This window comes from Aquila chrysaetos, chromosome 14 (genome assembly GCF_900496995.4).
Source record: "Aquila chrysaetos chrysaetos chromosome 14, bAquChr1.4, whole genome shotgun sequence".
In the NCBI taxonomy this organism is placed as follows: Eukaryota; Metazoa; Chordata; class Aves; order Accipitriformes; family Accipitridae; genus Aquila; species Aquila chrysaetos.
Genome location: NC_044017.1, coordinates 20,991,692 through 21,063,780, shown reverse-complemented (window position 1 = coordinate 21,063,780; position 72,089 = coordinate 20,991,692).

Sequence of the window (72,089 nt, the reverse complement as noted above, 5' to 3'; positions counted from 1 at the left end):
TGCTGATTACTTGTGCTGGGTGTTTAGTAAAGCAGTTGGCAGCTAATGCAATAAATTGTTGAACAATAGCCTTTTAGGGAGATACCATAGGTGGACATCCACCATCAAGTGGAAGCTAGAGCCCAAAGAGGAACTGCTTTCTCAGCCATGGACCTGACACATCAACCCAGAGGAGCAAGTGTCCTATTCTCCTGGGTCCAACCTATGTTGGTCTAAAGTGCAGTGGTGGTGCTGAGGCTCTGGTTTGTGTGTGCATTTGTGTTTTGGAGGAAAGAGATTGCTATCCACCCACTTAATCCTGTTAAGCACATAAGTTTAGATTATATGTCAGTGAGCAGTGTGGTTCTGTCCCAGTGACCACCCCTCCCAATATTCCCTTTACACCTTCCGACAGGCACCTTTCCTCCTACTTGTTTTGTCTGCACCTTGCAGAAAGGAGCCTTTTGAGAAGAAAGCTATGTAAAGTCATCCTTACAAAATGGTAGAACTCCCTAAACCTTCTTAAAGCTGAGTCATCCCAAATTCATGGGGTGACTGTGTCTCAGTAACACAGATGGGAAGTGTGGAAACAGAGCAGATATTTAACCTCCCCATTAATTCCCAACGCTTTTCTGAATGGCAGTCTACTTACACATTACCTTAATGTAATTATGTCTCTGTGTCATTGGAGAGATGGCTGCATAAAACAGTCAGAAAGGCATACTGTCTAGAGACTGCGAACTACACAAAGAAATCTTACGTGAGTTTTTGGTTACTGAGTCATGCAACAGAAGACTCCTTAAAAAATTAATAAAAAAAAAAAATCCTGATTATTATCCAGAAGTGAAGTGACTGTCTTCAAATATTTTAAGGTATTCTTGCATGTTACAAAACTGTAATAACTTTTTTAATTCCTTAATAATAATAACTAATATCAATTTCGATTCAAAAATGGTATTTTTATTAAATATGAAATGGAACTTTAATTCAAACATTTGTAATCAATTGCTTCATGATTTCATTCTGAGTTATACTGTATCATTATGTCTTTGTAAAATTATTGATGGTCACTTTGTTGTACAGTTTCTCTTCAACGAGCCTTAACCAGGTGTCAGCATTTTTTCAGTGGTTTGATCTCAAGCTAGTGGTTAACCAATGTTTTGTACCTTTTATCCCTGTATCATAAGATCAAAGCCATTCAGAAAGAAAAAAATGAGGAGGTCATCTAGTCCATGTTTTTACTAATGATGAATTGCCCTTTATCATGCACTTTATGCTGTTTTCCTCAGAATTTACTTCCAGATATCATAGGTGAGGACATTTTAATCACTTTTAGCCCAAATTAATTCCAGAGCATAATATACCTGATTGCCATTTTTTTTCTCTCTATAATCAGGCCTAATTATTTCCCTTTTAATCCTATTTTCCTGTTTCAGCTGGATCCAATCATACTGTGAAACTCTAAATAATTTTCCCAGTGTTTGTTGTCTGCCCCCCCCCCAACACTTCTACTGGTATAAATGCTTCTTTTTCCAGCCTAGATCATCATTCATGTGAGAACTATGCATACATTTAATTTTTGAAGGATTTGGAATATACTCCACTTGGATTTTAGCTCTGAGAGAGTACACAAATCTGACTACTAGGGCACAGTGTAGACCTCCACAATTTTCATCAGGTGTTGAAAGCACTGACTGTAGTACATGACTGGCTGAAATATTTACGTATCAGTCTTTTTTCTGAAACTGGCTGAAATCTTACACTGCTGAATCAGAAATCACTTTTGGATAGTATGAATCCCATTTATATCCCATCTATAAATATACATATTTCCAGTTGGGTAGTTTCCTGAAAGGTCATATGTGGCTGAATGTCTCTTCTGTCAGATTTCCAAGTTGGTCAGTGCTTTGAGGAGGGTCTGCTTGCAAGTTTAAAATGGCGAGCTTAAAAAATATAAAAAGGCTTTTGTAAATTTAGAACTATACTTTCCAAAAACATGGATTTCATAGACTAAGAAGTAGAAAGTCCTAGACCAAATAATTTTTTAAAAGCAGAATGAGACAGAACAGAAATATAGGAGGTTTTTAGACAAATCTGTACTCTGCCTACAGTGACCTTGCAGGTCAAGTCCTTTCCTTCTGATTTGCTCTCAGTACACAAATGCAATGTTTTTTGGGCCTCAAAAAATCCACCCAGTGCTCTCTGACTTTCCAAGGAAAGAACTGTCTGCCATTATGTCTGACACTCCTTGTTTCTTCTTACCTTCCCCCTGCCCACAGTGCTTTGGTTTCATGGAAAAATGTTCTTTCTGCTTCCAGAGATTCTAATGCATTAGCCCTGATAACACCAGGAGACAGTCATTAAAAAAAAAAAACCAATGAAATTGTGAACTAGGCATAAAGACAGACATCACCTGTGAGAGCATCACATCTCTCCATAAGTTGTTTTGCCATCATTTTTCTGTGTTTGGAAAATATTACTGGTGAGAGATATAAAACAAAAAGAAATGCTTGCCTTACCCTGACAAAACACATAACCTCACAATCTTTAAGGAAGACACAAAATACCCAGCAGCATAAGTAACAGTTGCACAATCAATGTTTGAAGACACATCTGCATGGCAATACACAGTCCCCTGCAGAGAGAATACGTAAGTGGTTCCAAACAAGCTGGACTTAGAACTGTAAGAAATATTATTCTCTCAACATAGCAGCTTGGCTGAAGAGCGGGATATGTATTAGCTTAAGCAGATCAGTGTGCTAACAGTACATTCATACTAGCCTAGCATGGCCATACTACTTTTTGATCTCCACTTCTACATCTGCATGATTCCACTGAGACAAACCTGTTCAACAGACAGTAGCTGAATATGTTAACAAGGCATTGCACTGTTCTACACAGGCATATTGCAAATGCACATACTCCAGTTCTTCATGCATTGATAATTTGTATAGAATTCCAAAGTCTTGAAACAACAGTTTGTCTTCACTGAACTTTGATTAGATGCAAACACAGATGATTCAGATTTACTTAATGGTAGCAGTAGCCTTAACCTCAAGTAATTCAAGTGTTTAAATGATTTTCATTTTATTCTTGCATTATATCTGCATTTTGTATTATGAGCTACAATGCAGTTGTGGTGTTTTACTTGTTATCTGAGGAAGTACTTGGACCATTTCATGCAATTTCGTGTTTTATGTGCATTTGAAATGTTATAAACTGCTAACAGCTGAAGAAACTGACTGTCTTATTATAGCACAAAACTATGGCATGGTCTAACAATTACAGGAAAGCACTTTTGTTAACAGACTTTCTCCAACATTATATATAAACAACAGTGACAAATAGGACTTATCTTATTAATACTTCACTACTAATCCATCAGCTATAACTAAGTCTCGGATGACCTCAAACTCTCAAGATCTCAGCTAGTACCCTGCCTTAGCTTGCATGCTTCAACAATTTTATTATGTTAGCTTTCTTTCTACATACATAATGCATAGATAAACTGATCCACTGGGGCGCTGCCTTGTCTTCAATATTCAGTAGATTAAATGAAGTCCCAGTCTGAGTAAAATGGAAAAAAGTAGCAGCAATGGTAAACACATATACAACATAAAGAAAATAGTATTGTACATCACAAGGGAGAATCAAATGCAGTTTCAGTATTTGATAATTTCTTCAAAGTTAAATTATATCCAAGAATCTTATATGAAAGATGTATGTTTTTACCAATATGAAAGTAAATTTCTTTCTAAGTAAATTGCTGCAGGGAGAAAAGAGGATAGAAATGTGATTTTTTAGGAATCCAACTTAAAGTCAACGTCATCAATTGAACAAAAGTGAACAATATTCACTTTATAGTTAGTTACAGGGAAATCTCATCTCAGATCTCACCATGTGTAACTGATCAACAAATCCCTACAACTCAAGAAGAATCAGAGGAGATGGGCACAGGCAATGTGTTCATGAAGCTCAGGAGTGAATATAAGGAGTAACCACAGCTCTTAATAAAGCAAGCTAAACTTAACAAAAAGGAACCATGGGGTGACTTTTGTTTTATATAAAGGGCTATATCAGTTGAGTGGATCAACTGGTTTTTTGAAATGGCCTTCCCTGAGTTTATCAAGAAGTATGAATCTCTTCCCAAGCTATCCAGACCAGCATGGGGGAAGTGTAGAAGTGGCTCAGCCCAACTTAGAGTATAAAAACTGAGCAACCAACACAAGAAACTTTGAAGAGAGCAATGCGATTGAGCTTGCTTCAACTGTATATTACTTAGCAGTGAATGGGGACACCCAGCGTCATGATGGTGAGCATATAAAGACTTCACCGTGAAGATATGCTTACCACTTTCAATTGCTTATAGGGGAAGTTTAAATAAATATCTTAAAATAAAGGCCCAACTTTAGACATCTAGAGTATTGTTGTGGTTTCACCCCCAGCCAGCAACTAAGCACCACGCAGCCGCTCACTCACTCCCCCCACCCAGTGGGATGGGAGAGAAAATCAGGAAAAGAAGTAAAACTCATGGGTTGAGATAAGAACGGTTTAATAGAACAGAAAAGAAGAAACTAATAATGATAATGATAACACTAATAAAATGACAACAGTAATAATAAAAGGACTGGAATGTACAAATGATGCACAGTGCAATTGCTCACCACCCGCTGCTGATTGACGCCCAGTTAGTCCCCGAGCGGCGATCTCCTGCCCCCAACTCCCCCCAGTTTATATACTAGATGTGACGTCACATGGTATGGAATACCCCTTTGGCCAGTTTGGGTCAGCTGCCCTGGCTGCGTCCTGTGCCAACTTCTTGTGCCCCTCCAGCCTTCTTGCTGGCTGGGCATGAGCAGCTGAAAAATCCTTGACTTTAGACTAACCATTACTTAGCAACAACTGAAAACATCAGTGTGTTACCAACATTCTTCTCATACCTAACTCAAAACCACAGCACTGTACCAGCTACTAGGAAGACAATTAACTCTATCCCATCTGAAACTAGGACAAGTATTCAGTTCCCTAAACATAGGCATCTAGTGCCCCCTGAGATGTCCTCCATCTAACATTCTAAGAAGGTGCGAATGACCCCCCAATACTGCATAATATAGAATAAAATAGAATAGAATAGAACAGAGCAGACTATTTTGGTTGGCAGGGACCTACAACAATCATCTGGTGCAACTGCCCGACCACTTCAGGGCTGACCAAAAGTTAAAGCATGTTATTAAGGACATTGTCCAAATGCCTCTTAAACACTGACAGGCTTGGGGCATCGACCACCTCTCTAGGAAGCCTGTGCCTGTGTTTGACCACCCTCTCAATATGAAATGCTTCCTGATGTCCAGTCTAAATCTCCCCTGGCACAGCTTTAAACCATTCCCATGCGTCCTGTCACTGGGTACCAGGGAGAAGAGCTCAGCACCTCCCTCTCCACTTCCCCTCCTCAGGAAGCTGTAGAGAGCAATGAGGTCGCCCCTCAGCCTCCTTTTCTCCAAACTAGACAAGCCCAAAGTGCTTAGCTGCTCCTCATAGGACATGTCTTCCAGCCCTTTCATCAGCTTTGTTGCCCTCCTCTAGACACACTGAAATACCTTAACATCCTTCTTAAATTGTGGGGCCCAGAACTGCCCAACTACTCAAGGTGAGACTGCACCAACACTGAATACAGCAGGATAATCACCTCTTTGACCAGCTGGTTATGCTGTGTTTGATCCACCCCAGGATGCAGTTTTCTCTCTTGGCTGCCAAGGTATACAGCTGACTTACATTGAGCTTGCTGTCAGTCAGCACCCCCTATCTGTTAACTGTGTGTAGATGACTAAATATAAAAAATAAATATATTTTATTTATATATATATATTCATATATAAATATATATTATATATATTTATATATATATATTTATATATAAATATATTTTATTTATTATATTTGAAATAAAAAATATTTCAAAATAGACAAGGCATCTAGGCAAATGAATTACCCTCAAGTGGGATTCAGATCCAGAGTATTGACCTCTTACTTCAAGTATCTAATTATAGGTATCTATATGAACCATGTGGCTAAGCTCTCATTATATTTAGTGGACACCTCATTGTTAGAGTCAGTGGAGTCTAGAGAGCTATTCAGTTCACCCAAAAGCAGATATCTACATTTTTCATATGAATGATGAAACAATTGATTTGAATAAACCAGAACATATCCAGAGCATTCTTCCCTGCAGCTAAGGCTTTACAGCACCACAATTTTATTCTTTTTCCTTAGAGATGTTCTCACTGTAATTCTGAAAAAATTTTATAATAGTTTATTCATATTCTAAACCAATATGCATCTCTTACAAATAATTTTCATGCACATTCAAAATATTTGGAAGATTTAAGTATGGATTGGTGTATATGTGATATTACAGGAAAACTGAGTCACCTGATTTGAAAAAAATACATGATTGCATGAAAAAGTAACAATGCATAATCAAGATAATTTATCACACTTTGTAGCTGCAGTTTTGTAACCTCACACTGAATCAAGTACTTTTACCTACTTAGATTCACATTCATTTTCCATTGTCTGTAGTGACAAAAATTAATTTTGTAGTTCTAAGGGAACACTTTTTAATGTTTACAACACTAAATGCATAAACAGGAGCTGAAAATCTTGAATAATGTAAGAGAGTTAATTTATTAATTTCATTATTACAATCTAGAACTGAAGTGTCAATATCTTGCAGTCAAAACATTATGCAAGATAGATGAAAACTTAAAAGAAAAAAACCCCTGCTTTCATTCCTTTCTTGTAAAAAAATCAAATAAAAAATTAAACATGCAATCAACCACTATGAATATTTATAATTACAAACTCTATAATGGGAAATAATAAAATAAAAGGTTACATTTCTTTTTACCTATGGCTGCTCGCTATCTTTATATTTTAAGATGGAAAATGAGAGATGCAACTGCAGAAAGCTGTTGTACCTACAGTAGCAGGACTGTGAAATCAATTTCTCTTTTTTTCATGCATAAGTATTTAAACAGAAATTTCTTTACACCTTCTCTATAGTATAATTCTATGGTTTGTATGTGTGGAGGAGTCTCTGAGAACATTTTCATGTACAAGATCTCAAACAATACACTACATAAGAAGTACATGTGTAAAGTAATACAGTAGCTAGTATAGCTTAGAATTGAGGGTAAACCATAGTTGTTAACCTCTTTTCTTCTCTGGGACAGAATTAATTGTGGCCCATATGTTTTTACAATGATAGGTTTCCTATGGGAAATTATTTCCTATTTTTACTGGTATGTATAGTTTGAAGTATCCTGCAGTTCCATAGGAATAAAGAAAACTGTAGTTCACAGCAAGATCACAAGGTAATACTCTATCTCAATAGATTGATTTCCTTGACATTTTGAGTCCTCTCATATGGTATATTTTAAACAAAAGAGCTACTCTTTCAAGCGCAACAGTGCCTCAGAGATTATTCTCTTTTCTTTTGGAGCAATCGCCCTGGTGCTTCATTTGAAGACAAGGTATATTTCTTCTTTTAGAGAAAAGCAACCTAGAAGGGTAAATATTTTAATCCATTGGTTAGGTATTCTGTATGCTGTGAGCAGAAAGTGTTTAGCCATAGTCTTTAGAAAGCAAACAAAAACCAATCCTTTTTCTAGATCACCAACATAAATTTAAGTGCTCTGAAAAATTCATATCCTCATCTCATGGCCCAAAGTTCCACCAACTAGTTATACATCCTATAAAACTGCATTTCTTTCTACTAGTTTTAAATGTAATTTGTCTTAATTTAGCTTACATAGAGACAGATATATAGAACAGTAGCAGGTAGAAAGATGGAAAATGTGGTATTTATCTACCTCTATTCTGTTCATCCCTGGTTAAGGTAAACCTTTATTATAATATAAACCTTTATTATAATATAAACCTTTATTATAATAAACCTTTTATTATAATCTTATTCTCTTTCCTGAAAAGTGGTCAATGGACAAATTTAGTCACCTAGAATCCCTCTGAATTACACACTGCTCTGGGCCGAAGGTGACTAATTTTTTACCAAGACAGTAGCAGTGGCATCCCTCCTTATACAGGATTTGGAGTTATTGAGACATTTGTGCATACATGCACAGATTTACTAAGGGAGAAATAGAAACTTCAAGCCCTTGAGACCATGTTGCTACTTCTACTGGGTCTGTACTGGGAGTGATGCAGTGCTCGCATAGCTGGGGAAGCCTGCTATGGCTGAAGTTGCAAGTGACTTTTGTGCTTTGGGCAGTGCACCTCCTGCTAACTCTAGCCTCTAGGAATACGTCCAGCTGTATGACATGACCTTCGTCAGGTTCATCATACCTATGGAACAGCTATATTTGTGATCACTTAGCAAAAGGTGCAAAATTGGTGAGGGAAGGGATGTGGACTGGAGAGAAAGGTCAGGCTCTGAAAGAGTTAATTATTCTCATTCTTTTACTTTCTGATAGTACAAGCACAAAATTACAAGCTGTTTTCCTTTGCTTCTGACCCCACCATTAGTCCAGGCTACCTTGAGTTCTCTGATCTCTCAATATATTATCCTTTACTTTGTCTATTTTGACAAACAAACAAAAAAATAATCAAGGAATGTACTGATGACTGTTGAAAGCTCTTCCCCTTCCAGCGATCTCTTAAAACTGTCAGAAATATTCCTGACAGCCACCAAATATTACTTGGAATTAACTAAGCAGATGTAAGGCCAGTATTGTTTCTCTTTGGACAGTCAACATCACAGATTTGTAGTTTCTGATTTTTTAAAATATTATCTTATTCATTTTTCCATGCCAGCATGAACATCTCAATGTTGTTCACAGGTACTATTCTTTGGGTAACTCTGATACGGAGAAATGTGTGAGTAGAAGGTAGAGTTCTATAGGTTTGCTCTTTCTTATTGTCCTTCTCTGCAAAGACAGATGCTTTCCAGCTCTGTGCATTATTCCTCAGACTTTCATTATAAGAAATCTGTCTATTCTTTCTCCTCCTATTTCTGTACTGTAGGTTTTATAACTTGCCAAACAGCAAAGTAAGTCTAGTTTCCTACTGACTTTTCCTTAACGAAAGATTTGCCTCCTCAGGCATCTCTAGCATTTACAGTACTCACATATACCTCTTCAACAACTTAGCAAAGCTATTCAGAATATTTCAGACACTGCTGGCCACCAGGCTCATTACAAACAAACCCACCCTACTTCGAGGGAGTTATCTACATCATGTAGAATTTTTTGCCACCAGCTGACATTTTTATAGGTGAAACTGATTAACAGTCATACGTTGCTAAATCATATGAAACTGTGATTACATGACAGCATACAGACTATGCCAGTCAGCACACACCCAAAATCATAGAATCATAGAATCATAGAATCATAGAATCATTTAGGTTGGAAAAGACCCTCAAGATCATTGAGTCCAACCATTAACCAAACCCACTAAACCATGTCCTGCGTTGATTTCAGAATCCTGTGAATAAGCCAAAGGTAGAAGAATATGGTACGACAGTATGATCAGTGAAATTAATACACTGCAGCTGTTGAAAGATTTGAACCACTTTGACTTTTAAAAGAGTGTTTCTTCATTAATTTAACAGAGGTAATAAGCAAAACATTTGAATTTCCAGGAAAAACAGCTTGAAAACTGGGAAGCAGATGGTTTCAATACAAATCACCTTTAGATTTTCTATTTCTGTTGTGGAACCAGAGAACTGTTATTAAAATAAATATTTCTGGTTTATTTCAGCCACCTGTAATCCATGTGTTGCAAAACATCTGAAAAATGTATAGTTTTGTTTTAAATTTTTCATGCAATGCAGTTCCTTTCTGTATTTTCTCTGGAACATGTATTTTATTTTAGCTGACTTGTCTTTTCATCTATTCTTATTCTCAAACAAAATCTTTTACACAGTGCCTTCCTTCTGCCCCCATTCATTTTACATATACTTAACAATGTATTTATGCCTAATCCCATTAAAGAAGGTGTATTTCTTCATGCAGTCACACAAATTAAAAATAGTTAAGTGTAGTATTATTGGGAGTCCATTATGGTCTCTCCATTGGAAGACCATAAACGAACCTTAAATTTGCCTTCTATTGTTGTGGGTAGATGCAAAACAATTTTCTTTCTCCATATCTTTGCAGCTGTAAACAATACTTTCATTATTCCCTTAATGACTATCACATTGATAATGTGCCATGGAAGGATCTGATTCCTTAAATTTCTACACTCAAGTATAAAAGCCAAGTCCTTCATGTCCACACTTAGCAAAATTACGGAGTCATCTTGTGGTCATATGTGCAGGAAATGTACCCCCATGAATGTATATATTTGAACTAGAGAGTTCTAAGAACAGAGCTGCCGATTTTTTTCCACAAGAGAACATGCAAAACATGGAGTTTCTTTCAGTTATGAAACTGGTATATCTATACCTGTATTCCTATTTCAAACAAAGCTAGAAAAGGACATAAAACTTTAGAATTTCTTATGCATGTAAAATTTAGAAATAAATTATTTCGATAGACATCTATTTATATAATCATAACTACTGTCAATAAAATATTTGTATATTTCCAGTTCAACATTACATTTACTTATCACTCTGTGTTTCTGTTAAGTGCACTTCCTGGGATCCATCCCGATTTTTCTCTGTAGCTGAACAACAATGGTCTTGAGTCCTATCAGATACCAGAACAACTAGGTAAGCAGCACTCTGAACAGCAGTATTAGCAACTTTCTAGGAAAGTTCTATGAAAATTCTATTTGGTTAAAGGCCTATTGCTGAAGAAATACTATACATGAGTTTCTGAACAGCCCTACCCTGAGTATGACTTCACTTGCCATATGTTGGTGCAAGATTTGCTGTCACTAATTCTACTGCATTGCAAATAATTAGAAGTTCCTCAAATACTTTAACTACTTCACACCCACCTGTAAATGTGCTGACCTATGAAATGACACATTCTGTTTTTCAAGCTTTGTAACTTAATCCTTGATTCTGCAAGGGCATGCAAGGGAATGCTGCCACAAGCTGTTTCAAGTCTTCATTCTGAAGTCCACGCACATTTCCATTTGCCTGCTGTTTCAACTTGTTCTAATTGGACATGAAATCTTAAATAAAAAGACCATCACAGCTGATGAAGTCACAAAAGAATTTCTTTTTCACTGTATAGCTTTCAAAGTTTCTCTCTGTGTATGGTAGTAAAATTGCAAATTTATAAAACGACGATTTTAACTTTGCAGTCCACATGAGCTTTTATCAAAATTTGTCTGAAAAAAACTCCAGCAGAATAAAATGAAACTGTGAGTAACCGCACCCGCTTCCTAAATTATGTCAAACTAACATCTGCCACACAAAGATGACAATTCCATGTTTACTGTAGTGAAAGTAAAGAATTTTTCCAAGAACAATAAATCTGTGCTGAATCTGCATTAAAATCTTAGCCTCTGGATATGTCTTGCAGAATATTTTTTGAGATAATTGGTAGAAGGAAATGAGTTTACTTTCATATTTTTTCCAGTTTAACCATAACAATAAAATAATGCTAGAACTATACAGGTCTATAATAATATCCAAAGAGAAAAATATGTTACTGTAGATGACAGCTGGGCAAACATCCAAGGACTACAAACTTTTCTGAAACTTTAATATTATAATCTTTTTAGCATGTTAACAACAAATCAGAAATAATCTGAAGACAATAAACATGTCATACTTATCACCAGTCTAGTATTTTTACTCATCTTCTTTTTAAGCTTGCTATGTGCACCTGTGTTGTGGTTTCAGCCCAGCCGGCAACAAAGCACTACACAGCTGCTCACTCACCCCTCCTCCCTGGCCCCAGTGGAATGAGGAGAAAATATAAAGGAAAGCTCGTGGGTCGGGACAAGGACAGGGAGGGATCAGTCACCACTTGTGGTCACAGGCAAAAGACAGGCTCAACTTGGGGAAAAAACAAAATCAATTTAATTTGCTACCAATCAAATCAAAACAAGGATGATGAGAAGCAAACCCCACCTTAGCACACCTTCCCCAGCCCTCCCTCTCCCCGGCCCACCCCCACTCCCGGTTCTCTCCACCTCCCGCCTCCGAGCGGCGCAGGGGGACGGGGAATGGCGGCCGGGGTCAGTCCGTCACACCTTGTCTCTGCCGCTCCTTCCTCCTCAGGGGGAGGAGGACTCCGCACTCCTCCCCTGCTCCGCCGCGGGGTCCCTCCCGCGGGAGACGGCCCTCCACCAACTGCTCTGGCGTGAGTCCTTTCCGTGAGCTGCAGTTCCTCACAAACTTCCCTGGTGTGGGTCCTTTCCACGGGCTGATCTTCAGTCACAGACTGCTCCAGCGCAGGCTTCCGGAGGGAGAGGTGGCCATCTTGGGGGGCATCCACCCCCCCTCCCCTCCGTGGGCTGGGGGGGGACAGCCTGCCGCCTGGTCTCCCCACGGGCTGCAGGGGCATCCCCTCCTTCCCCCCTGCCCTCGGGATCCGCACAGGGGTTCCTCTCCCGTCCCGATCCCCCGACTCCCGGCAGGTTTCCCCTCTGGAATCTGTTCTCCCAGAGGCCGGTCCGGCTCCCGGCCGGGGAAGCTTCCAGCAGCTTCCAGCAGGAGCCGGCCCTGCCAACCCTACCCCGCTACCAAAAAAGCCCTGCCACACAAACCCAAAACAGCATGTTTGAGAATGTATAAGTTGATACGTATTTACAATCAGCAATATTCTGGGATATGGAATATGTGTCTGCAGCCTGTGGAGTGTATTCATCCCATGGTTTAAATCAGTAAGGATGTTTTCTTTCTAAATCTATTTAAAAGTCTCTTCAGAATGGATTTTCTTAGTTCATTTGTCAATAATAGTGACTTGCTTCCCAATCCACAGACGCTATTGAAAACATAACCTTTTTAATTCTTTAACAATCTTTTTGAAATTGAGGTACTGTGAACATTATCACATTTGCTAGATATTATTAAAGTACCCTGTGGTTATTTCTACCTAATACAGACTAATAAGGATCATGAAACAAAACACTCTCTCAGAGATAAGTCAATGTTCTGTGTAGTGATGCTTCATTTGGCAGGAGCAAGAACTAAGAGGGCCTGAACTTCCAAGAGGAAGGGAGGTATTTCCAGTTGCCACTGAGATCTGTGGAAGCTCTGGTATGAAGTAGCAGCCTGGGATTTTCTGTAACTTCCAGGGGAGTACTGTAGCACCCAAATACAAAGATTTTGTGTTCTTAGTCTCTTTGAAGGTTTGTTTCATTGCTATAGGCTTGTATGTGCTTCTGGTAGTGTTTTGATAGCTTGCATGAAGGTGATGTGACTTTCTCCTCTACAAATGCATTTTCACTTTGACTTCTTTTAACAGTGAAGAGGTTTTTTTCCCATTTCTGCATAACATCCATTTTAAAAAAAATAATCAGTTGCTAAGCAAATTCCTTACTAGGTTCACATGCAATATCCTTAACAGTAAAAAGCAATATTACCTCAGACTCAGTGAATTTTAGTTACAGCTAAGTAAGTCCCCTTCGTTAGATTCTTTGAGGGCAATAAAAACACTGGCTTGCTCCAGAACATCACAATCCATTTATCTATTTTCCCATCATTTGCTGGAGAAAAAAAAAAAAAAAAAAAAAAAAAAAAAAATTGCTAGGCTTTTTCCTCCCCAAAATAAGATAAACAATGAGAAAAAAAGACAGAAAGTCTCTGTTAAATTAAAACTGAATTCAAGGGAGGGGAATTTCAAGGGGACCATGAGTTGCTGAGGATTTCTTTCAAAACCACTTATTATTTAGCACATCATCTTTCATTAGACCAAAATCAGTCATAGGCTTTATGAAAAGAATGACTGTGAAAGCATTACACAACAATATATCTGGAGAATTTTCATTTTCATGATATCCATTTTGATGTGTAAATCTAGACTCTAAATGGTAATCCAGACTCTCTGTTCCAATTTATAGTTTTAGAAGCTGTCTGCCTGTAGTTCTAAGATTGGAAGTTACTTGGGCACAACTGTGAACAAAATTAGCTAAAAACTCAAGAAGAGTAGTGGAAAAGTGACATGAATTTTGTGAAATGAAACTTAAGTATGTTTGCATTTATTATTTCTGTTGTAAGGGAAGACACTTACTTCCTGACAGGCTACTACAAGAACAGAGAAACACATAGGCTTTTTTTAAGAAATAGTGAATATTATGCAGTTGAAAACTTTCACGATGCAGGCATTTCATGGTGCAAGGAGAAGACAAGTAGTGTAGGAGCTCTTTTCTTTAGAAAACTATTTTTTTTTTAACCTACAGTGAGGAATTTGGTATCCCACACTAATTCTTATTTCCCCACTTAACAAAGTTATAACACATCTCGCCAGGCTGTGTGATATGGATCTTCTTGGAAAAAGCCTCAGGTATTGAAGTAGCAAGGGTATTAAGAAGATCTCAAAGAGAAATATTACAGACTTAGATCTGTAAAGTATTTAATGAGTTACTCATCTGGAGAAAGACTTTTGGTCCCTCTATTTAATGAAAAGGAAATTTAATATATACTAATAATTCTAAATTTGCTTCATGTGTTTTAGAAATTATTTGCTTCAGGTATTTTTCTACTTAAAATGGACAAATGAGAATATTGGACTGTCATACTTTGTCTGAGAAAAGTTGTGCCTGAGCTTTTCTGACAAGTGATGAGAAAGCACTATTCTCACACCCATTCAAATAGCTGATCAAAAAAGTTTCTTGTAGTTTCTCTACAGCATGTTGATCCTACAGCAGTTGTGTATGAACACTAAAAACTATTTTATATATCACAGGTGTAATTGCCTCTTATGAATTTTTCCATAGAATATTTGAAATTGTTTTTTAATGAATTTTCAGACAGTTGCATTTATTTATTGCATACTCCATATGTTGTACGAATTTTGTAAATAATTGTATTGCTGATTCTTTAGAAAACAGAGCTGGAAGTGTTGATACAGCCTGCCCTGGCTGCAGATCAAGAAAATATAAGCAAAAAACTTACGTCTATTTATTTGTAGGTTAGAAATAACACAGTAGTTTACAACAGACATTAACAATTAGAGTATAATTTGGAGTAAATCAGAACCATACACAAAGGGCATTCTCTCCATTTCACAGGCAGTCATGACAGTGTTTGTTAAAAATAAGAAAAAACTAATTTATTGGGATCTTGGCAGAGGTACTGCATGTGTGGGGAATTGAGTCTCCAGAACAGAATAGTTAGTCATTCTTTGGTGGTGATGGGAGGTCTGTATTTGAACAGAGACCTGTTACAAGGGTCTTTGGAGTAGCATCTTCAGCTGGATTAGGAAAGACTCCTCAAATCACTGTCTTGCGTGGTTCTTACAATCTAGCTGGCCTCAGCACATGCATAATTCCTTGCTTTTTATATGTCTTAAGAATATACAAAACATCCCTTAAATAAATTTACTGCATACAAAAGACTGATCCACCTGACCATGTCTGCAGGAATAGTTTTTATTGAGTACTTATAGTCTACATAAAATTTAATTACTTCTATAGTAGGAATCACCTCTGGGAGTCTTTGGGACACACGACCTGGGGTGTTAATCAACATTTCTAAGCATACAAATTGGACTAGACAGAGCAAGAATTGCCTCGGGCTATTTCTAGACCTGTCCAAAATTCTTAACAGAACTACTCCTCCAGTAATCAGTCAATAACTTAATTCTAAAGGTTCAATTAATGATCTGGTTTCAAGTCAGTCCATTGTCTCAAGCCAATCCATCATCTCATCTATACAGGTGACTACCAAGGGAGTTCCTGGACCACCCAAGAATTAATGACTCGGATGCAATCGTTGTGCAGACAGGCACAGCCCCAGTATACTACAGAAGAGCCCCAACTATACTGCAGAACATACTTGATTTCATACCTATAATTTAAATGCTATAGCTCTTGCCACGCTGTAGACCATTCTTTAACAAATAATGCTTTGTTTACAGTACTATGAGGTGTATATTGAACAGGATGCTGCCTTTTACTAACAGTGGTTCTGGGGTTTGGTCCTTGTTTCTGTCAGTATTGCTGTTCCTTCCCTTCACATACCTTCCTTGCCCCATCCTGCTTCAAGCTTATCGACACCTGGGGAGGTACAGCTACAAATCCAGGAGTGCTGGAGGAATGCAGAATTACTTACAGGGCTCAGCCTGTGGATGAGGACTCTGCACCCCCCATCTCTTACCAAGACAGAAGTTCCCATTCCTAGTGCTGATGAGGGAGGAGAGCAGAGAGGAGGAACAAGAAGAAATTTACACCTGAGATTAGAGCGAGAAACAACACTTGGTTAGGAAGCAGCCTGTAACTGATGAAGCAAAACCAGTACTGGTTTTCAGTGAAGCAGAAGGTGGCAAGGACAGGAACAAATAACAGACGAGATTCAAAAGCAACAAAGAGAACAGGGAGATATTTCCATAAAACCTAGGAGATTTCAGAAGATTTTTTTTTTTATTCCTAAAAGAAATGTTTGATTCAGATTTAATTCGTGAAGTGCTATTTAGATGAAAATTATTTCTAATCAACCTTTGGGAAAAGTCAATACTTTTCTGAAAGACCACATAAGAGATAAGGGTCTTTGAATACATTATTTTTAAATTGTTTTATACTTCAGAATATAATGCAAGGTTGAAACATTGATTAATTATGGATGTGGGCAAAATTTCATTATCCACAGCTGGGACTCTTTTGTGCTCGAATAACAATATTTTTTCAAAACTGACATTATCTAATAAACCTCTATAATCTGACCTTATGAAATGCTGTGTATTATGTGCTGTTTAATGAAAGACTGGGCCCATAACACGTTCTGTAAGGTGATTATATATATGAGTTTTATCTTAAAGCAAATTTGATAGCTTTCTCTGAATGTTTGTGCATATGCACATTAATTTACTAATGCAAAGTTAATGCAGACTGTTATTTAGGAAATGAAAGATAAGAAAGGTATATATTTCTCTTTATATAGTCTTTCAAAAATTACCTTACTGTATTAGAAACAAATTAATTGTAAAATAGTCTGACCTGGAATAATATAATTTTTATAAAAAAAAATATTTTATTTACAAATTATTTACAACACTTTAAAGAGCAAATTGTGGCTTTAATGAATGATCCAAGCACTGGGCTGGGAAGAATAATCTTTCTCTGAGCCTGGAGAATACAAGCTCTTCTTTTTAACACTAGTGTTCATTTAAAAAAAAAAAAAAAAATCACAATGTAGATTTTTCAGCCAGAAAGTTATATTTTGTGAAATTATCATGCAGTTTATCTAGTTCTTTTCACAGTAGGGCACTGTTCTGTAGAACACTACATGCAGGCAGTAGATTTGTGACAAATGCAAAGCTCAAGGAATTTTTACTATTTATTTCTAAGTCCTATGGTAATTTTACTGAAATCTACCTCTGAAATGCTGTGAGCAGCATGAGATAATCCTTTTGGCCTCTACCAAACTTAGTTCAAAGAGAAAAACACCTCCCTTACTCCAAAACAGATCATTCTTCAAGCTTGTACAGTCCTAAAAATCTCTATACTATATTCTGCAAGAAAAGGAGCAAGATAGTTAATGGGAGCAAAAAAGCGCTAAAATATCCAGATTCAGGTTTTACGTTACTAACAGAGAAGTCTAGTGAAGATCCAGTCAGTGCCTATGTGTCTTTTGCTAGCCAATAAGTCTCCTGGTAGCAGTAGACATGACTTCTTTTCTCCTCCCAAACAGGTCTTCTCATCACCTTTCTGTGTCTTTTTGTCATAGGGTAGATTCCAAAAGGTTTGACCAGAGATAGTAGATGGCATGGTTAACTATCTGACAATCTGAGTGTAAAATGTATCAGATCTGCTTGGTTGCCAGCTGGGGCCAACCCACTACACATATTCTGTATAGGGAAATTTTATGTATTTGGTGCTTTAGAAGATAGAGTGCTTGGCTACCTTGTAAGCATAACTGGAAGTCCCCAAAAGTTCTTTCTGTCTGTAGAAGAATTTCAGAGAAGGGCCCAGCTGGTTCAGACTCACTGAGTTCAGTCTAATATTTCAGTCCTAGAGCTGTACTGTTTAAGGCTGATTATGGTTGGTTGTCTTTGCCCCTCTGTATAGCTCCACTTATATAAAAAAGACACAAGGGAGAGTTCTCCAGTCACAATTTAACTGTAATGTGAATTTATCCCTCTATGCTGGTGGAATCAGATTACATGAATATGACTACAGAGAAACTACAGAAGAATTACTACTGATGGATAGGCCTGGGGCATATGTATAGTGCTAAATAGATTCAGGGCTGTAATACCACATTGTGACTGACTGTGGGTTCCACACACAACCCAAGCAACCAAAAAGTGGGGAGTCATTTCAATGATGAAATAGCATACTTGGCCTTGGTATCTGTAGGGTAGGCCAGTATACATCCTTTCAACTCTTTTCCAATTTATTTTCCAGTTTCAGGTGCCTGCACTTCTGAGACTTTGCCAGAATCGCTAGAAGGCATTAAAGATTTTGCTACTAGTAAACCTCCCTCCCTTCCTCTCCTACTCCCCATCTCCCCAGATTTCAGTCAAAATTCTTTTCTCTCAGAATTTTTTTACCTCATTATTCTGTGATACTACTCCCTTCCAAAAGATTAAATAAATCCTGTCCTTTTTTCTTATTGTTCCAATAAGAAGTGATTGTTGACTTTTTCTCCATAGCACAAAGTCTCTGTATGTCCAGATAGAACTCTGATTCATGGGGTCTTGTGTAAAATTTTCCCTTCCATCTGTTAGTTGATTCAGTACTTAAATAGTACCCACAGTATGCAAAATAAAGGGTAGGAACTTGGTCTGTAGACTTCCTTCATTCCTCATTAGTATAGAGAGTGGAGTAGAGATGAGGAAGCATTCTCCATCCTATTAAAAAAAAATAAATCTTATGGTTCTTGATTGCACTTAGAAGTTTTGAGATGCACACATACAAGGTTTTAGGAAGGTACATTGGGACATCAACTTTATGCATTTGTTTATAGTGGCTTGTGTTTTAATAAGGCAAATGTCTGGCTCAAAATGATTAGATGGTGAAATTAAGTGCATATTTTCTTAGCTTCATGATTTTTATTTAGTTTTTTGTTGTTCTCATTTTCTAACATTTATCTTCTTTGTTTTTTGTTATGAGAAGGATGGAGTTTGTAGAACTACTTTTCCGTTTCTTAGTTTGTTGCATAAAAAAGATGAATCATATCTGCCTAAAGTGGGTGCTTCTTTGAGATAAAGGTCACAATTTGCTCTATAGAAGAGGAACTCTCTTTTTCCCTGAAATTTGGTTTCTTAAACTTGGTGACCATGAAAGACTGATTTATATTGCTATGGTACAGTGGTTTAATGCTGTGCTTGGATTTGAACAAAAAAAGAAGTGTGTTTGCAGTATGCAGCAGAACTAATTTAAAAAAAAAAAAAAAGCTGCAAACCTTGAAGTTCGGACAGAAATAGTTAGTTCTGAAAAAGCCCATGGTTTTAGCAAAAGAAATTCATCTGCAGCTCAGTGGAATACAATACAGTATAGCCTACTTTAAGTGACATCAGGCTAAGCTGTCTGTCAGGCTAAATGAAGAGAAAACGTTTTGTTAAATAAGACTACTTTCTAAATTACTAATCTTCATCCTGCAGCCATTCACTTGTAATTTCAGTGGCATTGGAAATGGGCTTTTCTTTTTACAAAACAGAAAATAGGAACTAGAATTTTCTAAGTAAAAGAGGGATGTTATATACATAAAGAATAATTTGAACCATTTTGCAGTGCTTCTTCCTAAGGACAATTTCTGTTTCTATCTTTAGAGGAGGTCCCTCAGAACCCAGACATGGGAGTGTGTAACCGTAATAACCACTATGAACTAGGCCTTGTAAAAACAAGTACTTTGTAATGAAGTACTAAAATTTACCCATATTGGACTTGTCAGGGAAAAAACCCAAATGAATCCCATGTGAAACTTGAGCTCTATCTAGGAAGATGCAGACCACTTCTTGGGAGGGGCTGAAAACTCTGACCAGGATTTGAGCCCAATGAATACTTCTTGTATTATGTACTGAATATAAACATAAAGACAACCTCATAAAATATCAGGAACAGAAGTATAAAATTAAAGGTTAAAATGGTCTAATTTTTTGGCTAACAGTTGACATGATAAAATTTCCATAGATGAGTAAAATGCTTGAGGTATCCAGTTTTGCCAAGGCATTGCTATTTTGGATGTGACATTTTTTCTGTTCAGTTTGGGATCTATTTGAATACAACCGGCTTGAAACTCTGACTCAAACATTGTCTTAGCGATATCCACAGAAAGATGAATACGGAATTGGGAAAAGGGTAGAGAAAATTTAAATAAATAAATAAATTTAAGATAGACCAGAGGAGGCAGTGAAAAACAACTATAGGGAGACTAAAAATAGAAAAAATATATATGGCATGTACTCTAATAAAAAAATGAATATGACATAAAAATCCTGAGTATACAAGTTTAATATCCTTTATATATTAAAATATAAAAATTTTATTTATTATGTAATTACAATGTATTTTGTACATAAGAAGCAGATGATAGATGATAATTAGTCATGTAAATGAGTAACATAGAGATCTCCTGGATTCTAAGAATTGATTCTTTGTGTATTAACCCTTAATAAGTTATTCACAGGTGGAATTCCCTTTTCAGGAAAGGCTGCTATAGGAAACTTCTGTGAGATCTGATCAAGAAGCAAAGACGGTGTAACCTAACTCACAGTAACTGGTACCTTGTTCTCATAGGTATGGACTTTTTGCAGAGAACTACTCGATAGAAGCAAGATTAACCAAAATTGACATTTACGGTTTATGATTCAGTTCAGTTCAACAATGCAGTTCCCCCTGCTTTCTTTGCCATCCTCTCCCACCCCAATATGTAACAAAGGCAATCAAAGCTCATTGATCTGGAAATAAAATTGGGAAGTGTGGGATATTATGGCAATTTATGTGACTCCTGTTATTTTCTAGTTTTATGTAGGAAAGAAATATGAACACAGTCTTTTTGCTGTTCCATTTTCACTCATGCCTTGAACTAGGACATGCAGAGTCATAGAAATTCATTAACTGGACATGTTGAACCTCAAAAAGCTGTTCAGTTCACTGAAACTTCTGGGTGAAAGTTTAGGTCACTTCTTATTTTTTCAGAACTGGCTCATCCATCCATAGGTCTGGTACAATCATTCAGCTCTTCCTAATGTAGCTGGAAAAGGCTAGAAAAGATTCAACAGCTTCATTCCCACCTCGTGCAAACCAAAATTGAGAAATCTAGAGCATATTACTCTTTTTTTTTTTTTCCAAACAAATGGATGCTTCTTAGAACAACGCAAAAACATAAAATGGATTATAGTGGGCTAAGTTAGAGGTCTGTTTAATCCAGTGTTATCTCCCTGTCCTTGGCTAGATGCTTATGGAAGTTCAGAATAATACTTCCACCAGTGTACGACCAGCTTTTGGCAAGCTCCTACTTAAGACCTTGTGTAGTGAAGACTTTACTTTCACATCACAGTGTTTAATAGACCTTGTTGGACATTTCTCCTATGAATTTGTCTAATCTACTTTTGATCCCATTTGTACTTTTGGCATCTAAAATATCCTGTGGCAACGAGTGCCAGAATTTAATTACACATTCTGTGAAAAACTACTTCCCTTGATTTGTTTTAAACCAGCTGCCTTATAATCTCATTTGCTGCCCCTACTTTCTGTGTTATAAGAAATAGTGAATAATAGTTTCTTATTCATCTGTTCCATGCCATTCATTACTTTATATGCTTTTATCATACCCCACCACCTGTTCTCTGAAGCTGATGAGTCTTGTTCTATTTAATTTCTCTTTCTACAGAAGCCATTTTATATCTCTGAGTATCCTTCTTCATATCAATTATATCCTTTGTGACAGCAAGTGACCAGAACTGTATGCAATATTTGAGACATAGGAATACCACAGAGGTATTAGTGACACAGCAATATTATCTGTTCTTTTCTCTATTCTTAATAACTCCTGATGTCCAATTTGCCTTTTTGACCTCAGGTGAATACTGAGCTGACTTTTCCTAAGTTCAGATCCAGATCTCTCACCTGACTGACTAAAAGCAAAATTTAAGCCCATAAAAATGAATGTACAGTTAGAACTGTAGTTCCCCATGTACATTACTTTACAATTTTCAACACTGAATTTTTTCTAGCATTTTTTTTGACTGAGGTTGTTTTTCAACTCTTTCAGTCTGCTTTATTTCTGACTATTTCTAATAATTTATTACCAGGAACCATCAACCATCTTTGTCATGCCACTACTCACCCTTCTGTTCTAGGTTTTTCATAGATATGCTGAACTGCACAAATACTGGTACAGCTTTCGTGGTACCATCCCACGTTACCCTTAAAACCAACCATTTATCTCTGCTCCTCTTTTCACATTAGGTAACTAGTAATTAATACAAAAGAAGGTCTTATTTCCAATGACAGTGTAAAAAAAACCCAAAACCTAACAAGTCTGTGAAATATTCATTCCCTCTGCAAAAATAGTCTTAATGCTTCTCCATTTACATTTCATTCACCACATTTATTAATTCCATAATTTTGATAAATTTGTTTGGTGAAAAGTCAAACGTAAGTACTTGTTAATGTAGAAATACTGACCTTGGTTTTTATCATTTAAGGGACAGCAACTGTTATCCGTAGTACTGCAGTATTTCTATCTTCGGGGGAACCAAAGGGTTCGAGAAGGAAACAGCCAAAAAAACCCTTCCACATCTGGTGAAAGAAAGACAACGTTCATTACAGACTATCATCTCATAATAGCCGTTCCACTGAAGTTTAAACTCTCTGCTGCACAGTAGACTTAGGAAACTGCACTTAGTCATGATCTGAACATGGTCTTTCCTAACCAAAGGAGTACTTTTTCTTGAGCTTAATTATTTTGTCTAGGGTTTAAAAAGACATTTTCTGGGATCTTTCTGGCATTAACAATTTCTGGAATCATCACAGTCAAAGAGAAGCAAAGGAGTAGAAGTGAATATTCACTCATGGGTATTTGTCTATTGGTAATTTGACCTTCTAAAGAATTATTTAAAAGAGAAAGGGCAGCTGTGGCTAAAATGGAAAGGAATGATATCTCATCTTTCTCACAACGGTAATAGCTAGAGTTTTCTTCTTCCCTTGCAAACAGAAGAAGGTAGGTTGGAGTTGAAGGAAAAGACAGGAGAATTTTTAGAGGGTTCTTAGTTTTTCAATTTTACCTCTAAGACATATGGAATTTGTCCTTCAACCTGTTTCTAATATTGAACCAATAGTATTGAACTAAGTTATAACCAGAAACATATGACCATTTATTGTGGCAGTATCCTGAAACATTAGTAAGTAGAGTCAAAGCAGTGAAAGAAAAAGAAAATATAAGGAGAACTTAAAAAAGACAAGGAGATTCCCTCCATCACTTAATTAGCTAAATGTTTTTAGATTGCCAAGTGAACAAATATGTAAGACAGACAACGAGCAAAGTAAGGGGAAAAAAAAAAAAAGTGACTGTCCAACACAGAAGATTAAGAATTCACATAATGATCAATTAGATTTTATCCTATAGTCAAAAAGTACTGTGAATACCAAGAAGAAGATAATAAATGCCATATATATATATGAGGCGACTTTCATCTTGGAAACACTATCACCAGTGTTTTTTCTCTTACAGTAGAAGTCAATTTTCACATCATATCCCCTTTTTTTTTTATTCCTTGGAAATGGTATTTCTGTAAGCTTGACCCCTGGGGTGTGTTTCAGTTTTTTTCTCAGAAATTAAATGTATGTAAAGCTTTGTACTTTTCAGAAGTGAAGCCTTACTATTTGTCAGCTGGAACAACAGTTTCTTGCAACCAAAAAATGCCATTTATTTAAATCAACATCAGTTTGTGGTGTTTAATTTTTTTCACCTAAAATTCCAAAATATTAATTTTCACATTCTTTTTAACATCTTCAAGAGCTTTGACTTTTACACATCCAATTGCTGGTCAATGCTCTAGTGCATTGACGCTGTGTTTTTATTGTTGTTTTGGTTAAAAACTTCTGTAGAAAAATTTTGGTTTTGCATTAGCCTAAACTAAACTTGCTCAGGCTCAGTTATAACCTCTTAATAGTGAGATCTGTAGCAGAAAAGCTCACAACCCTTTAACTATAGTAGACATGTAACGCAGTACCCTGAACAATATAAATAATTTCAGCATAAAACTGCCAAAGAAAGCAAGTTGAGAATTTAGCAATTGTATCTCCCTAGGTTGTATTTGAGATCTAATTTTTTTTTTTCTCTCTGACAGGTAAATAATCAGTTTCTCTTAATTAGACTAGAATATGGGAAATGAAAGTGCTATTGAAAACAGCAATGGAGTAGAATATCGTCTTTTATCAAGAGCAGTATCTTGTAAATGTCTTAAGCTGTCTAGTTACAATGATAAATAGGTTGGGGTACATGCACACTTTAATTACTAACAGTGAAATCTGCTGAAATTGAAGTATTGCACTTAGTAAGAGCTATTAATGTTGAAATGACCCATTTAATAGTGACCTGTGGTATCAAAGTATGGATTTAAATTGGTAATTAATAAAAGTCCATTTCTGAAAATGCTAACACAAGAGCTCAATAAAAATGCTAACTAGGTCTCAAATACCACAGACAGTTTATTGACATTTTAATACATATTACTTATGCTAAATACTTTTGTACACTCAGAACTAAGGATGAGAGGATAACAATGGACATATTTCCCAGCTAGCAGTTAGGAGATCAGTGGTACACTTAGTGGACTAGTTCACTTTTGTAGGTTTTAATCCTGCTTATAATGGAGGAACACGGCATGATTTCTTTTTGAAGCTGCATTTACAAAATGAACCATTTTATCTCAGACTGCAGAGAACAAGAATTCTGATTTTAAAAAAAGAAGAAAATTAAGTAGTTCTCATTAGACTATATTTTTAATGTCCAGGAGATGAGTAAAGTGAGCTCTCCATGATTTAATAGTGAAAGTGTTACTGCTGGTATAAAGACAAAAGCTGACATGTTATCTGTCTGGCTTCTTCCACCTATACATCTAGCAACTGACATTTCAGAGGCTCAAAACCCCTCATAAAATCCCAATATTGCATATGTCAGACAGTGCAGAATTTTGTCCACTGTTCTGTAGGACAGAACAGATATTTCTTGAGAAAAATACCACCTTTTATTTTACATTATAGCCCCTTTTTCTCAGTCAACCCAAGGATTAATTAGCCCAATTCAGCAAGATATTACAGTGCATATTTAAATCTATAGGATTAGTGTGCCTTGCTGAATGATGCCCTAAATTTATAGCTATTTTTATTGGTAGATAAAGTGCTTTAATGGAATGCTAGCATGAATCCTGAAACTGGAACATAGCTGCTGAGGTGTATTATATGTCTTTGGAAGGCAGCAAAATTGTATTTTTTTTTTTTCCCTCGCACCTATGTGTAACTTTTTCCTATGTTAAACATCAAGCTTAGGCTGGTGATTATATGTGTATACATGGAGATAGATATATATATATAAAACTCTTGTTATGAAGACTTCAGTTTTTATTAGAAGATAAATTTTTTTGAGGAGTGACATTCATTCAATCTCTCTATAGCTATAAAATACCTACATTTTAAAATAATTCTCTATACTCTTAATAACAACCAGTAAGGATAACAAAATTTCTGAAGAGTTTTCAAATTTAAGTACTTGCAACTATCACTTGCTTACGCAGAATACAGTTGTGTGTATGCTGAGTCATCACTGAAAACAATGGTCTTCTAATGTGAGACTAGCACAGGACCGAGCAGTCTGGAAAAAATAGAAAATTGGAAAAAGCATTTCTTTTCAGTGGGTGGTAAGGTGTTTGTGGCTTTGGGAGAAAGGAAGAGCTTGTTCAAATATTGGACATTCGTTAGATTACTCGTTCTCTCTGTATTTTTTTGACTGCTGGACATACGCTTTCCATGTCATACCTACTATAGAGAGGGTTAGTTCCAAGCACTCTGGAAATGTATCAATTTGCACCACTTGGAGTGGGGCAAAGGACTGCAGATCAGGCATAGTCTGTTTGATTAAGTGTTGGTTTTGGCTATTAGTGTATTTAGAACTAGACACCTTGAAATTAATCTTAGGCCTTGCCTATCCTCTTTTAGATCTGAATGGTCATTGCATTACGAATTTGAGCAAAAAAGCTCAAAGCAACTGCTTTATTTCTCTTTAATGTGAGTGATGAAATGGTAATTTCTCAATTACTGAATATAAAATACAAAAGAGGAGCCTTACCACTCTGGTCATTTCAAATGTAAATATTTCAAGTCATATAGATAATATACATTGCCTTTCAGTACAAACATGCTGAACAGATGCGTTTATTTGACTGCTATGATCACAAGGACAGTGGCCTTTTCCCAGATTAGGGACAAGAGCCCAGACTATTGATCTCAGCATTATGCTGTTATCTACCTTACATGAAATATTAAGGAAATGATGTTCCAGGTTTCAAATCCAACCTATGTGAAGAATCTACAGCAATGCCTTTAGTGGCATTTGATTTTGTATTTTTTCACTTAAATTTTCATGAGAATACTCAGAGAACATCACTAATAGGTTTATACTTCAGAATACACTGATTGGTCAAATATGATGTGACATGTAATTTAACAGGTATTTAACTTTTTGGTCATTTGATTGCTTGTGTCACACATTAGTAGGTCTGAAGGTTCAAAACATGATTTTGACACATAGAACAAAATAAATCAGCCCCCAAATGATACAGCTGTTTAGAATAATCTTCCTCAGTCTTCACAAGATAAGGTACCTGTTTTAGAGAAAATATTTTCCTTGCATGTCACCAACAAACCAGTCTCGACTCAGGGAAATTTTAGATAATTTAGTTTATTGTCAATTAACACAAACTTCTAATCACTGATTTGGACAATAAGAAAGGACAAAACATTAAACAGTTAAACAAACAGTTAGGTAAAGACCTTTTTTCTCCCTTCCCCAAGCTCAACATAAGCTAAAAACCTGTCCTCCCCTCTTCCTAGTCTCAACCTCCCTTGTTTTTGCCATGGGTTACACTCAGTATATCCCAAATCCTTTGGTGAGGTGACAGGTAGTGAAGGAGGTTGGGGTTGGTTCTGCCACTCTTTCTTGCTTTTCAACTCATTTTCCTCTGCCATAGCATGGATTGCCCACAGGCTGCAGTACCTCAGCGGTGTCCCTGCTCTAGCATGAATCAAGGATAGTATTATCTTAATACTTCTATATTCTGCATTGTTACTTCAGAACCTTTTTATTTTTGTCTATATGTGGAATGGGAGTGTGGGGAGGTGAGTTTGGTGACTCATCAGTTCAGTGAGACTTAGAACATCGCCAGCTCTGGTTTAGTTACATGCTGTCTTTTTCCTCTGCTTTTTGATTGCACTCTTTATTTACAGTGTGCATACTTCAGAGATGAAGATCTGAACTCCACAAGTGTGTGGAGTGCCTAGTGCATTACAGCTTTCTATCTGTATGAGAAGTTCTGGGAGCCACTGTAATACAAGCATTTAATAACCACCGGTGCCAATGCTCTTTTATTGTCTGAAGTAATATCACTTTAAAATTTGGTTTAGAGTGACCTTCCTTGGAATTTTCAATATGTTTATATTCTTTTGGTGTCAGTTGTTTGCTCTTTCATTGCTTCACTTTCATTCTGCCATTTGTGAGTGAAAAGTGATAAGCAGTCTCTAGGCAAATATGTTCTGTGTACCATCCTTTATTTACTGAGCTTCCTGTTAAGAATTACTTCCCACAGACATGAAATCACTATTATAGCCTAAAAATTAATATGAAATTTAACCAATTACACTGGTCATATTTTAGGGTTTATTTAACAAATAACAATGTAATTCTTCTGTAAAACTAATTATTACACAGTTCAGAGGGAGCTAGCATTTTTTACTTATTTTTGATTGCTTTTAACTAACAAGAGAAATATTTTGCTCTCGTCAGCTGTCTAACCTATCTGTTGGGGTATTGCAGAGCTCTCAGCTGGCCTGTAACTTTAGGCTTCCTTTCTGGGAAAATCTTGACATTGCAGGGAGGAGAAATGAGAGAACAAAACAGAGTTGCTATGTAGTCATGTCAGAACACAGTTAGGAAACACAGGATTTAGAAAGTGCTACCAGGGTTTGATCCAGACATAACCTTGAGTTTTAATTAGCTAAAAAACCCTCACTTAAAAATGGTTAACACAAGTTTGAGTACTGATTCTTCATTTTTTGGATAGTATAATTTTTATTTTTTTTACTTACTTCCTTATCATTTCATTTGAAGTGTTTAAATCTATGTTTTCTCATTTCTTTGAGTTTGAGAATTGGATCACTCAAAATCCTTTTCTTCCAGAAGGTCAGTTTCCATATCCTTACCTTCATAAAAAAACTTCAGAACGTGGCAGTACACATTCTGGAAATGCACATAGAACACCGCAGCTCAAATCAGTGCTTCACGCTGTACCAAAATTTCTTCTGATTGCTGCTCTGTCCTTAGGGTGATCATCTAAATATCCAGCATGCCTTCTTAACTAAATCACCCGTGAAGAGTTGGCAGCTTTAGTGATTCTAAATCTCTCTCTTCAGAATGGCTGTTAAAATTTCTATAGTAAATGAAGTCTGTTTCTCAGAACCCTGAAGTTTTCTTTCTCACCTTTTAAATAAAGTGATATGTGCTTGCTTGTCTGCTCTGGTACAAAGTCAAAATATCTGTTCTGTGTTGCCTTAAAATTTATATTGTCAACCATAGTATTGTTATGTGGTGGGTTGACCTTGGCTAGCTGCCAGGTGCCCACAAAGCCACTTTCTCACTTTCCCTCCCCAACAGGACAGGGGAGAAAATAAGATGAAAAAGCTCATGGGTCGAGATAAAGACAGGGAGATCACTCATCAGTTACTGTCAGGGGCAAACCAGACTTGACTTGGGGAAGATGGATTTGATCTGTTGCCAGTTAAAATAGATATTGATAGTGAGAAACAAAGACAAAATTAAAACAACACCTTCCCCCCACTACCCTCTTTCTTCCAGGCTCAACTTTACTTCTTCATTCCTGACTCCTCTACCTAGCATGGAAATCCTGCTTCAGCACGGACTCTCCACAGGTGGCAATACCTTCAGGAAATATCCACCTGTTCTGGTGTGGGGTCCTTTACAGGCTGCAGTGTGGGTATTTGTTATGGTGTAGACCTCTTTACAGGCTGCAGGGGAATCTCTGCTCCGGTGCCTGGAGCACCTCCTCCCCCTCCTTCTTCTCTCACCTGGGGGTCTGCAGGGCTGTTTCTCTCACATTTTTCCTCACTCCTCACTGCCAGGCAGCACTTTTTACCCTTTCTTGAGCACACTTTCCCCGGGACACCCCAGCCTTGTCTGCGGGGCTGAGCGGTGCCCTGGGGTGGGCGGGTTGGAGCCGGCTGGAACCGGCTGGAACCGGCTGTGTCCGGCACGGGGCAGCCCCGGCCGCTCCTCACAGGGGCCGCCCCGCGGCCCCCCTGCTACCAAAACCTTGACTGTACACCCAATACATGTTAAAACAAAGCAAATAAACAAACTGTTTTTTATCTCTCTCTGTTAATATTTCCAGTGCTACCAAACATAATCATTACTTATGAAAGAAGGGGGTAAATGAAAAGTGTGGGGGTTGCAAAACTTGACGCTCCAAAATAACATGAAGGATCTTAATTCAGATCAGTTGTACTTAAAAATTAAAAAGAATCTTGTACTATTTTTGCATCTTCATGTTCCATTTTTTCCCCTAAGGGTCACTGATTCGCTTGATATCCTACGTATGCCACAAAATCACATTATTGCTACTCCAGTTACAAACCAGAAGCCATAGCACTTACTTTTAGAACTTTCTTGTTCTAGTACTCAAAAGCATATCACAAGCACAAAAGAAGATCTAGTTTCTACTTTTTTAAAAGCTTAAACGATTCTTTACATAACAAAGACCCATATGATCCAACAAGTTTATTATCTGAAGCACTGGTCGTGTATTAAACTTGCACATCCTAAATTGTACCTACCAAAAGTGGGAATATTCAAAAGTTTTCAAGATTTGTCTCACTCTGCTTCTACCAGAACCCTCCTTCCATTCGCAATGTGTGAAGGTTACATCTACATGGAGCAAACAAGGGCCACATGGTTATACTCCAGTACTTCAGAATGAGTTAGCTTAAATACCAGAAATAGCACAGGATTAGCAGGGGATTTAGTTTGAACTAATTAGCCCTGCTGAAGTACGGCCTCAATAGAGCATCATGTTTCATCAGATAGCATTGGGCCATGGAGATGTACCTACAATTAAGCACATGTGTAAATTCTCGTAGGACCAGAGTTTAAATTCCGTACAACTCCAACAAAGTAGCCCTGTGTGGGCCAACTAATAGCTTTATATTCAGCCAAAGCTGATGTGCAGCCTTAAATAATACAATATTTTAGTGTGAGAGGAAAAGATAATAAAAAGTTAAAACCTCCCTGCTCTAAACCAGTGATTGTTTGGTGTTTATTTTGTTGAGTGAAGTTGTTTCATCTGTGTAGAAAGATCCTAAAGGTAAGACAACTTCCATTTGTCGTAACAATGCTACATCTTAGCTAGCTATTTATTGTCATCTAACGTATAGCAGGACAACCTTTAAAAAATTACTTAAATTTCTCAAAATTAAGTTAATGGAGCACCACACCTTCAGTTATTTAGACTCGGAGTAGAATCCATTAGTCTGAATTTGTTTCATACTTTTATATAACATCATGCATGACATAGAAATGCACAGTGGAACACAAATTACATGGAATAAGTCTTCATCTGTGCTTAGAAATAAAATCCAAACTTCCTTGAATTCATAGAATTACATTCAAAATTATTGAAATACACACCTCTACCTAAAAATTTTTTGAAGAAAGTTCTGATTTGCTTTTTCTGACTCGCTATTTAATACATAGTGTCACATATTTGACGAGCACAACAAAGGAAGCTTCACTTGAAGTCTGATATGTCTGGCTAAGTTACTCTGTTAAGAAGGATATGATGTATGTTGTAATCTGAACTGGGTGTTTGGTCACTTACACTGCGTCTGTACTACTAAGTACGGTAGCTTAGTGAGCATTCTTTAGTCTTGAGGTTAAATAGCACATGGTAATTTTTCCACCAGTCTAAGCTCCTTTCTCCCACAGGACAAGGCTGCCTATTGGAAATGGTCCCAGGCCAATATTATGTTCTCACTCATGCCCAGGCATCATTGTGTGTTATTTGGTAAGGCCCAAAATTATACCAGGATATATTATGTATGTAATTTTCACATAGCTCATGGCTACATTGACCATGTCAGATGGATCTGCTCCTGATAATCATCTCTTGTCCCAAGGCAAAGTAGTACAAAACAATTTGTATTCATACTGTCTAGGGATAGCCCTTTTTAAAACAGACTGTTTGTGTCTCTACTGCATGACCTAACTTGAAATTTTCTGTGCCCTATGTTAAGTCTAGTCCCTTATTCTTTGGTGCAAGCTTCTTTGATGTAGTTCAGTATTTGAAATGATGCTAGGGCTAACACTGTAGTCAACAAAATATTTTTTTAAATAGTGTGAGATTGGGAGTGTGATGTGATGGATGAGCTGGAGGAATGTTTTGAAAGAATGTGTAGAAAGGGAGAAACCAGGCCTTTTCAGACTGTGTCTTCATCTATCTTGCCTTACTGGAGAGGGTCTGAAGTAAACTGCCCATAGCTACACATGGATTTTCATTCCAGGGAATTTGCTCACTACAAAGAAAAGTCAAGAAGTGAACATGTTTCTACCAACACACAGTCCAGGGACTGAGAACTGGGACTACACTGCTAAATTATTTGATGGTGTTGACATAATGCCTCTATGAGGTGACTCACACATTATATTTACTTATACCTTACTTTGCTCATAAAGACAAAACTGCAAAACAGGCTGGAACACTTTTACACAAGTGAAGAAATACAGTTCGAAGTACATGAAAAGATGAAATAAAAAAGTAGGGCACATCATGTGAAGGCTATGAAAGGTTTTTTGAAATAGGACTTACAATATACCTGAAGCCCTACTGTACGTATCTAAATCCTTTACTGGCTCTTGATCACAGACCATTGACATTAAACAGTGGCAATAATACTGCTTTAATCTGTGTAGTCCTACACAGGAATCCTGTGCTTTTAGGAAAGAGGAGGAAAGTGAACAACTTTACAATGCAAAATAAAAAAAAAAGTAGCAACTTAAAAGTGTAAACTTTGACCTATATTTTCTAAGTATTTGATCTTTAGGGCTCTCCAAACCAAAACGAAAAGTATCCTAAAATCAGACCAATGAAGTTCCAACTTATGTTATCAAAGAATTGCATTCTATAATAGACACATTTTTAAGGAAAGAAACAAAATAATTTGGAGAGCAACTTTGAAGTCTGCAGACTGATAATTTTCAGGGGTGGCACAGTTCAGACTGTTAATTTTTTACTATAGCAACTTTTTATTTTCCTAAAAATGTTGACACAGAAATATAAATGTGTAGGACATAATGCTTTCTCTGCTTCATAACTTCACCAATGATGAAAGTACTGTTTCTTGTTTTGATTTGCATTAGCTTAAATAAATGTTAAACCATGTAATGAAATTTGACTGACCAGATATTTTTCTTTGAACACAGACTTGGAATTATCTGATAAGACTGTTTGAGTCCTATGTATTTCTAAACCCAACAGTTAATTACACAGTTGTGACACTGTCTATATGTAAAACCAGTAAGGTTTGTTACATCTTGTTCTTTCCCCAAGAAATCTATGAGTAACAATATACCTAATTGTACAGTACATGAGTTTCCAGCATTCTTTAAAAGCAATGTAAATTATTCTGCTCAATTATCATTCAGGCTTAGATTTAAAATTTATAGATAAAACATGATAGCATGGAGCCTGTCTTGAAAAGTAAAAGTTTGATGTGCAACAGTGCCTGTCAAATGGATAATGCAAGTACAAGTTAGGAATAGATATACATTTCCTCCTTTAGGTTGTTCTTTTCCCCTCCTCAATGAAATAAATACTAAAGGTAATGCAAGTTAACAGGAAAGCTACCATGTATATTAAAAATTAGAAATTTATGGAAAAAAGTTATGGTCGTTACGTTAATTTTTCTCTTCTTTATCAGTATTACTATTATAGCCCTCATTAGTTAATCCTGGTAATGCTTTTGTAGTTGTTAATATATTCAGTATTATTGTGAACTTTTCAAATCTGACCTTCTTGATTTATTTCTTCAGGCTGTAAAGTAAAACACACACCTGCTTCTGTCTAAAATAGAAAATAATTGTTTGGAGAGCACTTTAGTGGAAATAGAGTTAACCTTTTGCTCTTCAGAAGGTCTGCCTTGATCCACCTTGAGGAAAACTTCCTTAACTCTCTGCTCTACAAATGAACTAAGTGTAGAAGTTTCTTCATTCCATAAAATCAGTGAAGATTTAAACATTAAATTACCTATAAAAAGAAAGTCTATTTAGTCATATAGCAGTGGTGAACGGGTATTTTATGCTTCAGATGAACATTTCCATTTCTTATGGCACATGGCAAGTAGAGTCCAAAAATCACATCATCATCATTATCTTCTCTTACATACAATGAGAAAACTCTTTTCTTTGTGTAAAAAAGAGAAGCTTTCAACAGAAGTTTAAAACACAAAGAGAAGGAAAGATGAACATGAAAGATAAGTTTAGTTAGGAAAAAAAAAAAAGCAGTTGCTAAAGATGAAACAAAAAAAGGTATTATGATACCCTAAACAAAGAGTTACATAATTATTTGCTCCCTAATTATCTTTGGAGGCAACAGAATTGGAGGCTAAACTAACTGGTCTCCAAGCTCTTTTTATGACTTCTTTTCATATCACATTCTTCTGAGTTGGTATTATTGATGTGGCTGTATTTATTCTGTTTCAGCCAAGCACAATGAAAGTTAAAGGGATATACTGTAACAGATCAGACTTGTGAAAATCAGCCAAATACATTCTGTAATGCCAAAACAAAGCCAAAAGCATGAAAAACTGTCACTTCATTCAAATTGTGTAAAAATCATTATAATTATTGAATAGATCCTGAAGACTTGGATCAGATTATTAAACAAGTCAATTTATCTAGTAAATAAAAAAAAAATACTATGTAGTGTTATAAACTAGATATAGTTGCTAACAGGGAGTTATGTCCTAAAAATGAGGGTAATTTAATTTGATGGTTACAAACAGACCTGCAATTAGTATTCAATATTCTTAATTTTTTGTGTCAGGAAACACAGAGCTAGCTGGAGCGGGTACATATCGTGCCTTGCAATTTATTAATCTAGTACTAAATTCTATTAACATTGCACATGATTGGCATATTAGCACCTTACTTCTAGTAGATTGGTTTTAATGAGGTTGCTATCAGGTTAATCAGGATAATAAGTCTTTGTAAAAGCTGTTTCTACATCTATAAGCACTTGCATTTCCCCATTTGTCCCACTCAAAAATGAAAACACATCAGTGTGTTTTATTGGTCACTAGCTATCATGAACATTTAAATAAGGTTTTGCTAGGGGCCGATAGCATACAAATCTTGTGGTATGGGGAAACCTTCACAATCAATTATTTACTGCAGTTGTCCAGCAAGTGATCTATAAGTTTAATGTGAGGTTGGACAAGACAGTTGAGCTGATATAATTATACTGAAAAAAGTATCCAGTTCCCCCTTCTGCTCTTAGCTTCACAGTCCTGTACAGCTCCTCCATAGTTTCAGCCCTGCTGCACGTTTAGTGCTTTGATAAGCTATGGGACTAAATGAAGATCAGCAACATTATGTTACGGATGAGCACCAGAGGTAACACAAGGGTGTTGAAAGGAGGAGAGAAAGGTGGGACGGGACAAGAGGACTCCCCTACTGTGTGGCCATCATATGAACCCACAATCTTAGTCACTATTCTCAAGACGTTAAAGATTCAAGCACTAGTACCAAGTACACAAACATTTGAAACTAACTCCTGAAAAAGGGCTTTGTGATGAAAAGAAAAACAATTGCAATCCATGCTTTCCAAATTATTTGCCACCTTTTCCTGTGAAATTGAGAACAAAGAGAATGTACCTGAACTTGAACACAACTGTTAGGAAAAACCCTCTCCCTACCCTCCCCCATCCCTGGCTCAATTAATTAACCATTCCCCACCTTTTTTTTTTTTTTTTTTTGTCTGATTCAAATAAGTACAGGTGTGGTCATTTTGAAAAGGGCCAAGCAATAAAATCTGAGTTTCAAGAGAAGCCATTTTTTTACCTAACTGTTCTGTGAGAAAGCTTTCTAATTAATTATGCTTTTTTCCCAAGATTTTGCATACTAGCCAGAAAAAAAACCCAAACACACACACACACACACAAAACCAACCAAAAAACCCTAAAACACATTTCCAACAAAATTTAAAGATTCGCACATCTTTTGACATCACCTATTTCGGCTGTTTTCTTCATAATTTGAACAGATATACCAGTTTTGTCTTGTCCATGAGCACTCAAAGATAACTGCCCTAAGGCATATTCATTTAAGGAGGAGCTTTTCAAAATGACAGCAAATCCTTTCTGATTATGCTCAAAGGACTCCAATTCAGTATCGTAGCCATTTTTTTTCCTTTGAAATAGTGATTTAAATGAGCACTCCACCCTCATCTAGCTGCAACTGTCTTAGAAATTACTGGTGTCATAAATGACTTAAAAAAACAACTAAGAAGCTGAAAAAAACCCAAATCCCAAACCCAAAAGGCTGAGTTTTCTAAAGATTTTTCAAACTTGACCTCTTCCTTATTTTTTGTGATTTTTAAACTTATAAAAAAGCTATAAGATTTGAATGGAAAAAACCTTCCAGTTCTGCATTGTTTTCCTTTCTATGAAGCTTCGTGCCTATCAGAAATGCAGTTTCTGACCCACTTTGCCTTTTTCTCCAGTGCCAGGTGTTGACATGTCTCAAGGCTTTTGTCTCTCCAAGAGTATTTACCAAAACAAGTATTTGCATTTTCTGGGGAAGATCTAGATACAAACTTACATTGTATTGTTTCATGTAGCACAGGGTCACAGTGTCTCAAAAGCAGCACTGGAAGACAGAATCTTTCTCTTGGGTGCTTGGCTGTTTATCAGGGAAGTGTCTTTTCTCAAATTCAAAAAATAAGCTGACAAAAACATTTCTCCCAGCACTCAGCAAGATGATGTTAAAACATCCAAAACATTTAGTCTGGTGGCAACCTTTTTTGCCTGATAACCAAAGAGGACTGGAAAGAGAAGCAGAATACAGTTTACCTAAGACAAAGAAAAACCATAAGCATCCCTTACTTTAGGAATTGGAAAAGTGTACACCTACCTGTACAAAATGTCAGTTGTAAGTGGTAGGATAGCTATGAAAAACAGAAGTGACTGAAAACTCATTGCATGTGTTTGAAATCTTAGGAGAACCTTGAGCAAACCTGGTGCCATATGTGTGTATGTTTGTTTTCTCTCCCTCTATGCCTGCAACTAGAAGGGATTCCAGGAAGAAGATTACTACACTGCAGAATTTCTATGCATTGAATACTGGATTCCCACTCATTTAAATAAGATAATTTGTCACTTGATGACACTTCTCAAGATAAGCAAAGCTGGGAAATGTGGACATTGGATTTCATTGTCTGTGCTATAACATGGTTGTCTTCTAACATGTCACTGGTTCTGTTTTGTTAGCATTATGTAATTTGAAAAGTTTACTGGTAAGCCAGTTATGAACTTACTAGAGTTATTGAGTGTTTGGGTGATTGAGATAATTTGTCCTATTCTTTTATTTTACCTTACCATTTTCAAGTCTTTGTATTTTCTGCAGGCTCTTCTCTTTTATTTTTCCTTTTTATTTTTTTTTTTTAAGAGAGTAATCAAAAGATTAATGTTTATTCTATATGAGACTTGGATTAGATCAAAATAACAGATTCAGTTTTCAGAATGTCTTCCCTCACTTTGCTGTAAATCTGAACAGAAGATTTATAGTAACACACACAATTTCTAAAGTTGTTTCACTAATAATCAGCAGTCAAACTATTATAATTTAAACTTACTATGAAGGCCTAGAGAGTTCATTTTGCAAGAAAGCTAAGCTGCATTGAAAAACAATGTGAGTTAAGGTCTCTCTGCCATTGTGTTGATGTTTCTGAGAAAATCAGTGGTGATAATGTCTAATAAGACTGCATGCTTTTGTAATATTTCACTCAAAAAAGCTAAGACAATAGAAAAAGACAAGGTCATGGTAATGCTGGTTTTCTGATTGCATGACTATACTCCTTCTTTAACATCTTTGTATTCTGTTATTTCAGAGTCTCTTATTTGGTGGAAATAAAGGAAATCTTTGCTGCATTCCAGTGGCAATGAGTGAAGGCACCAATTTGTTGAGGTTTTTCTAAGTTGATATGAAAATATGTTGATATATGAATTAAATATGAAACTGAATTATGTTGGGTTTCTTATTTAATTCTTATATTATGGCACTTTAGCTAACATTTTGTGTAAAATGTTTTTGAGGAAGTTAATTGTATGCATATTTTTAATATATCTGTTCATATTAGTGTTATTTAGTCATCAGGTGATGCAGAAAGGATTAATGTAAATTACACTCAAGCAAATCACAAAACTTCACAGTGAAGTCATATTAGAAACTGTTGCTAATAATCATCTTAGAAATATAATTTGTTAAAATCTAAAGACAAAAACTGCACTCCTCCCTTGTTGAGAAGTGAATTGAAACCAGAATCTCTGGGCTTCGCTGTGTGACCTTAAGTGGGTATTACGTTTCACCCCTTCCTGTAAGAGACACAGGAAAGCAAGCTCAGTGGAGAGTGGAAAGGAAGTGATACTGAAATGGGTGGAAATTATTTTATTTTTTTTAACAGCAGCACAGCCAAAGCTTTTGCTCATCTTGAGTAATATGTTGTACACTTATGAAGTCTTTTTTTAGCTAAAATTAACTTTAAAAGGACTTTAAAATATTGACCTTTTTCTTGCTTGGATATCTCTTATGCTAACATGCTTGTACAAAGATACTGTCAGCAAATATACTTGCTTTGGTAAAAGTATTTTATTGGTTCTTACTATTATATCCAGATTTGAGATTTCATCTGTTTTATTAGTATGTGTATACAGTGATGACGTGAAATAAATCTTTATTTTTGTCAGGATTTGTTAATATTTGAAACTGAAATAAATGTAGTAGTTTTACTGCATTCTAGAAAGAACAAAGTGATCACATTTTATAATACTACTAGCATTACTCATGGCACATTGAATTATTCATATCTGACTCCCTGGTCTGTTGATACCAAATATGTCTGCAGTATAAAATAGGGAAAGAAGGGAAAAGATAAACTGGAGACTTATGCTTTCTACTGAAATTCCTGTTCTTTTGGGGGTTGGGAACGTCTATTTTTCTTGTGTTTTGGACATAATGAAAATTTTTTTTTCTTTAATTTTGTGCAAGGATCAGACCTTTATGAAGCTCCCCTGAATATTCCCCTGGATCAAGTGCTCTGTACAGTTGTTTATGTGTGCCAGACTGAATGGGTTCATTCTTTTATGAAGTGAATGAGTCACAACACCCCCATTTGTTCTGTGTCCCACCAAAGAGACCTAAACTGTTCAAGTTATGAACTGAACAATCTTAAAGACAATTTAGTATGATATAATAGTGATAATAAAACAAGCCATCATTTATTAGACATCTAATCTAAAGCCAAAGTCCTGGAGTCAGAACGCCCAGATTGCAGTGAGGAAAGCCTTTATTATGCATAGCAGCATAGGACAAATGTGAACCCTTTCTTTCCCCATGGGTTTTCCAGAGTGTAGTTCCATGTGCAGTTCCACTTCAGAGGCAAAGCTGGCTTAAAAGATCACTTTTCTAACACCACTTCCTCATTCCTGCCCTGTGGTAGAATTCATCACTTCTTCAATGTAGCAGTGCAACTATTTGTAATGCTGTGCTGTAAACTGAATCATTGACATGAATAACAAACCTTGGAGACTCTTTTATTAATACGGTTCATTTCAGGGATCTATTCTACATTATGGCCTTACAAATCTTTTCAGCAGCACAAAAGAGAGGGTGGTGAATGAGAACAAGCAGTGGGGGGTCAAGGTGTGTGCGTTTGTGTAGAGAGTAAGAACCTCTTAAATTAGCTTCACTTCCAAAGAAAATATACGTGGAACTACACTCTTAGTCTTCCACCTGCTCTCTTCTTTAATACAACTTCTATTCACATTGTTCTTCTGTTCCTCCCTCCAGGGGGGATTCGCTGCTTAAAGCAAATGTCTGGTAGTTGAAAATTCTATTCTTTTCAGCAAAGTGTAATTTCTCAGGTAGGAGGGCCCCATTGAATTCCCAATAGTGCTGCATACACTACCACAAATATCTGCAACCTCCCATCATGATATAAGATTTTTAACACATTCTTTCCTTTATTTCAGAAGTAGAGAGAAAGGGAAACTAAGGCGGGCATAATGATGAAAAATGTATTCTCATACTCTCCACACAGTCAATCCTGCTTCTATTGTAATTAACAAACCCCTCTTTTACTTCAGAGGAAACAGATTGCTGACAAACTGTAGATAGACTGAAACAGTAAATTGAAACAATATATTACATGAGCAGTAGCAGTAATCTTTACAAATTCATGCTAGTTCTTACATTTTTGTCATATAATTCCTGCCCCTTTAACACAATTTAAGAAAAGGATGCAAACTAGTGCTAGTATGAAAAGCCAACAGCCTGGGCAAACACTTTGCATACAAAAGTACTGAGCAAAGAATGCAGCTTCAGCAGAACGCTTCTACTTGTTTGGTTTTTTTTTTAAAGTGAGACAACTGTTTCACTTAATAAATCATGGAAAACTATGAAAGTTACCTTGAGTACCTTTACTCAACCCATCATGACATTGGAGCACATCAGAAATACATTTTGTCTCAAATTGATACACAATTACAGTATCACAGAGTCAGAATCACAGAATGGTTGAGGCTGAAAGGGACCTCTGGAGGTCATCTGGTCCAAACCCCTGCTTAAGCAGAGCAACCTACATCCAGTTGCCCAGGACCGTGTCCAGACAGCTTTTGAATACCTCCAAGGGAGACTCCACAGTCTCTCTGGGCAACCTGTACCAGTGCTCAGTCACCTTCACAGTAAAAAAGTCTTTCCCAATGTTCAGACAGAACTTCCTGTGTTTCAATTTGTGCCCATTGCCTCTTGTCCTGTCACTGGGCACGACTTTTTAGAGCCAGGCTCCATTGTCTTTTACACACTCCCTTCATATACATTGATGAGATGTCCCTCGAGCCTCATCTTCTCCAGGCCGAACAGTCCCAACTCTCAACCTTTCCTCCTATGAGTGCTGCTCCTGTCCCTTCATCATCTTTGTGACCCTTTGTTGGACTCTCTGCAGTATGTCCATGTCTCTCGTGTACTGAGGAGCCCAGACCTGGATGCAGCACTCTAGGTGCGGCCTCACCAGGGCTGAGGAGAGGGGAAGGATCACCTCCCACCACCTGCTGGCAATAATTTGCCTAATGCAGCTGACAATACCATTAGCCTTTTTTGTCGCAAGGACACACTGCTGGCTCATGTTCAATTTAGTGTCCACCAGGACTTCCATGTCCTTTTCTGCAAAGCCGCTTTCCAGTTGGTCAGCCCCCAGCATGTACTGGTGCCTGGGGTTGTTCCTTCCCAGGTGCAGGACTTTGCACTCCCCCTTGTTGAACTTCATAAGGTTCCTGTCAGCCCATTTCTCCAGCCTGTTGAGGTCCCTCTGGATGGCAGTATGACCCTCTGGCATATCAGTCACTCCTCCCAGTTTTGTGTAATCTGCAAACTTGTTGATTGTACACACTGCCCCATCATCCAGATCAGTAATGAAGATGTTAAACAGGACCGGACCCAATATTGACCCCTGGGGTACACCACTAGTCACTGGTCTCCAACTAGGGTTTTTTCCACTGATCACCACCCTCTGGGCCAGGCTGTTCAGGTAGTTTTCAATCCACCTCACTGTCTGTTCATCCAGGCCATACTTAAACAGCTTCTCTATGAGGATCTTCTGCGAGGCAATGTCAAAGACCTTACTACAGTCCAGGTAGACAATATCCACTGCTCTGCCCTCATCTACGAGGACATTGTAGAAGTTTATCAAGTTGGTCAAGCATGATTTCCCCTTGGTGAAGCCATGCTGACTACTTCTGATGATTTTCTTGTCTTTCATGTGCCTGGAAATGGTTTCCAAGATTAGCTGCTCCATCACAATCCCAGGGATCAAGGTGAGGCTGACCAGCCTGTAATTCCCTTCCTTGGTCCTGCTTGTTGCCCTTCTCAAAGGGGGTGACATTTGCTTTCCTCCAATTTACAGGCACTTCTGCCAGTCACCATGATGGATCAAAGATTATCAAGAGAGGCCTCACAATGACGTCTGCTGGCTCCCTCAGCACTCCTGGGTGCATGCCATCAGGGATGATGGACTTACTTATGCATGTCCAGTTTGCTTATTTATTCCCTGACCTGATCCTCTTACACCAAGCGTACATCTTCCTTGCTCCAGCCTTTTTTCTAATGTCTCTGGGACCTGGGATTACCAAAGGATGGTCTTGCTAGTAATGACTGAGACAAAGACGACATTCAGCACTTCCATCTTTTCCACATTCTGTATAACCAGGTCCCCTGTCTCATTGAGCACAGGGTCCATGTTTTCCCTAGTCTTCCTTTTGTCACCTATGTACTCTTAGAAGCACTTCCTGTTGTCTTTGACATCTCTGACTAGATTCAATTCCATTTGGGCTTTAGTTTTCCTAGGTTCATCCCTGGCTGCTTGGACAATGTTTCTTTATTCCGCTTGGGTCACCTGTCCTTGCCTCCACCCTCTGCATGATTCCTTTTAGTTTGAGTTTGGCCAGGAGCTACTTGTTCATCCACACAGGCCTCCTGGCATTTTTGCCTGACTTCATATTCATCGAAATGGAACTCTCTTGAGCTTGGAGGAGGTGATCCTTGAATATTAACCAGCTTTCTTGGGCTCCTCTTCCCTCCAGAGCTTTATCCCATGGGATGCTTCCAAGCAGATCTTTGAAGAGCCCAAAGTCTGTTCTCCTGAAATCCAGGGCTGTGAGCGTGCTTTTCATCATCCTCCCTGTCCTCATGGTCATGAACTCAACCACCTCATGGTCACTGCAGCCATGCTGTCTTTGACCTTCATATTCCCAAAAAGCCCCTCCTCTTTGGTAAGTATGAGGTCCAGCAGAGCAGCTCTCCTCAGTGGCTCCTCTATAACTGGGAGGAGGAAGTTATTATCAATGCACTCCAGGAACTTCCAGAATTCCTTATGTTCTGGTGTGTTGTCCCAAACACCCTCTATTGCAGTGGTTGAAGTCCCCCATGAGGACCAAGGCCTGCAAACCTGAGGCTGCTCCTATCTGTCTGTAGAGGTCCTGATCCACTCATTCTTCCTGGTCAGGTAGCTTATAGCAGACACCCACTATAATGTCACCTTTACCTGTCCTGTCTTTTATCCTAACTCATAAGTTCCCAGACGGCTCTTAATCCATCCCCAGGCAGAGCTCCATGCACTCCAGCTGCTCTCTCACATAAAGGACAGCTCCCCTTTCTCATCTTCCATTCTTGTCTTTCCTAAAAAGCCCATGTCTCTCCATTGCAATGGTAACAAATTAACGTAACCCAAGCCTTTTTTCACACTGTAAGCACCCAGACTGAGATTATCAGGGTTTTTTTTCCATTTTATCTTGTTTCTGTCTTTATCTCTTGATCATTGTAACTAAGATTCATACTGATAGCATATGTCCATATATTCTGTATGGTTTGCTTCAGTATTTTTTTTTATGGTTTTAATATTTTGTACCTGCTATGAAAACTGGTTTGCTGCTAGATCACTGTAAAAGTGAGATTTGATAAATGATAATAAGAAATCATATACTAACATTATGATTGAAACAATATACAAAAGTGTAGCCAGGGGATTAGCTAGTAGAGGTAATTACAAAAGTGTACTCAAGTGATTAACTAGTAATTACTCTTAAGTTTTGCAGTTCTTTGCTCTTATGACTAGATATTCCTGTATGCTAGAAGAGAACAATGTTGAAACTGACCACATGTGATTGAAACTGCATTACACTTCAAGATCAAAGAACAAGGACAAGAACAGACTTCAAGACAGCCAACAGAATTTCAAATGGGTTGGTGGTCGCAAAAGCAGCCCTTTGACTCAAATAAAGAGCCATTGTGCATGATTGGATGTAGGCAGTACTATGATAATCAATTACAATAATTTTTATGTCTATGTGTACTAATCTGATTAATATGTAATTAGTTGCTCTATATGACCGGTTTGTGCTGAAGCTGTGGCATGCACACTAGGTGGAATTATCCCCCGTGCATCCAGCGCTGCAATAAAGAATGCCTGCTTTCTAAAATTCCAAAATGAGTCTTAGAGAGTATTCCTTTACAGGCCGTGAATTTTGGTATCAATACCATATCCAAAATCTGCTATCCAGTCAGCAGTGCTTACAGTTTGTGGTACAGGCAGCTTCAGCAGAGCTGCTGGGAGTAATGCTAACAGGAAAAATAATTCTGATCTGCTATATAAGATATGAAACATCTACATTGGGATTTCAATAATTCTCTTAATTCGATGGTCCAGCTCCGGAATAAATTAAGCTAGAGATAAACCAGAATATCTTAATTTTTGTGTTATTTTATTTCAGTTTATTTTTAGTTTGGTTTTTTTTCTGATTATTAAGGTATCTGAAAAACTTCCTGGTGTGAAAAGAGTAGATGAGAAAAATAAGTGCTTCAAAGCAGAGTTCTTCCTACTTTTCTTTTCCTTTCCTGGAAATCCAGTTCATTGCCTAGCTGAAGTACCAGCATGCAACATAACGTTATGAAATACCCAGATACAGCACATAAATTGCAATTTATAGGCAGTTACCTAGGGTCTCTGTGTAAATTGTGTTGTTCTGGGATATCAGCTGGTCTTAACTGAAGCAAATTTTCAGCATTATATTTTTTTAAAACAGTGTTTCTCATTGTGAGTAGCTAGGGGTTTTATACCTGTGTTTCAGAACTGGTCAGGAATTTTTTGTGTTGCTGTTCTGTGTCTGATCAGGGGATTTTCAGTGGAGTATTGCCTGTCAGATGATTACAGTTTGTTGAAGTCGCATTGCTTCCTGATTTCAGTGAATCCTATCTGATAATGAAAGCTAACCTCATTGCCCTGACTTCTTGGCAGCCTGCCTACCTGACCATCTTGGAGTCTCTCTAAGAAGGACTTCTAAGCTTAATGTCTAGCTGCTTCCCAGGAAGGCTGGTGTAAGATGGAACCTGAAATTTCCAAATTCTTTGGATACTTCACATTGCAAGCAGCCAATTCCATGATGCAATGCTGGATTTAAGATTCCTGTCTATTTAAAGACCCCCTCTACCCTTAGTTTGGAGTCTTACTCTCCTAGACATTTTGAAATATCTCATTCCCCAACCCCCACCCCCCAAGAAAAAAAAGGTAATTAAAAATAATTAGACTGATTTTTCTACTGTCAGATTTTACTTACAGCTTAAACTGCTGTAAGATAGGTATTTCCTATGTAAGTTATTCCTCACATGCTGGCTTTTGTAAGCATATTCCTTTTTTTCCTTAAGTTCTTAGAAAAGATACAGTCTTTTGCAACATATCCTGTGATGATTTCTGTAAACAAAGGTCAGATATAAATTAGAAATAAAAAAAAATGTTTCTTATAATAAACTTCACATTTTACTTTTTTTTTTTCATGCATATATCTCGAAAGTTATGTATACAGGAGGATAATAATTATTGGGGTTTTTTTTCCAAATAAGGAAGTGGTGATATGGATAAGTGACTTCACTAAGGTTGCAGAACAGATTGGTATAAAGTTGAACAGACAGACTCTAAAGCCTGTCTCTGTGTAGGCTATTATAGAAATGTAGCTACTATAAAGTCACAAAAATAGTAGGTAGCTAAATTTCATATTCAACAGAAAACTTAAGTACTACAGAAAAAAGATCAGATAAAATTGTTCACCTTTGTTTTGGGTTTTGGGGGTTTTTTGGTTTTTTTTTGTTGTTGTTGTTGTTGGTTTTTTTTGTTTGTTTTTTTTTTCAGTAGAGCAAAATCAAAAGAGATATGAAATTCCTGTGAGATTTGGAATCACACTTTTGGAAGCCCAGTCAAAGTATACAATTCACCTTGAAAGAAATGGAATTTGACTTTTTCTTTCTGTGTAAGCCATTGTCCCTGGTAAAAATGATTTCTTAGCAGATAGCCAGTCAAAAGATTAATAGAATTAAAATCTTTGTGAAATAAGCCTGTTCTCACTGACAACTAACTTGTTTTTTTCAGCTTCCTTTTGGAAGACAGTAAACAGAAACAAAGCCTGCAGCAATACAAAGAAAGCTAGCACATTAAAGAAGGATTAGCTTCAGGAGTCTATGACAGATGTAAAGTGCTTTGCACACATTGCTATGTGATGTTCAACATATGTTGTCAATTAAAAATTGCTTAAGAAATATTTAACAAGGCAAAGCTAACACACTCCTAGTTTGTAAGAATATATTGAGCTTATGCATCACTGCTTCGCATTTTATTTTTTTCAGTTTTGCTGTAAGCTGAGGAGAACCTTATATAACATGTCTCTCAACTAGTTTATGTTTTAAAGTAGCACTTTAATTCAATGTATTGGAAAACAGCATTCATTTCATCTTTTAGTAAGATGACTACTGGATAATTTAGCAGGCAGGGGTCCTGCTAAACTGGTTAAAATTAGTTTTCTGCAGCAAATAATAATTCACTACATTTGTAAAAATAGGCACCTAACTGCATTCAAGACATCATAGGCTTTGGCACATGCTTTACCTAGATTTTGCTCATGCCAATAGCTGGGAAATCTTCCTAGTAAAGACCAAGGCATAGGACACAAGCTCCTAGGTTAAATTGCCATTTTATCATCTTCCTTGTCTACTACACCTGAATCTTTCCCTGTGCAAGACATCTGCCATACTTTTTCTTTTTTTTTTTTTTTCTAAAATGATGAGGTTCTGTGTCTTATGCAACCCCCAGATAGCCACTAGACACTATTCTTTGTCTTCTCCCCAAAATACAAGTGCCTTTCTACACAACTGTACTGCTAAGTCTCCATTCAAGAAAGTAGCAAAAATTCTTGTTGAACTCTGATGCCTCAAGATCTCATCACAAAAGATGTGCTCCTGATGTTAGGAAAGTCCTGAAAGCACCATTGCTGTTCTGTGACCATAAATGAAGAACCTTTTACCTGTGCGGGAACAGAGGTTTGCAGTCATCTATGAAAAATACTGCTTTTTGCTGTGGAGTATATGTTAACTCCTGTGTGGAGAAAGAGGAACTGAATGTGTGCAAGAAATCAACAATAGGTCCACAGAGATTTTGCAGTTTCTATCCATCCCCACTGACTTCTGAAGATGTTCCCACAATGAATTAAGCCTTCAGTTAAAGTCTGTAGTTCCACTGGTATTGCTGTCTTGAATCTCTGGTGAAATTCTGTTTCCAATCGGAAAATATGAGTCTTTAAAAATAAAAGTTACAGTGTTTATTCCAAGAATCTTTGTACTTCCTAAACACATATTGCAGGCTGCTGTATACATCATCTGCTGACCAAATGTCAGCCCAACTCCTACTTCCCTTTAAATAAGATATAAGAATACTCAAAAGATATTCAGAGAACTGTGAACTATATGTGCCCTTAAAATGTGTTGCTGATGTGGGAATTCACACTAAATTGCGGTGGTGATGGATGTTTGACTATAAGGTGAACTATTAACTTAATAAATAAATAAATTAATTAATTAAGAAAAATTGAAACATATACTCAAATATTACAATATATGTTAATTTAAAGGAACAGTATAGAGCAGATAGATTTCTGTCTCAGTGAGAGTCAGAAAAAGGCATGGAGGAGGAAATAAGATTGGTTTTCTGTATATATAAAACTGGAACCACTGAGTAATTTCTTGATCCTTATTTTTCTCGCTGCTCCTTTTTTAAATAAATACTATGGGATTATAAGCATAAATTTTAAAAAAAGTGACAAATGTATTGTATTGATCCTAAGAACTGGTAGATCATGTTCTACAATCCAGTTTAAAATATAAACTAAAATATATGCAAAGCATATTGTCTCTGATTTTGATCAAAAATAAAATTAAAGTCTGAGAACAGTATAACATCTTCAGAAGTTTATTATTGTTAAAATATACCTGACAAATATTTTAGTAATGGGAGGAGTTTTTTGTTTGTTCTATATTCTGGGTAGATAACTTCCAGTATTTAACGCCTGATATTGCAAATTAAAGCTTTGTTATTTGCGTAGATACACCTTTCAGTACTTTTTGGTTAAGTATAACCTATATATTCACAAGGAGGATTGAAAACCATGTGGGCTTTGAAAGTCTCAAGGCATGGTAGCTTATTAAGGGAAGAGATAAGAAAACTTAGGAAATAGTATTAAGTATTTTAAACTTTTCTTCTTGTCCACACAGGCCTTGCCTAAAGCATCATTACTAGGAAAGGTAGGTTACTGTGAGATTTATCAGCTATGTGCAGAGCTTGAATTGACATTCACACAAAGAAATGGAAAATGCATGAGCTGGCCTATTTGTGGATAGTGAAGTTACGTCCTTGTCGAAGTAATTTAAACTGGTTTTCTGTGTTGAAGCTTAATATGAAAGATAGCTATTTCCTTTATAAGGAGTAAAGGATCTTCAATATTCTTAAACAGTAGGAAAGGGTAATACTTGTTAGGTTTTTGCATCTGATTATTGCTTAATAGGGTGCCTTTTAATTTTTCTTACTGCATTAAATTAAGTTTATCAATGGTCAGTTTCAAATTAACAAACTCTCCTGTTTGTATGTAGGGAAGGCTGTTACATATATCAAATCCATTCCACAATATTGCCATGCCATGTTTTCTGCCTTTTTTCAGGTACCAGTTACCTTATTTTTTACTTAGCTGTTTTGATTTTAGTCTTATGGTCCTGTAATTTTTTTTCTACTTCTTTTTTTTTTTTTTTTTTTTTACTTTTGAAAGCAAAGTTGGTGTTACCAGGTTTGTTATATATTGCTGCAAACACCTCTGTAGAGATTTGCTAAGAAACACATTAGCTTTCATATTTGTTTCATGAGTTTATTATCAGGATATGTTAGAACACTTTTGTGCCCGATTAAAATGTTGACTAGCTTCTGAAAGAAAGTGCATATATGCCTTGTGAATTGATATTCAGCTTTGTGCCTGGCTTTGCAAATCTTGAGAGCTAGCAGTAACAGGAATAGGTCTGCTGACTTCATTACTGTTGTCCTGGTTTCAGCTGGGATAGAGTTAATTGTCTTCCTAGTAGCTGGTACAGTGCTGTGGTTTTGAGTTTGGTATGAGAAGAATGTTGATAACACACTGATGTTTTCAGTTGTTGCTAAGTAATGGTTAGTCTAAAGTCAAGGATTTTTCAGCTTCTCACACCCAGCCAGCAAGAAGGCTGGAGGGGCACAAGAAGTTGGGAGGGGACACAGGCAGGACAGGTGACCCAAACTGGCCAAAGGGGTATTCCATACCATGTGACATCATGCCTAGTATATAAACTGGGGGGTGTTGGGCTGGGGGGGATCACTGCTCAGGAATTAACTGGGCGTCAGTCGGCGGGTGGTGAGCAATTGCATTGTGCATCACTTGTATATTCCAATCCTTTTATTATTATTATTGTCATAATAATTTTAGATGCATCAGAGATGCAACCACTTGTGGTTTATAGCAGTTTTCTTCTGAAGGTATCTGTTTATGTCCTCATTTCTGGCATCCACATACCTATAATTTTGATGACCTGATCTTTCCTCTGTTAAAAGTGCAGACTGGAAAGGTGTGGAAAGATACATTCCTTTAATTATTAATGAACTCATATAGAAAAAAACCTGTGCAAGACCCCTCCCTTTTCTACCTATTGTATGGCGGTCCACATGGTTTGTAAAGCAGTCAGAGAAGTTTTGTGCTGTGGCAGTGAACTGTCATGGGTATCCATATTAACTTGTGTTAGTATTAGCACCACCCTACATTGCAATATGATCGTTACAGCAGCTCAAGTGTACCTGTATCCTTAACATGTCTGTAGAGTTGATTTCCCGCACCATTAGTGAGGCTTGTTGAAACTAGGCCTCTCTCTTCAGCCTGCTATGCAACTGGCAACTTGTACCAGCTGTAGAATGGTTAATTGTATGGGGTTTTGCCTTGATGGCCTACATGTCAAAAACTTTTGGCTGCTATTTGTTTTTGATGTGGACTACTTCCATGGAAATGATCACATCTTCTTTATACCATCAGGCTGCAATGTGTGTATCAATCTCCTTAAGCTGTGCTTAGCACAAAACAATCTTGGGTGGCAGAGGTATGAGAGGACTGGACAAATTAGAATTTACAAGAGATTTATCTTCCCCTTTTTCATTCCATGTACAACTTCCTGCATGTAGTTCTCATGGTAGAGGCTGTCATCTGAAACTAAGCTGGTTGTGCTGTGCTTTGAACTTTTATTATTTTATTGCAAAATCTGAATCAGAGGCTTTTTTTGTCTGCCGGTTTAGATATCTAATAGAAAGTGAAAGGTTACAATGACACGGAAGTGGCTGAACAGGTAGTGACAGCTGAGTTTGCACTGAAGAGTTCCCTTATGCAGGATTTGCTGCTGTCAGAGCTATCTGTTTAAACCTGGGTGATGAGAACACATTTTTTAACCCTTTGAAGAATTTTAATCTAAGTCTTCAACTTAACTTAATCATATCTCATGTATCTTATGATGGCTATAGAAAGGCATGAAAAATCCTAATGTGCAGTGGCCCAGAAGTGCAAAAATCAGACTCAAATAAAAATATGCATCCAGTTTCTATATACACAAGAGTAAATTCCAGAATGTGAACAGCTGGAATATATCTAACATGAGAAGGTGTCTGAAATGGAAATTATAAAAGTAGGGGCTCAGCCTTATTTGCTTGGTTTCTGTTGTTTGGAATGCTTCTTTTTCTTCTTTCACAGACAGGATTCTTAAAAGATGTCTTCTACTTGCTTTAAATTGTGCATAATTTTGTTGGTTATTACCTGTTCCAGTTTTTAAATTAGAAAATGCATTGCTAATTAATTTGATGAATTACTACCTATTCAAATAACTCAGTTATTACATAGTCCCTGAAAGAGAAAATTAATTCAGTTTCTACTTCCAGAATACTTACTCATTTGTACCCCTAAATTATCTACAGTGCAGTCTGGCTGAAGTTTTATGCTGCTGGAGGAAACCACTAGAGGAAATAATTTGAAAAATGGAGAAGTCACAAGTATCTTTAGAACCTGAAGACAGGCAACATTGAGATAGGTCTTGATCCTGTAATACACAGTTGTATAGGGAAAAAATTTTCAAGGCACACTAGCACAGAGCTCCAGGGAAATCAATGAAGTGTCTGTCCAGACACTGGAAATTGCTGCTTAGAACTTCCTGTACAGTTGTGTAATGCAGTGAGTTAATGGATTGTTAGCTAATTTCACTTATGTCATTGTATATTTTGATGAGTCATAGATGAAGTGAATCTCATTTAATCTAACAGAGGGATGGAAACGGTGGTTTTATTTTGTCATATATTTTATTAAAGTTTTCCACAATTTGGCTTCTTTGCCATGTTTAGGACATTTACTTTTCACTATTGTGATAGAATATGAGAAACTTTATATTTCCTCACAGTAGGTTTAGGGTATTTTTGTTTGTTTCTTTGTTTTGGTTTTGATAGTCACAGTATTTTTGTTCCTAAGATAAATTTAAATCAACGTATGAAAAAATTCCATATTTTCCATTTCTCATTCAGAAAAGTATTCACCGTGTGAACTTTGCAATTGAAGGTAGAATATAAATCTTAGTTTTTAAAAACTTCATCCTATAAGCCTGTTCATAACATTACTGAGATTAGCAATACCACTGGAGCTACCTACTTTACCCGTACAGGAAAACCACAGATATGTAAATGGTCACTGTACCATGGCTGAAGGTCTTTATCTACCTTATGGTAGATTCATCATGGAGAGAATCTCATAGATTTTGTAGTTGGATTTGTGCTGATAAATTAAACAATACCAAGGAACATTAGTTGGCATGTGCATGCTATCATCTGCATTGCTAAGTTATTAGGAAGTTCTGTAGAATCATTTTAGCTCGTATAAACACTCCTGGTTGTTTTCAGGCATCATTGAGGAGTGAGCATGAGTAAGGAAGCATTCCTAATAGGCAATTTGGATGTTGCCACTCTATCTTGAAAGGCAAGGGAACATCACAGACTGGATATGAGCCAATCCATATCACAGAGCCTCAGTGTTAGTGAACAATCCCAGGTATACTTAGTTTACTGACACAGATGTATATGTGAGTTTTAAATTGTACTGATAAATTCAGCAGCCTTTGTTAATTTATTTATTATGAAGGGAAAATTTGGACTTTAATAGCTGTTCTTGCTTCCAGTCCCTCCCACATTTTGTACTTATTTATTCTTTTCTTTTTGTCTCCTCTCTGTCTTTCTTTTGCCCTCTTTTTCACCCTCTTTTAAAAATAATGGTGTATGTATCTTCCTTTGCAGGCAAGAGCAGTGCCCTCTTTCTCTTTGTTCCATCACACTCCACCCACTGTTCTGTTCTCCTTCATTGTCCCTGTTCTGTTATCTCCTCTAAGTTTTTTATCCACATTGTTTCTTGCTTTTTGCTCACTCCCAATCACAATGAAGTTGTGGCATGTTCAGAAGTTTTCAGGTCAAATGTTATAAATTGAAAATGCTGGTTTCCAACTAAGCAGCTACAAATTTAGAGGTCAGTTGAGATGATTTTAGGAGAACATTACGCTTTTAAATGTGTTTACTGATTTAGGTATTTTCCAAAAGAGAAAGAAAAAGAAATAGAAACTACTAATTTATGTTGATTTTAAGTATTAAGTAAGTAGTAATTTATATTGATTTTAAGATTACTAGTTTTTATTTTAGTGATTAGAGGGAAAGGAGGAAAAATTAAATTTACTCTATTGGATTGACTTTCTGCTAACAAGTCTCTATTTGGAGAAGTCTGAGACTAATCACAGGTAAATGCTTAATCAGGCTATCAGGAAGTAAATCGAAATTAAAATAGAACTTTTTTTTTAATTATGAAAAATTCTTGAGAAAAAATAAAAATATTTTAAAGTGTAAAGGAATGCAACATTCCTTACCGGTACCCTGAGCCCACCTGGAACAAGTGCAGAGGAAACTCAGTTCCCCTTGTATTTATCACAGCAACCCTCCAGTAACGTTAAGCTTCTTACCTTTCTCCCTTTTTGGATTAGACTTGCATTACACTTACTTCTGTACTGTTGAGACACTAAATTGACATTCTGTGTTGACTGCAACACAGTCATGTTTTATTTCTTGTTTCTTTTGAAAATCAGTTTCTTGCATAGTTAGCCATTAAACTTTGTTTCAAAACCTGTTTAGATTTACTCTTAATATATGGATAGTATCTTTATAAGCACAATTTTGCTAAGTGAAAACTAATGCAGATTACTAAAAAAAAAAAAAAAGCCAAATTCAGAGGATAATTTAGCTAAGGGTCAAATCTGCAGCTGTTTTAAAATTAAATAATACTGTTTATTTTTCTGGCATTGTGTTGATTTACATCACCTGTGTATTTGACTTCATATATCCAAAATTTATTGCATATATATTCAAAAGGTGGAAGGTTAGCGTTCCAATAAACATTCCTAGTAATCAGCTGGATAATTTTAAACATGAACTATCTTCTATTACCAAAACTTTGGTTGACTTCAAAGGTGGCAAATTACTTTCAGGACACCACAGTCTTGAAACTGCTGATAGCCCAGACTCAGACTTTTCTATTGGCATACGAGGAAATCAGTTAAACGCTATGGCTTGGTTTCTGTCTAGTGCTTTGCAAAGAACAGGAAAGGTCATCTACAGTCTTTGCATAGCATATGTAAGGGAAGCAGGAATGCTAGTCATCTTGCTTTGCTGTTTGAAATAAAAACTCTCTAGAACTGTTCTGAATGCAGGCACATAGTGTAATGATGAGAGGTGGAGATGATGGTAGCGCCAATAGCTGCATGGCCCATATGGCCTGACGTTAAACTGGTGGAACAAAACTGGCATGCAGGAGAAAGCTTGCTTTACCTTATAATAATTTAAAGGAAGTATTCTAAAAGGTGCCTCTGTTTTGTTTACACTGGCTTGTCTTTCTAGCCCAGAGATGTTGACTTTTAAAATTTTTAGCCTGTGTCTTGACATTTCATACAAATAGTTAGCTGTCAGCTCAGACTCAGAGTTCTTAGTTTTCTCCTTAAGCTGCCTCAGTTATTTCCTTTTTTTAAGATGAGATGAATTATGTTCTAAAAGTGCCTGTTACTCTCTATTGCCAAAAAAGGAACCCCATCCGTATGGAGGTGTTTATAAAGTTTACAGTCAGGTAAATTGAATTCCATCCTGAATGTCACTGAAATCTATAATTTTCTAGTTAATGCAAGCTCTCTAGGTCGTCATACCCGGGTTACATTTTAGTCTTACAGATTCTTATTGTCCAACATGTCCGAGGAGAATCGACATGCTTAAAGTCTAGTCCAGCATCTTCTTTGATTATTCAATCCTCTTTTTCTTTGGCTTGACAAACACATCTTGATTTACTTTTATCCATTAAGAATGCTGCTGTAAATAATATTTTCTCATCTTGACCTCTGACTAAACCACTCTTGTACATTCTTTTACTGGTATCTTCTATATTGAGTCAAACATAAATTATATGTTTTCTCTTCCAAAGCCTTTCAGACTCTTACTTTCTTCCTTCCTTTGTTCACTACTGAGAGGCTGTCTCCTGATTCTGATCATAGGTCCAGTCCTGCATTAGAAATTTAACAAGTGGATAAATGATTCTTTATGATTGCTACCTTGCCACTCCTCTTCATCACTGCTATTTCACAGAAGCATGCACAAAACACTATACTCGTTTTTCTTGTTGATACCTTTCTTTTGCTATGATGCTGAGGAAAAAGTAACAATTAAGTAAATGATGTTTTGAGATCACTGCTGATCTTTATGACTAACATTGCCTCACTCTTTCCTTGTAGTCTAACAGTTTTTTGTCTGTGTCTATTTGCTCTTTCTTATATCATACTTAGGGAAAGAGTTATCTAACATCTGCATAAAAATTAAGTAGATACCTATTCTAAGCAAGTCATCTCTGCTCCCTTTCTAGTTGGAGTAGAGAGATAAGTAACTAAGATGGTAGTGTTGAATCGTACTCCAGAGTTCATAGAGGGAACCTAGCTTGGCATACAGAGCAAAACTTAACCTAGAAGTCTAGCTTTAGGCAGCTAAAGGTGACTGAGATTAATTGTACCCTTAAATTGTAGGTTGGCTGAGATACAGACATTTTTTCTGCTTTCATGCAGAATTTAATGCAATGGGATCTAGGTCCATAATCGGACCCAGACTAGTTACCGACATTAAACAGTTACTAGCATAAAACTGGAAAAAAATTATTACTACAGTAAAATTTAAAAAAATAAACAACAGAAGAAAACAGAAAAAAATACTTTTAGAAATAGTCTGTCTTTAGGAGAAAGAGTTGTAGATATCTACAGTGCAACCTCCTCTGTAGTTTAGTTTTCCTAGGCACTAATATTTTAATACTATTGACCATTTCAACTGAAATGATAAAAAACCTCTCCCCCACCCCAGTACTATAATAATGGAAATAATGTTAAGGGACAAAATTAGATCAGCGATTAATGAGTAACAAGCTTTCATTAGAAAAGCTGTGTCTTTAAATGTATAGTTGCTATTATTGCCTTTTAGTTTAAAACATAATGACTGATTTCAGCTATTCTTGTGTTGAATATTTTATGTAGGCAGGTAATGAGAGAGAAAAAACATCTAATGTAGCTGATTACAGATGATGCAACATCATGTAATTTAACAGATGACACATGCCATTACAGATTAATAAGATTTTTAGACTAGGCCTAATCACTTTCTTCTTTATTGCAAAACTTAAGCAGAATTCTAGTATTTTTAAATAAAACTTTTAACTCCATCTCTCAAAGAACAGCAACAATACATATATTGGCATTAATGACTGTCTTCATGGTTTTGATATAATGACATCTGTCATTAAAATATAAGAAACTTTGATTTTAATAATGTTTCAAGCTATGCAATTTTAAAACTGTCTTAAAGAGCAATGAAGTTAATATTCTAATAATATGAACCCATTTTGTACCATTAGATTCGGTTTTCTGAACAGCACACAAATAGATAATTCAAGCAAAATATTTTGATTTAAAATAAGAAATATCTATTTGTATTAAAGAAACTATGGTAGGACAATTGGTTTTGTCACTGGTTAAGAAAAAACTTCTAATCTTTTATCTTGATATATCCTGTAAGCAGAGAGCTGCTGGTACCTGCCTTATGTTGGTGTTGGGCTTTTTTTGTTGTTTTCCCAATCTTTCAGTGTACACTGTCACCCAGGTGACTTCTAAGTATTCTGGACAACTGAAACAACGGCCACCATTGGACCATAGTATAAAGTCTCTGAGTGGGTAAAAGGATCAAACCACAACTCTGCTACTTCTGTTTAGCCAGAATATGAACAGTGGGAAAATGTGCTACATAAAGCTTCAATGCATGATGAAATTACCACTTAAATCTGTTATGGGTGATTTTTCAACAGCACATATATCAGCTTCCCAGCAAGAATGTTAAGCTTAGCTGTCTTAGCGAAGTCTGAGGATCACAGAGTTTTTATCACACTAATACTTCTCTCTAGCGAGTTCTTGTTCTGCAAAAATAGTGTCATTATGAATTATATTTCCACTCTTATTTTAAAAATTATATCAATATTTCCTTGTTTACTAACAAAAATTCATTCTCTTTGCTTTATATGAAACCAAATATGTGTGTTGACTGTCAGCACCTGTTTACAAGGAAAAAATTGATCCAGAGTTATACTAGATACTTTACACATTGAAAAAGAAAAGCATTGTGTTTCTGGAACCACATAGTCTAGTCAACTAATCTGAAGGTCACAGAGGTGAATATATCTTGATACAGGGCTAACAGATTTTCTTATTTTTCAGAGTTATATCTTTTTATTATGAACAATTTTAGCCTTTAGAATTTTCAGTATTTATATTCAGTATACATATTGCCAGGTTTTGTTGTTGTAGCTTGTTTTGTTTTGTTTCTGGTTTTCTTTAATATCTAGAGTGTTGGAGCTTTCTATTTCTTTTCTTTACCTTTTACTATATCTTTTTTTAAGGTTTTGCATTGGTTCCCATTTTAGCAAGCTTCACAACAAACTAAAAAATCACAAGGTTTCTTGAGATAAATGATTACTATACATTCTGAAATATTTTAATCAGACCATCATGGATTTAAACACAGTATAAGTAAATGTGATGGGTTGACCCTGGCTAGTTGCCAGGTGCCCAGCAAAGCTGCTCTATCACTCCCCCTCCTCAGCTGGACAGGGGAGAGAAAATATAACAAAGAGCTTGTGGGTCGAGATAAGGACAGGAGAGATCACTCACCACTTACTGTCACGGGCAAAACAGACTCAAGTTGGGGAAAATTAACTCGCTTTATTACAAATCAACCAGAGTAGGGTAATGAGAAAAAAACTGAATCTCAGAACACCTTCCCTCCACCCCTCCCTTCTTCCCGGGCTCAACTTCACTCCCGGCTTCTCTACCAACCCCCCCCAGCGGCACAGGGGGATGGGGAATGGGGTTTACGGTCAGTTCATCACACGTTATTTTCTGCCGCTTCATCCTCCTCAGGGGGAGGACTCATCACACTCTTCCCTGCTCCAACGTGGGGTCCCACCCACGGGAGACAGTCCTCCACGAACTTCTCCAGCGTGGGCCCTTCCCACGGGCTGCAGTTCTTCACGAACTGCTCCAGCATGGGTCCTTTCCACGGCGTGCAGTCCTTCAGGAGCACACTGCTCCAGCGTGGGTCCCCCACGGGGTCACAAGTCCTGCCAGAAAACCTGCTCCGTGGGCTCCTCTCTCCACAGATCCACAGGTCCTGCCAGGAGCCTGCTCCAGCGCAGGGTTCCCACAGGGTCACAGCCTCCTTCGGGAAACCCACCTGCTCCGGCGTGGGGTCCTCCACGGGCTACAGGTGGAGATCTGCTCCACCGTGGACCTCCATGGACTGCAGGGGGACAGCCTGCCTCACCATGGGCTTCCCCACGGGCCGCAGGGGAATCTCTGCTCCGGCGCCTGGAGCATCTCCTCCCCCTCCTTCCTCACTGACCTTGGTGTCCGCAGAGTTGTTTCTCTTACATGTTCTCACTCCTCTCTCCGGCTGCCGAATCTGCCTGTCCCAACTTTTTTTTCTTCTTAAAAATGTTATCACAGAGGCGTTACCACTATCGCTGATTGGCTCGGCCTTGGCCGGCAGCGGGTCCGTCTTAGAGCCGGCTGGTATTGGCTCTCTCTCTCGAACACAGGGGAAGCTTCCAGCAACTTCTTACAGAAGCCACCCCTGTAACCCCCCCCGCTACCAAAACCTTGCCAACAAAACCAATACAGTAAACAACAGTTACAGGTGTATCAGAGGTATTAGACTAAGTTGTCAATGAGATGTTGCAAGTCATTGGAAGGCTGAAAGTGGTATTATCTACACTATTCCTCATCAGTAGAAATTCAACATTTACAATATCCTGCTCCTAATCTCGGGGATAGACTGGTCATCCTATTTTGAGACAATAGGGAATTTATATTTTACATCAAATTTTTAGTTTATTCTAATGTGATAACTGTCCCAATTTCTATGATTCTCTATAAACTTTACTTTTCATGTCCACTATTTTTAAATGTCTGCTGGTGCTGAAGGTGCCCTTGCTTTTTTCCCCCCAGTAGATTTTTTTTAATCTTAATATATATTTGAGTTTGATTCCCATATGAAAACTCTATGTGGTCCTTGATGTGCAATGAATGACATGTAAGGTAAATAGTCCTCTAAAACTTTCACAAGTAGTTGTGTACATCAGGGTTACCTGTAAAAGCTGAAGGTTAGTTATAATAAGGTGATCCCATTCAACATTATATACCTACTTCACATGAAAATTGCAGCTCATGGAACATATCTTGCCACAGCCATAACTGATGTTTTCTGATTTCCAGTGCAGTGCTCCATTTCCAAGATCATGTACAGGACACCAGTGCTAATAAGAGCCTATGAGTATGCAATTACTGGTTTAGCTTAGTGCAGCTTTTTGTTTAACTATGTTACTATTTCTGCTTTTCCTGTTACAAGCTAATAATTTTTATCAACTGTCACAGCAGAGAAAGGATTCTGAATGAAGGAAATTCTAGAAGTCGTATAGTCTGAATGAACTGGTGTAAATGAAATGCAACACGGCAAGAAGCACAATAACTTTTGTGGGACAGATATAATGAGACTGATGACACTTGTCATCCCTGGCACAGAAGTGGTGTGGTACAAGATAAGAGCTTGGAAAGCTAGGACAAGTGGAATTTTGAACAGTATTACAGGTCCAACAAAGCCTCTTGAATATATGTCAGTGAATAGGAAATTCTCAGTGAAGAGACTCATCTCACATACAAGTAAGATGAAAGGAACCAACAGAGATATTCTTTGCAGATACATTTTGAATATATTGCAGGACTTGACAGCCATGGCTCTGGAGTCTAGAGAAGATATTGTGGGAGACAAAGCAGAAAAGAAAGGGACCAGAGACAAAAATTATTGGCTAAAAAGAAGATTATGGCAAAAGGACTTTTGGTGTTCAGGTGCCTATGGGATATATGAGTTAAAAGGGAAAAAGGTCAAGGATGCCCAACAGGAGCATAAGGGAAAATGGCAGGTGATGAGAAAGATCATCACAGGGGGAAAGGGAAGAATCCTGAAGTGAAGATATCCAAGAAGTGACTGTTGATGTTCCACAAGTGAGCACAACTTCAGGTTCTGATCCAAGCTGAACAAGAGGAATAAATGAAATCTATCTAAGACAAACTGAGTCCAAGCAGTTAAATAGAGAGGAGCTGCTGTAGTATAGAAAGCTGTAATTCTGGAGCCACTGGAATTTTCCATGGGAAAGAACATGCACCCGTGTTATCGCGTCCATATGGGTATCTAGCTACTGATATACTTCAGGTAGGTATATACTGTAGAGTTGATCTATATATTCATCTAACTGGAATGTTGTCATGATATCTGAATTACTAAAATGACTATACTCTGCTTATATACATTCTGTTAGTATTGATAAGGGTTACTCAAATAAAGACCAATTTGGATGAAAGCATGAATGAAGTCCCTTAATATTATTAATTAAACCATAACCAGACATGTAGTTGTCAAAAATATTTCTGTGACACTGATATTTTTACACTGTTAACCTATTTCTGTCATCCAGCAACACTAAAGAAACAGAGACAAAATATTTTTATCTGTCACAGAACAAGAAAATTTAGTGTAATAGGAGAAGAGTATGACCCCAAAATGACAGTTTTTCCAGTTCTGTTCATTTTCTGGAACTTTCCTCAACTTTCCAGAACTCTAGTGCATTTAAAATGAAGAAACAAAGAAAAAAAGCCTCCACAAAAACCCAAACCCAGAGCATATCCTACTAACTTTTAAATAAATATGATAAAGCAGATTACAATAATTTAAATGTAAGATATTAATCTCAATGGCAGTAGACATAGTACAACACACTAGTTTCCATAGCAGAAATTTAAAATATCAAAGAATCTATCAGCTGGACCTCTGTCTGGTATCCTTGCTTAATCTATACACAATATGCACTGGAAAATCTAATCAATGGCCTTATGACAACCCGTCTAGTTTTGTTTATGAATTATGGTTGCATCATTTCAGATTGACAATCTCCTTTCCCCTTTCCCATAAATGCAGCCATCTGGAAAGTTATTCATAAAGTTATGGGGTTTTTTTCTTCTTCTAGTGAAATACTTGTTCAAGGAAAAATATAATTTTTATTGTCACAAAATATTTATGAGTATAGGGGAAATTCATGTAAAGATTTTGATTGAAAACAACCTAGCAACTTTACATGAACTTTGCAGATCTTCAAGAAAAGGAATAATGGTCCTTTTTTTCTTTTTTACTTCCAGAATTAGGATGCTTACCTCCTTTATAGGAGACATAGGAGTTTAAACCTACTCAATCCTACTTAAAAAAAAAAAAAAAAAAAAAAAAAAGTGCAGTCCGTAATGCTAAAGGGTTTTCTGGAATTTTGCATGTCTACCAAGGAGGAGTAAGACTGAGGTGAATTTAAGGTTTGAACAGAGTACCCCAGTCCTCCAAAGGATCTATTAATCAAACACAGTTAATCAGAAAACTAACCATTTTATAGTCACTTAACACTAACACTCCTCTTCCTTTTTGTGTGAGGAAGAATAGCTCAAACACCCTTAATTCTACATTACTATCAGGAAGACTAAGTGACTGTATGTTCTTTTTTAAGTGATTTTATGTCCCCAGAGAAAATCTGCTTGTAGAAAGAGAAATGTGACTTCACCTTACATAATGTCCCCTAACAGAGAACTGCTGCCATGTGGTTAAGACCAGCAATGTGGTTGGAAGAAGTGTGCAGTGGGAACACAAGCAGTGCATGTGAAATGGGAGGGTATAATTCTCCAGTGAACTTTCAGTCTTGAATACAGTGCCACAGGGTGTTACCAGCTTGTTCAGTGAAAAACTTCTTGCATTGTACACAAGCAAGCAACCATCACCATTTTTAGAGAATGCTTGTGCACTTTTGAGTGTATTCATGCTACCATTTTAATACCTTTTCATGCCTTAAAATGTCAGTATGCACCAGTACAAGTGGAATACCTCACCTGTATCTTTAACACACATTTCTAAATAGTCTATTAAAAACTGTCTTTAATTTCAAATAAGAGGATGTGAAACTAGTTTGTTTGGTGGGGGTTTTTTTTGTTTGCTTGTTTTTTATAACTTTATAGTTACTAATCAAGGAGATAAAGTGCATTGGTTTAATAAAAACAAATCAAAGCACTTTGGATTGACACGGTTGCCTCTGTAACAGGATGATTCTATTATTTTGAATGCACAGAGGTTGCTTTTTAAACCATTCTTGATTAACAATGCATTTATTTTCTGTTTCCTTTGAACTAAAAGCTTTTCCCTCTCCTTGCAGTTCACATATATATCTCAAACACCAGCTTGTCAACTGATGACTTTGAAGCTCCAGTAGCTATGGACATTAAACTGCACTGGCAGAAAAATAGCTGTGATGTCAAAAATGAACTGGGAGGTTGTAGGCTCTCAAGAAAGATTAGGACAAAGCTTTCCAATGACAAAGAAATTAAAAGAACATGACAAGGCAAAACCAAAAGTCTTCAGTAAGCATTGTTTTGGCTTTGATTTACCTCTGTGATGTGGGAGAACTAAGTATGTCACCTGTACAAAATGGTACGGAAACAGCTGGCTGTGAGCCAGACTGGCTTTTAAGAGATTAATGCCCAAAATACATACATTTAACCTGATTTTAACAGTGCTCACTTCCTTTCCTCAAGAAAGATGTTGCAAAAAAATGTTAGGGCATTGCCTTATTTTAAATTTCTTCAGTTGCCCCCAGAAGGGATGATGATGACTTGGACTACAACTGTTTAAAGTGAAAAGCTCTGATGAACCTCGTGGATGTTGTTAGTGAAATAGATGGTGACTGGGAACAAGAGAACAGGAACCAAACTTTGCTTATTTTCTTCTGGCTTAGCTGAACTAACCCTATGTTGTAGGTATACTAAATCATCCACAACAGGTCAGGAGAGAAATTGCCAGGGAGGAACTGTATCTGAAAAGATATGCTTGCAACATAGTGTCATGGAGGCTACTACCCATTACTGGCTGTCTCTTTCTGAAGGGTATGCTTAATGTCACCTTTTAACCATAAGCTTGCATTTAGATTCAGACGATAACTTCTTAACCTTTTCTTTTTTCTCATCTCCCTTTCTCTCCATCTCTGCAGTCCTACCTAGTGCACCAATTGCAGCATTAATTTAAATAATTTTCCATCTTTTGATAAGATCTCTTTAGGATATCAGGAAAATTAAAGCTGTCAAAATATACACAATTAAAATTTGTAAAATTAATGGGCTGCAAAATAGTAAAGGGTTTGCAGTAGGCAGTCCAGATGATCAGGTCAACATGAGATACTATTAAAATGATCATGATGAATGGTGACAGGTAAACACTTCCATGCTGAAAAGTGTATTTATTCAGAAAATAAGTGCTACCATAAAAGAGTTTAGTACATGAAATAGTAATAAGGTTGCATTTTAAGACATTTTATTGCTATCAGCAATGTGACGGTAAGGTCTGCTACTTGTATGTAGTGACATGAAAGGTTATTAAATGCTCATAATAGAAACATAGGCTATGGCTGGCTACCAAACCTACCAATAAATATTCTGATGCACCATAAAGTAAAAATGAAATCAGTTATTCATTTGAAATTTCATGAAAGGAAATAACATGACACTATTAGAAAAGTGCCAGAGAACCTGTTTCTTGTCAGATGTTCAGCTATCTTTCAATACAAGGATTAAAACAATAGCTCCCACTGAATAAAAGCTATGTACAAACATCAATCTCAGTGCCCCAAAAGAGACAGGCATGGTAGTAAGCACAATGCTACTACATCAGTACTTCTGATGTACTTGTTAAACAAGGAAAAGTAATTGATTTTAAGCAGGAATAAGCCATATGCCTCTTCTGCATAAAGGGATGACGTCTGGGGCCTGTTAGCTACCACTTATTGGCACATTTAAAATGCAGATTTTAAACATCCTATTTTATCTTCCTTTTTAAACTTGCACCAGACATTTGAACAAGTATCAGAGAAAAACAATCTGCAAATATCCCCTTATAAATTTTAAACTAATTTGCTTAGACTTTGTTCATCCTGGGTTTTTGTATTTGCTTTTTCCAAGTCCTAGAGAAAATAAGTTTACCATCTGGACTGTCTGCAGAAATAGCAAGTTTCTGGATATTAGCAAAAGCAAGTTTTGGTGTACTAAATGACAAAGAATGTTGCCACATGAAACCTTCTAAGACTTATATTCAGCAAGAGAACAAGATCTTCTGACTTGTCTGATTATTTTTAAACAAAACTAACTAATCCAGCTCAGCAGTCTCACATTGACTCCTTGCTAAGGTGATGTCTTAAACAATATTCACAACAAACAAATTTATTACTGATGGGAAGGGAGCAGAGAGAATGTAACTTACTTCATATTTAGAACCTTATAGCAGGCCTTTTCAAGAGTTTGCATCAGTACTAATTTCAGATTGTCTTCTCACTCCCTTTTTCTGTTCCTCTGTTTCCTCCTCTCATGAAGGTGAAAAATGATACTATTCTTCCTGATACATTTAACAGACATTACTGTGAAAGAGCCAGGATCTGTATCATGTTATGGGACAAACACAGAACGGGCTATAAGCATAGAGAACAAAATATGTGAGCCAGTTCAGAGTCATGTCTGAAAAAGAAACAGAAACTGGTGGCATAATTTGCTAGCTGTGAACCTATTATTAATTAATTTGTTTGTTTATTACTTGCTTTAGATTTCCAGTGAACATAATTTTCAAAATGCAAGCTGATCAGTCAACTGAAAGCTTATCATACTGATGTGTCTGTATTGTCATAAGTAATTTCTGGGCAGGTATTTGTAGCTAGCCTTTGGGGCTCAAAAAGCCCAAGGGCCTGCCTGGTGTTCCTGAATTTTCAGGATAAAACAGGAAGTTCAGTGTTGTTTTGTTGGCCTTAATCCAAGGGAAGCTGTGAGACAGATAGCACAGGTGTCTGGAGATTTAAAACTTTTTTTTGCAGTTTTTAAAATCCTATTTTGTCCTTTCTCCAAACTGTAACTCTGATGTAATCCAATCTAAACCCCTGAAAATGCAAATAGATAAGCTTTATTAGGTTATTTGTTAGATTTTCTCTGAATATGCAACAAAAAAATGACTTTCTTTCATAGTAAGGCCTAAATGATAAAAACACACTTGAATAATTGAGTGGAACTTCATTTATCTGCATAAAGGGTGGCATGTGCATGCCTGTTTTCAGCTCAGAGCCGAACTCTGGTATTTAAAGCTGAAATGATATCCACTGACTTCTAGTTTCACAAAGGATTGTTATTTAAGAGATTTTTCTAGTGTGTATTGGGCACCCTCAGCTTTTCTCAGATCTGATAGACCCTTGTCATGGTTTAACCCCAGCCAGCAGCTAAGCACCACGCAGCTGCTCACTCACTTCCCCCACCCAATGGGATGGGGGAGAAAATCGGGAAAAGAAGTAAAACTCATGGGTTGAGATAAGAACAGTTTAATAGAACAGAAAAGAAGAAACTAATAATAATGATAACACTAATAAAATGACAATAGTAATAATAAAAGGATTGGAATGTACAAATGATGCACAGTGCAATTGCTCACCACCCACCAATCGACACCCAGTTAGTCCCCGAGCAGCGATCCCCCCGCCCCCACTCTCCCCAGTTTATATACTAGATGTGACATCACATGGTATGGAATACCCCTTTGGCCAGTTTGGGTCAGCTGCCCTAGCTGCGTCCTGTGCCAACTTCTTGTGCCCCTCCAGCCTTCTTGCTGGCTGGGTGTGAGAAGCTGAAAAATCCTTGACTTTAGACTAACCATTACTTAGCAACAACTGAAAACATCAGTGTTGTCAACATTATTCTCATACTGAACTCAAAGCGTAGCACTGTACCAGCTACTAGGAAGACAATTAACTGTCCCAGCTGAAACCAGTACAACCCTGAAATTTTCAAATTCAATATCATTCTGAAGTTCTTTGACTCATTTTACAACTGCTTTTCCCTAACATGTGAAGGTTTTGACCTTTCCCTAGAGAACAAAAAAATTTGCATTCTTAAGCACATTTTGTGCTGAAGCTTTTTGCAAAATGACATACTAAAGCCAGATTGCTTCTCCCACGGTCTCTTGCACAGCATCCAGAAAATAAAATTTTGAGGCCCTGCATTCCTATACACACCCAATGAAAGAATTCAGCAGTTCACATATCATACAAGAACAAATTACGTATGGGACTACGGGATTGTAACTCCTTTTCTGTTAGCACCATCTGGAGTAGTGTATGCTCCAAATCACATGATGGGGGAGATGCTGTGATGCCACACTGTCCCCCATTTTCACACACTGTTACTTCTAGCCCCAGTAACGTAGTCTATATCTACAGGATAAAAGTACTACAACTGTGCTTCCATTTCCAAAACCAATAAGCTTCTACATTTACCTGCATTAATGGAGTTCTTCATTTTTCCGTGTTCATGTATATAAATACACACTTGCTGACAGGGAATTGTTTTGCATCTTTTCTTCTGAGTCCTGCATGTGAAAATTCTAAATAGTTTTACAATCTTTTATGCCACTATTGTTAAATGGGCTTTTGTTTATTTTAGGTTTTAAAAATAAATGGGTTTTGATAAAAAGGTTTTATTTTATTTTATTTTATATCACTACAGACTATAGTTTTTCATCATATGAGACTGAATAGGTGTGTGAAATGAGAACATTAATGTGGTATCTATATATATTTCCTACATATCCCTAAAAAAAAAAAAAAAATCTGTTGCTGTTTCTCTTGTTTTGAAAAAAGTATTCCCTTTCATAGTCTACTCTGATCTGCACTTTTCCCTCTAACTCTTAAACCACTACGTCACCACCTGTGGTTACATCCAAAGTAATGCCACTATGCCCAGAAAAATATTTTTTCTCTTTTGAGCACTTTTAATTGTGCCAACTATATAATCTTTAAGGTGGCAGTGAAACAATCTTAAAAAAAAGCTCTTAAAAAAAGACTTTGCTTGGATAAGGAAAGCTTTGCTAAACTTATTAAAATAGGAAAAATAAACTAATTGTTAAATTTAATCTACTAGAGATCTTGAATCATAAAGACAACAGAGTCTTGGTTCTACTTACAGAACTAATCTTCAATACTTATAACTTTAAGAGAGAAATGGTAACTGCATATTTGACAAATTTGCTTGTGCCTATGATTCATTTATCTTTTACAACTGGAGACTCGCTTGGGCAGAGTAGTCCCATCCGGGCTGCACAGTAAAACAACATCTTTACCTTAAAACCAGGAGTTACTTTCCAGTCGGACATCAACTGCTCATAGCTACTGTGGTTATATATTTGGAAATACTTTTAGATATATTCTATCATTCTGTGATGAAGTTCATGCTGAATTTAATATATATTATATATTTTTATATATATTTTGTGTATGTATACATATGTATGTCTGTATATCTATATATCTATGTATCTATATATTTACATATTGATAAACCACTTATATTGTCCTTGGAGAACAGCTGGTTGGTGAGAAACTATAAAACTGACAGGATATCAGATATGTTTAAGGGTTTTCTGAGGTCCCAGAGTCTGGAACAGTCACCCTGCAATACAGAGCTTGGGAACTCTTGAACAATGAGATTTAGGTTTGAGGGCTACACCCAGCGGATCTAAGGGTCCTGAGTGGATCAAACTTTCCAATGGATTAAAGCCCATGTGCCTCAAAGTCCTGGCATAGCTAACTATTCCAAAGCTGTGACCGTTGGACCTTCTGCACCACCCACCCTGGAATAATTGACTCTCTGGCCCGTCCCAAAGTTGTAGGCTTATCCTAATGCTTTCCTACTAGGGTATCTGTCTTTGCAGTAAATAATTCAGAATTCCTGAGTTTTTCAGTGCTTTCAGGCTCTTACCTCTGTAGTGCAGAGGCTAGAAGTCCTGACTGTCTTGGTCTTGTGGGGCTGCGTTATTCCACTGCACAAATCTGAGTCACTACAAGATTGTAAAACCTGAAATACTTTGGAAAAAAAAGACTTTGTTTTTCATAAACTGGTATATTCTAGTTAAATGATTTCACTGGAAGTTTGCTAACCATCTTTACTCTGAATTTGTCAACTAATGCAATCCAAATTAAAGTAATATGTGTTTTTGAGAAACCATTAGTTCTTCCTGTCAATAAGAAGTTCTCCAGTTAAGTTACAAATGCAGGTATAAAGGAGAGAACTGCAAGTTAAAATGGAAAAGTGCCTTTGCAACAATCAAAAAATCCATTTTAATAAGGCCAAATTCCTCTATTTTGATATGAAAAGTATATGAAAATTGCATACTTATTATTGAGACTAATTGAAAACATTAATTCAATGTATTGATATTAATATTAATGCTGCATAAGAGCAGAAGTGAAGCTGTAAGAATGGAAATAAATTACAAGAAAACTATGAGCAACCAAAATGTTGCTTTACTACCATATGTAAGTAAAATCAATAATATACTGCAAAATGCATTATTTTATTAAAATTTCATTTTTAGTGACAAATAATTCTAAAAAAAACAAACATCAACTGTACTAAGTTTGTGAAAAGTGAAATTAAGGATTGCTGGAAAGCCTAGCAACTTAGAATTTCTGGATTTACATTGCTTAATGGTAAAGGTGTGGTATGGTGGTAGCTTTAAATACTGATAAAAATTTTTAAATGAAAAATAAAGTGTATTACAAAAGTGAGTATTAATGATACTGCATTAAATTAAATGAAAATTAATACATGTATAAAATTTAAAAAGTACACAAATCAGTAAGTTACACTGAATATTAAATTAGACTTAAATAAGGAATTTAAATAAGAAAAATCTTTATACATTCTGACTAGTATTCTAACTAGGATTCTAAACATACTAGTTAATTTTGTTGATGGATCCTAACTAAAAAATTAAACCACAGTTCATCAACAATTTATGATTTTAAACTTCAGGAGAACTTAATACTGAAATATCTGAAGTTTAAACAATAACTTTGGAAGCAATGATAACACCGTATTCCAACAGTTCTATTTTTACCCGGTAATTAAGCCTTTCCTTACTTTTCCTCTCCCCCAGACCCTTCATTCTCCTAGGGTTACTGTAATACAGAGGTGAATAAAATGTTCTTGTGAAACTAAAGTTTGACATTTGTGTGTACCAGCACTTCTTAATGACAGTTTCAGGTTTCTCAGAATGTTTAATCACAAAATGTCGGATTATATCATAAGAAACAAATTTACTGGATAATGTTAGCTGAACCTAAATTTCATCTGTAGTGACTAACCAAACAAACATATTCCAGAGGCTGAGTACTTCTTATTAGCAAACTGGTTGTGCCATGTATCTGATCAAAGATGAGTGCCACATATCCCAGGATGTGAAGCCTTTGACATTCTTATGGTAGGTTGACTTAAGTAACCAAACTCTTAAGCCCACTCTCTAAGGTTTGCAAATTTTGCTGACTTCACTTTGCACAACGTCCCTTCTACCTTCTCACTTCCAACCTGCTCCCACCTTGGTATTGAAACAAAATCCACGATAGGGCTTATATGAGGACCATAGCATTTGATCCAGTCTGATTTAAGTAAGGTAATTATTCGCTTTATGTGGATTAGCATATATCCAAAACTATATTCAGTTCCTTCAAATTAAAAATTTATTTAAACTAATGTTTATAGTTTAGATGTAGAATGTAAGCCACACATCAGGATAGTTGTACTGGTACTGAAATTCTGAATCCTAGCTAAACCCTATCCAGTACCATCGCAAGCCTTCCGTGGTTGACCTATGAAGGATTTCACACATTGATATTGTTTCATATTTAATTGTGACTGTATTCAGCTTCCTTACAAGGATTATCCCTTCCCTAGACAGGACATAGTTTGTGTAAGAAGGGATTGGCAAAACCCTGTACATAGGACCTTTATTTTTTTCCTCCAGATAATTTTTGGGAATGAAGGCAATGATGGAAGCTTTTCCTAAATTGTTTTGACTAGTAGCCCCTTTCACCTGATCCACAATAAAGATGTTGCCACAGATTCTTTAAACTAGAAATAGGTACAGAGATGACTAGTCTCCAGAGATGACCAGTCTCAAACCAGCTTGTTTGCTTTGAGACAGAAATGAAGTAGAGGGAAGAACCTATATCATATATTTCTAAAAATATTAACCCCATGCAATTTTCAAATTATTTAGAAAATAGGAGAGAGCTTCCAAAAATTAATAAAGCTTATTTGATTCTCTTCAAATATTTAATGCTTAAAAGAAACTCTTAACTGGTCAAATTGAATAACTTATTTCATAGAATCACAGAATCATAGAATTGTTTAGGTTGGAAAAGACCTTTAAGATCATCAAGTCCAACAATAAACCTAACACTGCCAAGTCCACCACTAAACCATGTCCCTAAGCACCACGTCTACACCTCTTTTAAATGCCTCCAGGGATAGTGACTCAACCACTTCCCTGGGCAGACTGTTCCAATGCTTGGTAACTCTTTCAGTGAAGAATTTTTTTCTAATATCCAATCTAAACCTTCCCTGGCACAACTTGAGGCTGTTTACTGTCGTCCTATTGCTTGTTACTTGGGAAAAGAGACCAGCACCCACCTCGCTACAACCTCCTTTGAGGTAGTTGTAGAGAGCGATAAGGTCTCCCCTCAGCCTCCTTTTCTCCAGGCTAAACAACCCCAGTTCCCTCAGCCGCTCCTCATGAGACTTGTGCTCTAGACCCTTCACCAGCTTCATTGCCCTTCATGAATGTCTTCTGTTGTGAATATTTAGATAATGTACTTAATTGTAAGCATAGAATATTATTAACTGTAATGTTTTTAACCATGACTTCAATGGTCAAAATTAAATGACTTGCAATATAACAGATGCTAAAAGGTTGTAAAATACATTGTTCAGAGTAGTTACTGAACATGCCTGAATTGTTTGCGTTTTTTTGAAAAAAGATTCTTCATGTCATGAAAGAGAACATTGTAATGATATAAAATTCTGTCATTAATAACATTAAACGAAATTAACTACAGACAGTGAATACAAACCATCTGTGTCGAACTTATCAAACACCCTTAATGGCCATGTTTTAAAATAATGCATGAAACTAGAAAACTTAACAGCAGTTCTTGAATCCTTTTTTTTTCAGGTACACAATAATTGTAACACCACTTATATTAGAAGGCAATGAAAAGTTATTTGACAATTTTGTGGAGATCTCACTTGTTGGGTGTCAGCATTCTACTGTCATTGAGGATGGGAGTAACATGAACTTTAATAAAGAGATCATAGCCTGTTTGTGAAAAGAAGGAGGCATATTCACTTTGAGCAGAATCCCATGACAGAGTTTGCATCCATTAAAACCAGCCAGATAATTGGGTTAAAGCTGAAATGCTGATGCTTGAGGTACAGAACTCATGATATCCAGCACGATGGCTCCTGGGCAGGTTAGCCATGGAACCACACTTTTGAAGTGTATAGAAAGCACTCTTATATTTTGTGTATCTGCATTTGCAGCTTTGGCAATCATTCATGTTACAGCTTCCTCATGAAACACATTTGCCTCTTTTCAGAGCCCCATTGATCACTGGATATGTATCTGAATCAGAGCTGACATTATTGATAACAGTAAATGTGGTTTAAGAAGAACAGGAAGAAACTGAATATTCATTTTCTATCAAGACCTAATTTGAAATCCCTTTCTTCTTTCCCTTCATCTGTTCATTGGTATGACTGGAAACACAATATTTTAGCTGGTGACATACTTCTGATTTATATAATAACATTACAAGAACGGATGTATTAGTTTTCACCACCTTCTTGTATGCATCCTGTTTCAGGTAAGCATTTCATTTGCTTTATGACCTCCAGTGCAGAAGTTTTTATTGATCTATCAGTGTTGGTGGCTTGTTTTTTCTCATTTGTGTTGCAGTTCATTTAGAACTCAGACATACACAAGTAGGTCATATTATTCCCTCCAACATGCACCACTTTGCCTTCAATGAAAATTACTTCATCCAGAATTATGCTGCCTATTCACCAAAGTCCTTTTGAAGTTCTTCACAATATCCTTGAGACTTGATTAACCCAAATATGCTTAGCTGTTGCTGTTGCTAATTAAACCACCTCATTCTTCACCTTTGCCAAGTTACTAGGAATGGTATTGAACAATGCAAGCATCCTACATGATAAGTTTGCAGTTACCACTTCTATTTACTTGAAAATAATAATTTATATTCTCTTAGGTTGCCCTCTTATGCAAGACAAGGGACATCTGCTCTGAATATCTTACAGTGATATCAGAATTTCATCTTTTAGATTGTCTCTCACTTCATACAGCTGAGAAATATAATATATTGTAGCTTTGTGTCATGGTTTCAGCCCAGCCAGCAACAAAGCACCATGAGGCTGCTCGCTCACTCCTGCCTCCCTCCTCGCCCCCTCCAGTGGGATGGGAAGGAGAAAAAATAAAGAAAAGCTCGTGGGTCGACACAAGGACAGGGAGGGATCACTCACCAACTATGGTCACGGGCAAAAGACAGGCTCAACTTGGGGAAGAAACAAAATCAATTCACTACCAATCAAATCAAAACAAAGTATAATGGGAAGCAAACCCCAAACCAGCACACCTTCCCCCAGCCCTCCCTCCGTCCTGGCTCAGCCCCACTCCCGGTTCTCTCTCCCTCCTCCCCCGGCGGCGCAGGGGGACGGGGAATGGCGGTCGGGGTCAGTCCGTCACACCTTGTCTCTGCCGCTCCTTCCTCCTCAGGGGGAGGAGGACTCCGCACTCCTCCCCTGCTCCGCCGGGGGTCCCTCCCGCGGGAGACGGTCCTCCACCAACTGCTCCAGCATGAGTCCTTCCCGCGGGCTGCAGTTCCTCACGAACCGCCCCGGCGCGGGTCCCTCCCGCGGGCCGCGGTCCTTCAGTGCCAGGCTGCCC